At 44.0% G+C, this 72,089-nt stretch overlaps 2 protein-coding genes across 2 annotated transcripts; both read left to right on the top strand.

Moving 5' to 3' along the window:
• The first annotated feature begins 13,516 nt into the window (after positions 1-13,516).
• On the top strand, positions 13,517-14,935 carry LOC100768360 (proliferating cell nuclear antigen-like). The gene is made up of 2 exons (XM_027431758.1): positions 13,517-13,871; positions 14,559-14,935. The coding sequence occupies exons 1-2, from the start codon at positions 13,517-13,519 to the stop codon at positions 14,933-14,935; spliced, it is 732 nt and encodes a 243-aa protein (XP_027287559.1).
• A 20,168-nt stretch (positions 14,936-35,103) lies between these two features.
• On the top strand, positions 35,104-59,103 carry Fam155b (family with sequence similarity 155 member B). The gene is given in 4 exon segments (XM_027431733.2): positions 35,104-35,377; positions 35,380-35,963; positions 58,151-58,322; positions 58,718-59,103. Coding segments are annotated over 4 exon segments (1,416 nt in total).
• Positions 59,104-72,089: the final 12,986 nt, after the last annotated feature.

The following is a 72,089-nucleotide window of genomic DNA, read 5'->3' as shown; positions in this document are numbered from 1 at the left end:
CCTAGGCCCACCCCCTTGTGTCTAGGCTCAGGGAGTATCCCACCATGTGGGATGGGCTCCCAAAGTCCATTTCTATGCTAGGGATAAATACTGATTGACTAGACTACAAGGTGCCCCATAGATTTCTGAGGTCTCATCACTGACATCCACATTCAGGGGATCTGGATCAGTCTCATGCTGGTTTCACAGCTATCAGTCTGGGGAGCAAGAGCTCTCCCTTGTTCCGGTCAGCTGTTTCTGTGGGTTTCACCAGCCTGGTATGAAGCCCTTTGTTCATCAGTCCTCCATCTCTGCAACTGGATGTCAGTTCAGTTCAAAGTTTAGCTGTTGGTGTCTGCTTCTACTTCCACCAGCTGCTGGATGAAGGTTCTAGGATGGCATATAAGTTAGTCATCAATCTCATTATCAGGGGAGGGCATTTAAGGTAGCCTCTCCTCTGTTGCTTAGATTGTTAGTTGGTGTCATCTTTGTAGATCTACAGATATTTCCCTAGTGCCTGATTTCTCTTTAAACCTATACTATCTCCCTCTATTATATTATCTCTTATCTTGCTCTCTTCTGTTCTTCCCCCAACTCAACCTCCCTGCCCTATCATGTCTTCCTCACCTCTCCTCTTCTCCCCTTCTCATTCTCCTAGCTCCCCCCTCCCCCATGCTCCCAATTTGCTCAGGAGATCTTGTCCCTTCCCCCTTTTACAGGGGACCATGTATGTCTCTCTTATTGTCTTCCTTGTTTACTAGCTTCTCTGGCAGTGTGGATTATAGGCTGCTAATCCTTTACTCTATGTCTAAAATCCACATATGAGTGAGTACATATCATGTTTGTCTTTTTGTGATTGGGTTACCTCGCTCAGAATGGTTTCTTCTAGTTCCATCCATTTGCCTGTGAATTTCAAGATTCCATTGTTTTTTCCCCCACTGAGTAGTACTCCATTGTGTAAATGTACCACATCTTCTCTATCCATTCTTCAGTTGAGGGGCATCTAGGTTGCTTCCAGGTTCTGGCTATTACTTATATACTCTGGAAATCAGCCCTCGATCAGATATGGGGATGCCTGTGTCTCTTTATTGTAGATTTGAGACCATTGATATTAAGAGATAGCAATGTTCAATGATTGTTTTTTATTGTTATTTTGATGTTGCTTTTGTTGTTGCTGGTAGTGATGATGGTGTGTTGTGTGTGTGTGTCCTTTCCTTTTGTTTTGCTGGAATGAGATTATTAATTTTCTGTGTTTTCAGGCATGTAGTTAACCGCCTTGATTTGGGGGTTTCCTTCTAGTACCTTCTGTAGGGCTGAATTGAAGATAGATATTATTTAAATTTGACTTCATCATGGGGTATCTTATTTTCTCCATTCATGATGATTGGTTTTGCTGTGTATAGTAATCTTGGCTGACATCTGTGGTCTCTAGAATCTACAGCATATCTGTCCAAGCCCTATTGAATTTTATTTCATTTTATTTTATTAAATGATGGATGGATTGGTTGGTGGTTGGTTGGTTTACCAGATAGTGTTTTTATGTGTAACAGCCCTGGTTGTACTCGAACTCACTTTGTAGACCAGGCTGGCTTGGAACTCACAGATATCTACCTGACACTGTCTCCCCAGTACTGGGATTAAAGACATGTGCCACCACTACCAGGCTGCCCGTCTAGATTTTAGAGTCTTCATCGAGAAGTCAGATGTAATTCTAATAGGTCTGCTTTTAATATTTTACTTTGTCTTTTTCCTTTGAAGACTTTAATATTCTTTTTTGTTCTTTGTGTTTAGTATTTTGAATATTATGTTGTGAGATGACTTTCTTTGCTAATCCAATCCATTTGGTATTCTGTATGCTTTTTGTACCTTTATGACTACCCCCTTCTTCAGGTTAGAGAAACTTTCTTCTATGATTAACTGAAAATATTTTCTGTTTCTTTGAGCTAGGATTCTTCTCCTTACTCTATTCCTATTCTTATTAAGTTTGGTCATTTCATTGTGTCCCAGATTTCCAGGACGTTTTGTGTCAGGAATTTTTTAGATTTAACATTTTCTTTGACTGATGTATCCATTTCTTCTATTGTATCTTCAATGCCTGAGATTCTCTGTTCCATCTCTTGTATTCTGTTGGTGAAGTTTGATTGTAGTTCTTATTTGAATTCCTAAATTTTTCATTTCCAGAATTTCCTCAGTTTATGATTTCTTTATTGCTTCTATTTGCATATACATGTCTTGAACAGTTTTATTCATTTCCTTCAACTGTTTTCTGTTGGCTTTCTTTAAATGATTTATTCATTTCCTCCAGTTGTTTGTTTATGTTTTGTTGGATTTCTTTAAGGGGTTTATTAATTTCATCTTTATGGACCTCTATCATCTTCAAAAAGTTGGTTTTAATGTCTTTTCCTGTGCTTCAGGTGTGTTGGAATATCCAGGGCCTGTTGTGATAGGACAGCTGAGCTCTAGTGGAAACATATTGCCCTGGGTGTTACTGAATTGTGTTCTTATACTGACATCTAAGCATCTGGATTTGGGATGATTGTAGATCTTCTTGCTGATACCTAGGGTTGTCTTTATTGGGTGGGTGTTTTGTTCCTTGGTTTCTGTTTCCTGTCTGTTTTCTGTGTGTTGGCTGTGTGTTGCCTGTTTCACTGGCCTGCTTGGCTGGTGTGTTCAAGGGTAATGCTTGCAGTTGTTGGGAGCTAGGGGACAAGGAGGACATGGAGAGACAATCTGTTGCAGTGCTAGGGAAAGCCTGATAACTGGGACTTGGGTAACAGAGAAAGTGGGGAAGAGCCAAAGGCAGCCTACCTAGTCATCGGGCAGGTGTGACCAGTGTTTGAGTGGGATGTGTGGTTGAGTTGTGGACTGAGACAAAGCAACAAGTTGGAGAGGGGAACCAGGGATAGTCTCTGGGAATCCACAGGAGATGTGGAGAGTGGTGGTGGGGAGGAGACTGAAGGTGGTGTTCTACTGCAGTGCAACCCTGAGAATTAGGTCTGGGGGAACAGAGAATGGAGTAGGTTCATGGTCAACCTAATTGGTTTTCTCATTCTACAATCTCTTTTAAGATTTACTTTCTTTTTTGTAATTTCTTTATTATTTCACATTAGGAACAAGCTTGCTTCACATGTCAACCCTTCCTTTCCCTCCCCTCCCCCAACCCTCCCCTCATCATCCCACCTGCCCCCCCCAGCCATCCACCATCCACTCCCCAGACAGGTAGGGCCCTCGATGGGGCTCCCCAAAGTCCAACACACCATCCTGGGCCGGGCCTAGGCCCTCCCCCATGTGAAAAGGCCAAGACATGGGATGGGCTCTCAAAGTCCCTTCTTTTTTTTTTTAATTTTATTTTATTTTATTAGTTCTAGATAGGGAACAAGCTTATTTCAAGTCCCTTCTCCCTCTCCCTCCCCTCACCCCCAAACTTTCTCCCCCACCCCCAGCCCATCCCCCCAACCCCATCCACCCACTACTCCCCAGGCAGGGTAGGGCCCTCAACGGGAGCTCAGCAAAGTCCACCAAGTCTTCCTATGCTGATCCTGGGCCCTTCCCCATGTGTCCAGGGCCAGAGTGTAACCCTTCATATGGGATGGGCTCTCAAAGTCCCTTTTTGCACCAGGGAAAAATACTAATCCACTACCAGAGGCTCCCTGGAGTGCAGAGGCCTCCTTATTGACATCTATGTTCTGGGGTCTGGATCAGTCTTGTACAGGCCTCCTGGACAGCATCTGGGGTCGATGTGCTCTCCCTTGTTCAGGCCAACAGTTCCTGTGGGTTTCTCCATCCTAGTACAGACCCCTTCGTTCTTCATTCCTCCCTCTCTTCAACTAAATTCCCGATTTCGGCTCATTGTATATCTGTGGATGTCTGTCTCTGTTTCCATCAGCCACTGGGTGAGGGCTCTAGGATGGCATAAAGAGAAGTCATCAATCTCATTTTAGGGGGAGGGTTTTTAGGTTATCCTCTCCACCATTGCCTGGATTGTCAGATCGTGTCATCCTTGTAGGTCTCTGGAGATCTCCCTGGTTCCTGATCCCTTCTCGGGCCTACAGTGGCTCCCTCTGATATCGTTTCTCTCATCTTGCTCTCTTTCCTCTATTCTTCCCCCAACTCAATGTTTCTGCCCCTCCATTTCCTCTCCTCTTCTCCTCTTCTCTTGCTCTTATTGTAGCAGCTCCTTCCCCCCCCACCCTCATGCCCCCAATTAGTTCGGGAGTTCATGCCATTTCCATTCCTGGGGACCATTTAACCCTTAGAGTCCTTCATGTTTCCTAGTTTCTTTGGTGAAGAGCATTATATACTGGTAGTCTTTTGTTCTATGTCTAAAATTCATATATCAGTGAGTACATACCTTGCTTGTCTTTTTGTGACTGGGTTACCTCACTCAGGATGGTTTCCTCTAGTTCCATCCATTTGCCTGCGAATTTCAAGATTCCATTGCTTTTTTCTGCTGAGTAGTACTCCATTGTATAAATGTACCACATTTTCTCAATCCATTCTTCAATAGAGGGGCATCTAGGTTGTTTCCAGGTTCTGGCTATTACAAACAATGCTGCTATGAACATGGTTGAACATATGTCCTTGTTGTAAGTACATGCCCTATTTGGGTATATACCCAAGAGAGGAATGGCTGGATCTTGAGGTACACTGATTCCCATTTTTCTGAGCAACCGCCATACTGATTTCCAGAGTGGTCTTACAAGATCGCACTCCCACCAGCAATGGAGGAGTGTTCCTTTTTCTCCACATCCTCTCCAGCATAGATTGTCATTGGTGTTTTTTATTTTAGCCATTCTGACAGGCGTGAGATGGTATCTCAGAGTTGTTTTGAGTTGCATTTCTCTGATGGCCAATGATTTTGAGCACTTTTTTAAGTGTCTTTCAGCCATTTCAGATTCCTCTGTTGAGAATTCCCTATTTAGTTCTGCACCCCACTTTTTAATTTCGTTGTTTGGTGTTTTGGTGGCTAGCTTCTTGAGCTCCTTATATATTTTGGAAATCAGTCCTCTGTCAGATGTGGGATCGGTGAAGATCTTTTCCCATTCTGTGGGTGGTCGTTTTATCCTACTGACTGTTTCCTTTGCCTTGCAGAAGCTTCTCAGTTTCAGTAGGTCCCATTTATTAATTGCAGACCTCAATGTCTGTGCTTCTGGCGTAATGTTCAGGAAGTGGTCTCCTGTGCCAATTTGTTCAAGGGTTTTCCCACTTTCTCTTCTAGAAGATTCAGTGTGGTTGGATTTATGCTGAGATCTTTGATCCATTTGCACTTAAGTTTTGTGCATGGTGACAGGTATGGATCTATCTGTAATTTTCTGCATGTCCGCATCCAATTGTGCCAGCACCATTTGTTGAAGATGCTGTCTTTTTTCCATTGTATAGATTTAGCACCTTTGTCAAAAATAAGGTATCCATAGGTGCGTGGGTCGATATCAGGGTTTTCAATTCGATTCCATTGGTCTATCAGTCTATTTTTGTGCCAATACCAAGCTGTTTTCAGAACTATGGCTCTATAGTAGAGCTTGAAGTCGGGGATGGTGATGCCTCCAGAAGATCCTTTATTGTAAAGAGTTGTTTTGGCTATCCTGGGCTTTTTATTTTTCCATATAAAGTTGAGTATTGTTCTTTCAATGTCTGTGAAAAACTGTGTTGGGATTTTGATGGGGATTGCATTGAATCTGTAGATTGCTTTTGGCAGGATTGCCATTTTTACTATGTTAATTCTACCTATCCATGAGCATGGGAGATCTTTCCATTTTCTGGTATCTTCTTTAATTTCTTTCTTTAAGGTCTCAAAGTTCTTATTGTACAGGTCTTTCACTTTTTTGGTTAGTGTTACCCCCAGGTATTTTATGTTGCTTGTGGATATTGTGAAAGGTGATGTTTCCCTGATTTCTTTCTCATTGGATTTATCATCTGTGTATAGTAGGGCTACTGATTTTTTTGAGTTAATTTTGTATCCTGCTACCTTGCTGAAGGTGTTTATCAGCCGTAGGAGTTCCCTGGTAGAGTTTTTCGGGTCACTAATGTAGACTATCATGTCGTCTGCAAATAGTGAAAGTTTTACTTCATCCTTTCCAATTTGTATCCCTTTGATCCCCTTTTCTTGTCTTATTGCTATAGCCAGAACTTCAAGTACAATATTGAAGAGATATGGAGAGAGTGGACAGCCTTGTCTTGTTCCTGATTTTAGAGGAAACGCTTTGAGTTTCTCTCCATTTACTTTGATGTTGGCTATTGGTTTGGTATATATTGCCTTGATCATGTTTAGATATGTTCCTGTTATTCCTGTTCTCTCCAAGATCTTTATCATGAAGGGATGTTGGATTTTGTCAAAGGCTTTTTCAGCATCTAGTGAGATGATCATGTGGTTTTTCTTTTTCAGTTTGTTTATATAGTGGATTACATTGATGGATTTTCGTATGTTGAACCATCCTTGCATCCCTGGGATAAAGCCTACTTGATCATGGTGGATGATTTTTCTGATATGTTCTTGTATTCGGTTGGCCAATATTTTGTTGAGTATTTTAGCATCGATGTTCATGAGGGATATCGGTCTGTAGTTCTCTTTCTTAGTCATATCTTTGTGAGGCTTGGGTATCAAAGTGATTGTAGCCTCATAGAAAGAGTTTGGCAATATCCCATCTGCTTCTATTGTGTGGAACAGTTTGAGGAGTACTGGAATTAGCTCTTGTTTGAATTTCTGGTAGAATTCTGCAGTGAAGCCATCTGGCCCTGGGCTTTTTTTGGTTGGGAGGCTTTTGATTACTGCTTCTATCTCATTAGGGGTTATAGTTCGATTTAAACTGTCTATCTGATCTTGATTTAATTTTGGTAAGTGATATTTATCCAGAAAGTTGTCCATTTCCTTTAGGTTTTCCAATTTTGTGGAATACAGGTTTTCAAAGTATGACCTAAAGATTCTCTGGATTTCCTCAGTGTCCGTTGTTATGTCTCCCTTTTCATTTCTGATTTTGTTAATTAGCATGCTCTCTCTCTGCCTTTTGGTTAGTTTGGCTAGAGGTTGTCTATCTTGTTGATCTTCTCAAAGAACCAACTCTTTGTTTCATTGATTCTTTGTACTGTTTTCCTAGTTTCTACTTTGTTGATTTCGGCTCTCAGGTTGATTATTTCCTGGCGTCTACTCCTCCTTGGTGAGTTTGCTTCCTCTTGCTCTAAAGCTTTCAGTTGTTCTGTCAATTCTCTAATGTGACTTTCCTCCAGTTTCTTCATGTGAGCACTTAGTGCTATGAACTTCCCTCTTAGCACTGCTTTCAGGGTGTCCCATAAGTTCGGGTATGTTGTGTCTACATTCTCATTAAATTCTAGAAAGTCTTTGATTTCTTTTTTTATTTCTTCCTCAACCAAGGAATGGTGCAATTGGGAGTTATTCATTTTCCACGTAAATGTAGGTTTTCTGCAATTCGTATTGCTGTTGAATTCTAGCTTTAATGCATGGTGGTCTGATAAGATACAGGGGGTTATTTCAATACTTTTGTACCTGTGGAGGTTTACTCAAAGTCCCTTCTTACACCAGGGAAAAATACTGATCCACTAACAGGGGACCCCTAGAGTGCAGAGGCCTCCTCATTGACATCCATGTTCAGGAGTCTGTATCAGTCCTGTACTGACCTCCCAGACAGCAGTCTGGGGTCCATGTGCTCCCCCTTGTTCAGGCCAGCTGTTTCTGTGGGTTTCACCAGTCTGGTACCAACCACTTTGATCTTCATTCCTCCCTCTCTGCAAGAAGGTTCCAGAGTTCAGTTCAATGTATATCTGTGGGTGTCTGCCTCTGCTTCCACCAGCCACTGGATGAGGGCTCTAGGATGGCATAAAAAGTAGTCATCAGTCTCATGATAGGGGAAGGGCATTTAGGCTATCCTCTCCACCATTGCCTAGATTGTCAGTTCATGTCATGCTTGTAGATCTCTGGAAATCCCCCTAGTGCCAGATCTCTCCTCGGACCTATAATGGCTCCCTCTATCTCTCATCCTGCTCTCCTCTATTCTTCCCCCAACTCAACATTTCTGCTCCTCCATTTCCTCCTCTCCCCTACTCTTTTCCTCCTCTCATTCTAGTAGCTCCCACTACCCTACCCGCATGCTCCTAATTAGCTCAGGATTTCCTGCTCTTTCCCATTCCTGGGGTCCATGCATTTTTCCCTTAGAGTCCTTCTTGTATCCTAATTTCTTTGGTGAAGAGGATTGTAGGTTGGTAATTATTTGCTCTATGTCTAAAATTCATATATGAGTGAGTACATACCATGTTTGTCTTTTTGTGACTGGGTTACCTCACTCATGATTGTTTCTTCTAGTTCCATCCATTGGCCTGTGAATTTCAAGATTCCATTGTTTTTTTCTGCTGAGTAGTACTCCCTTGTATTAATGTACCACATTTTCTCTATCCATTATTCAGTTGAGGGGAATCTGGTTTGCTTCCTGGTTCTGGCTATTACAAACAATGCTGCTATGAACATGGTTGAACATATGTCCTTGTTGTATGAATGTGCAATATTTGGGTATATGCCCAAGAGAAGAATTGCTGGATCCTGAGGTAGATTGATTCCCATTTTTCTGAGCAACCGACATACTGATTTCCAAAGTCATCTTACAAGTTTGCACTCCCACCAGCAATGGAGGAGTGTTCCTTTTTCTCCACATCCTCTCCAGCATAGATTGTCATTGGTGTTTTTGATTTTGACCATTTTGGCTGGTGTAAGATAGTATCTCAGAGTTGTTTTGAGTTGCATTTCTCTGATGGCCAAGATTTTAAGCAATTTCTTAAGTGTCTTTCAGCCATTTCTGAGAATTCTCTATTTAGTTCTGCACCCCACTTTTTAATTTCATTTTTTGGTGTTTTGGTGGGTAGCTTCTTGAGTTCATTGTATATTTTGGAAATCAGCGCTCTGTCAGATGTAGGGTTAATGAAGATCTTTTCCCATTCTGTGGGCTGTCTATTTGTCTTACTGACTGTGTTCTTTGCCTTACAGAACTTCTCAGTTTCGGGAGGTCCCATTTATTAATTGCAAATCTCAATGCCTGTGCTACTGGTGTAATGTTCAGGAAGAGATCCCCTGTACCAATTCGTTCAAGGGTATCTCTCACTTTCTCTTCTAGAAGATTCAGTGTGGCTGGATTTATGTTGAGGTCTTTTATCTATTTGCACTTAACTTTTGTGCATGGTGACAAATATGATTTGTCTGCAATCTTCTCCATGTCCAAATCCAGTTGTGCCAGCAATATTTGTTGAAAATACTATCTTTTTTCCATTGTATAGAATTAGCATATTTGTCAAAAAATAAGGTGTTCATGGGTGTGTGGGTTAATATCAGGGTTTTCAATTTGATTCCATTTGTCTATCTGTCTACTTTTGTGGCCTTAACAAGCTGTTTTCAGAACTATGACTCTATAGTAGGGCTTGAAGTCAGGGATGCTGATGCCTCCAGAAGAACCTTTATTGTACAGAGTTGTTTGGCTATCCTGGGTTTTTTTGCTTTTCCATATAAAGTTGAGTATTGTTCTTTCAAGGTCTGTGAAGAATTGTGCCAGGATTTTGATAGGGATTGCGTTGAATCTGTAGATTACTTTTGTCAAGATTGTCATTTATACTATGTTGATTCTACCTATCCAAGATCATGGGAGATCTTTCCATTTTCTGGTATCTTTAATTTCTTTCTTTAAAGACTAAAAGTTTTTACTGTACAGGTCTTTCACTTTTTTGGTTAGAGTTACCCCAAGATATTTTATGTTGCTTGTGGATATTTGGAGAGTGATGTTTCTCTGATTTTTTTCTCATTGCATTTATCATCTATATATAGTAGGGCTACTGATTTTTTTAGTTCATTTTGTATCCTGCTACTTTGCTGAAGGTGTTTATCACCTGTGGGGGTTCCCTGGTAGAGTTTTTCGGGTCACTTATGTAGACTATCATATCATCTACAAATAGTCAAAGTTTGACTTCTTCCTTTCCTATTTGTATCCCCTTGATCTCCTTTTCTTGTTTTATTGCTCTAGCTAGAACTTCAAGTACAATATTGAAGAGATAAGGAGAGGGTGGACAGCCCTGTCTTGTTCCTGATTTTAGAGGAATCGCTTTGAGTTTCTCTCCATTTAGTTTGATGTTGGCTGTTGGTTTGCTGTATGTTGTTTTTATCATGTTTAGATATGTTCCTGTTATTCCTGTTCTCTCCAAGATCTTTATCATGAAGGACTGTTGGATTTTGTCAAAGGCTTTTTCAGCATCTAGTGAGATGATCATGTAGGTTTTCTTTTTCAGTTTGTTTAAATGGTGGATTACATTGATGGATTTTTGTATGTTGAACCATCCTTGCATCCCTGGGATGAAGCCTACTTGATCACAGTGGATGATTTTTCTGATGTGTTCTTGGATTCTATTCGCCAATATTTTGTTGCATATTTTTGCATCGATGTTTATGAGGGATATTGGCCTGTAGTTCTCTTTTTTTAGTTGTATCTTTGTGTGACTTGGGTATCAAAGTGATTGTAGTCTCGTAAAAAGAGTTTGGCAATGTCCCTTCTGCTTCTATTGTGTGGAACAATTTGAGGAGTACTGGTATTAGCTCTTGTTTGAATTTCTGGTAGAATTCTGCAGTGAAGCCATCTGACCCTGGGCTTTTCTTGGTTGGGAGGCTTTTGATGACTGTTTCTATTTCATTAGGGGTTATAGGTCGATTTAAACTGCTTATCTGTTCTTGGTTTAATTTTGGTAAGTGATATCTAGCCAGAAAATTGTCCATTTCCTTTAGATTTTCAAATTTGTGGAGTACAGGTTTTCAAAATATGACCTGATGATTCTTTGGATTTCCTCAGTGTCTGTTGTTATATCCCCCTTTTTGTTTCTGATTTTGTCAATTAGCATGCTATCCCTCTGCCTTTTGGTTAGTTTGGATAAAGGTTTGTCTATCTTGTTGATCTTCTCAAAGAACCAACCCTTTGTTTCATTGATTCTTTGTAATGTTTTCCTAGTTTCTACTTTATTGATTTCAGCCCACAATTTGATTATTTCCAGGCGTCTACTCCCACTTGGCAAGCTTCCTTCTTTTTGTCTAAAGCTATCAGTTGTTCTGCCAATTCTCTAGTGGACTCTTCTCCAGTTTCTTCCTGTGGGCACGTAGTGCTATGAACTTTCCTCTTAGCACTGCTTTCAGAGTGTCCCATAAGTTTGGGTATGTTGTGTCTACATTCTCATTAAATTCTGGGAAGTCTTTAATTTCTTTTTTTATTTCTTTCTCAACCCAGGAATGGTGCAATTGGGTGTTATTCAATTTCCACGAGTATGTAGATTTTCTGCAATTCTTCTTGTTGTTGAATTCTAACTTTAAAGCATGGTAATCTGATAAGACACAGGGGGATATTTCAGTTATTTTGTATCTGTGGAGGTTTGATTTGTTGCCAACTATGTGGTCAATTTTAGAGAAGGTTCCATGTGGCGCTGAGAAGAAGGTATATTCTTTTGTGTTTGGATGGTATGTTCTATAGATATCTATTAAACCCAGTTGGGTCATAACTTCTGTTAGATCCTTTGTTTCTTTGTTAAGTTTCTGCCTGGTGGTCCTGTCTAGTGGTGAAAACAGGGTATTGAAGTCTCCTACTATAAGTGTGTTTGGTTTTATGTGTGGTTTGAGCTTTAGTAATGTTTCTTTTACAAATGTGGGTGCCTTTGTATTTGGGGCATAGATGTTCAGGATTGAGACTTCATCTTGATGGACTTTTCCTGTGTTGAGTATGAAATGCCCTTCTTCATCTCTTTTGATTGATTTTAGTTTAAAATCTAATTTGTTAGATATTAGGATTGCTACACCAGATTGTGTCTTGGGCCCATTTGATTGGAAAATCTTTTCCCAACCCTTTACTATAAGCTAACACCTGTCTTTTAACTTTAGGTGTGTTTCTTGTATACAGCTAAAGGAGGATTCTGTCTTCATGTCCATTCTGTTAGCCTGTAATTTTTTGGGGGGGGGCAGGTTAAGACCATTGACATTGAGGGATATTAATGTCCATTGATTGTTGGTTCTTGTTCATTTTGGATTTATTGCTGGTGGTGTCATTGTTTGTAGATTTCACCCTCCTGTTTCTTTTTGTGTTTGGTACAATTGGATTATCTATTGCCTATGCTTTTGTGAATTTAGTTATCTTCATTGGGTTGGAGTTTTCCTTCCAGAACTTTCTGTAGTGCTGGATTTGTGCATATGTGTTAAGTCTGGTTTTGTCATGGAATATCTTGTTTTCTCCATCTATAGTGATTGAAAGTTTTGCTGAGTATAGTAGTCTGGGTTGGTATCCATGTTCCCTTAATGTTTATAGGATATCTATCTATGACCTTCTGGCTTTCAAAGTTTCCATTGAGAAGTCTGGAGTGATTCTGATAGGTCTGCCTTTATATGTTAGTTGAACTTTTTCTTTTGCTGCTCTTAATATTTTCTCTTTATTCTGTAGGTTTGGTGTTTTGATTATTATGTGTCGAGGGGATTTCTTTTTGTGGTCCAGTCTGTTTGGCGTTCTGTGAGCTTCTTGTACTTTCATAGGCATATCCTTCTGTAGGTTGAGGAAGTTTTCTTCTATGATTTTGTTGAATATGTTTTCTGTACCTTTGAGCTGAATTTCTTCACCTTCTTCTATGCGTATTATTCTTAGGTTAAGCCTTTTCATGGTGTCCCATATTTCCTGGATATTTTGTGTTAGGGATTTGTTGGACTTGAGATTTTCTTTGGTCGATAACTGTATATCCTCTAGAGAGTCTTCAACAACTGAGATTCTCTCTTCCATCTCTTGGATTCTATTAGTTATACTCGCATCTTTAGTTCCTGATCATTTATCCAGCCTTTGTTTTTCCAACATCGCCTCATTCTGTGTTTTATTTATTGTTTCTATTTCAGCTTTCATGCCTTGAACTGTTTCGAGTGCTTCCTTCACTTGTTTGGTTGTTTTTTCTTGGCATTCTTTGGATTCTTTAAGAGATTTGTTTGTTTCTTGAATTTTTTGGTTTTTCTTTTCCTCCACTTTATGTAATTTTTTGTTTGTTTTTTCTTCTATTTCTTTAACGAATTTTCTTGCTTCCTCTTGAAAGTTCTCTATCATCTTCCTAAGATAATTTTTGAGGTCCATCTCTTTTTTATCCTCTGTGTTGGGCTTTTCAGATCTTGATGGTATGGAGTCCCTAGATACTGGTGGTGTCATATTGGTCTTTCTGTTTTTGAGTGTGTTCTTATTCAGTCTTCTTCCCATGTCTTCTTCCAGTGGGTGCAGGTGGAGTCTCTCTATCGCCTCTTGTCACCCGGTGATGTGTGTGGGCCAAGACTTCAATGTCTGCAGCTCTGGATGGTCTTGCCTCTCCTGGTAGTCTCCTCACTTGGTAAGGGTTGGGCCGGCAGTGGAAAGGGGAAGGAAGACTAAGTTTTTCCAGATTCAGGGAGCTCCTCCCTGCCTTGGTGGGTCCACTCTCAGCAAGTGCAGGCCCAGAGAATTCCGGGGTGAATGGTAAGTTGGTTAGGAGTAGGGCAGGAGCAGAGGGTACACCCACAATGTTTGAGACACCTCTGGTCCAGGACTCCATCCTGAAGAAGGTGCTGGCAGTACTCAAGGACCTCATCAATGAAGTCTTCTGGGACATCAGTTTGCATGGCATGAACCTGATGAGAATAGACTCATTGCATATCTCCTTGGTGGAGCTCACCCTGCACTCTGAAGGCTTCGACACTCTCTGCTTTGTTCACAACCTAGTAATGGGCATGAACTTCATCCCTGTCCTAAATATTAAATATACTAGTAATGTAAACATCATTATATTAAGGGCTGAAAATAGTGCTGATACCTTAGCACTAGTATTTGAAGCACCAAATCAAGAGAAAGTTTCTATGACATTGTTAACGGACTTATGTAGCATGAGTTCTATTAGGTCTTAATAATAAAAGGTCTTAAAATAAATATCTGGAGTCAGCTACTGGGGAGGGGAGCTGAAAGATCAGAGAAGCAAAGCAGCCAGCCACTAGCTCTTCCCTTTACCTCAGACTGAATGGTTGATTCTATCTCCACAAATCCTCAGACTGTCCTCAGACTGCTTGCTTCATCTGACTGCCTAGACTGCTTCCTCAGACTGACTGTTCAGACTGCACTGAGCTCCTGTCTCCTCCTGCCTTATATTCTTCTCTCTGCCCAGCCATATCAATTCTGTCTTCACCTCCTTAGTGCTGGGATTAAAGGTGTGTCACTCCAATTGCTAGGAGCACCTTTGTGTAAACTCTGTTTCTCTTTTAGACTGGATCATTTTCATGTAGCCCAGGGTGATCTTGAACTAACAGAGGTCTGCCTGCCTATGTCTTGGGATTTTTGGAATTAAAGGTGTGTGGCACCACTGCCTAACCTCTGTGGCTAACTAGTGTGGCTTCTGGGATAAAAGGTTTGTGGCTTCACTGCCTGGACTCTATGGCTAACTAGTGTGGCTGCTGGGATTAAAGGTGTGTTCCACCACTGCCTGGTCTCTGTGGCTAACTGGTGTGGCTAGCTCTGCACTCTGATCTTCAGATAAGCTTTACTTTTTATAGCATAAACAAAATATCACCACAGACTTAGATGTTAAGCAACTTGGAATCCTAGAACAGGAGTATAGCTGTGCAGTAAAGATGCCTTCTCGTGAATTTGCAATTATATGCTTAGACTTTAGCCATATTGGAGATTTTGTTGTTGTATCCTGTGCAAAGGCCAGGGTAAAGTTTTCTGCAAGTGGAGAACTTGGAAATGAAAACACTAAATTGTCACAAACAAGTGATGTTGATAAAGAGGAGGAAGCTGTAACCATAACGATAAACAAGCCAGTTCAGCTAACTTTTCACTGGGGTACCAGATTTTTTTTCACAAAAGCCACTCTATTGCCTCCTATAGTAACACTCACTATGTCTACAGATGGACCCCTTGTTGTAGAGTATACAATTGCTGACATGTGACACTTACAGTACTATTTGCCTTCCAAGGTAGAAGATGAAGAAGGATCTTTAGAATCTGAGAAAACTAAGCTTTTGAGAACTGCTTCTGAGATGACAGCATGTTCTGAAGTCACCAGGTTTGTTTCTGAATACATAAAGATACCTTCTGTAAATAACCTACATTTTCCTTTCCAGTCACTTTAAACAATTTGTTTAAAGAATAAACTCCAAAGTAAAAACTGGTTTTGTTATCATAAATATGTCCACCTTAGAAATACTGATGATTTTTATAACAAAAGAATTTTTGTTTTGATGCCAAATACAGTTTTAAAGAAATTTTTTCAATTTAAATCAAGTTAACTGAATTTCAAGAAAAAGGGGCCACGTTATCCAAAGTCTCTCAACTGTAGACTCCTATAAAATAAAATAAAAATAAGAAAAATGTTATGTGCTTTCTCACTTCAAAAATAAAGAACTATGGAAGTTACAAGTAAAACCAGAATTCAGCAGTGTATTCTCAGATGCAGCTCAACACCCAGCATCTGAGATGCACTCAGCATCTCCTGGGCTCCTAAGGTTTGCGAAGCTCCACCTCTTGTGCTTTGCCATTCGTAGCACATGCAGCTTGTCTCCTAGGCTCAGGCTGGCTCCATTCCACAGTTGCCGCTCTTCTCAGCAGTTATCCCGCAATCTTGGCATCTCTAATATGCTGGGGTCTCCACTGCAACTGCAACTGCACCTTCATCAATAGCCTCTCCTAGGTTCTCTTCAGGAATTCTGGCCCTGCCTCAGCTGAATACTCAGCTTCTTTCCATGACTGTTCAAACTTGGAGTTTCCACTGCAACTGAGGCTGCAACTTCACCCATGGCCTCTCAGCCTCCCATGATGTCAAGCTTCAGTTGTTCTCCATGACCCCTTTATGCCTTCAAAACCGGTACCAAGTAGGAGAGTCCTAAACATTATCAATTTAAGCTGCCACCCCTGAACCACAAATTCCGTGTACATACCCAGAGGAAATATTCCCAGAAGATTTCACCTCAATGATGCTGGTCTCTTAAACACAGTTTATTTATCAGCCTCAGCTAACCTGTGTCCCAATAAAGCAAAAGTTTCCTTTTAGTGATTCTGGTCTCTTGTTAGTCACAGCTGATTCTTCATCTGCAGCTGACCAAAATGATATGTTCATCCTCAAAATATCACATAATGGCCTCTTCCCTCTGAAGCTTCACAAGCCAGGCCTCTATCATCTGCACCTCTCTCAGAATTCCTATCTTCCAAGCTCCCACAACAGCCCACTAAGTCCCGAACACTCAATGGCTTTTCCAGCCCAAAATTCCAATCTGCTTCCATAATTTCTCCCAAAACAACAAGTTCAGGCCAGTTACAGAAATTTCCCAGATCCTGGTATCAATTTCTGTCTTACTTTGTTTGTAATCCTGTGACAGACAAATACCATTACCAAAATCAATTTGAAAAGGAAAGAGTTAATATTTATCTTACAGCTTGCAATCCATCATGAGGAGAAGCCAGGACAGGAACTCAAGGTAGGAACCTAGAGGCAGGAACCTAGAGGCAGGAAGTGAAGAAGAGACCATGGAAGAGTGCTGCTTATTAGCTTGCTCCTTATGAGTCATCAGCCTTTTAAAAATTAATTTCTATTTAAATTAAAACAGTCTTATTTTCCATACCAATCCCAATTCCCTCTCCCTTCTGTTATCCCATTCCCCCCACCATCTCCCCTTCCCACCCCCATCCACTCTCCAGGGAGGGTGAGGCTGTCCATGAGGGGTCATCAAAGTCTGTCACATCATTTGGGGCAGGACCGAAGCCCTCCTGCATGTATCTAGACTGAGAGTATCTCTCCATAGGGAATGGGCTCCCAAAGCCCATTCATGCACTAGGGATAAATACCGGTTCCACTACCAGTGGCCCCATAGACTGCCCAGGCCTCCCCACTGAAACCGACTTTCAGGGGGCCTGGTTCGGTCTTATGCTGGTTTCCCAGCTGTCAGACTAGAGCTCATGAGCTCCCACTTGCTCAGGTCAGCTGTTTCTGTGGGTTTTCCCAGCATGGTCTTGACCCCTTTTCTTATCACTCCTCTCTCTCTACAACTGGATTCCAGGAGTTCAGCTCAGTGTTTAGCTGTGGATCTCTGCTTCTGCTTCCATCAGCTACTGGATGAAGGCTCTAGGATGGTATTTAAGATAGTCATCAATCTCATTATAGGGAAGGGCATTTAAGGTAGCCCCTCCGCTATTGCTTAGATTCTTAGTTGGGGTCATCCTTGTGGATCCCTGGAGATTTCCCTAGTGCCAGATTTCTCATTAAACCCACAATAGCTCCTTCTATTAAGGTATCTCTTTCCTTGCTGTCTTTCTCTGTTCTTTCCCCAACTAGACCTTGCTGATCCCGCATGTTCTCCTCCCCACTTCAGCCTGCTTTCTTATACCACCTATAGGACTATATCCCCATGGGTGGTACCATTTTCATTGGTCTGGGCTCTCTCTTTTTTATTATTATTCAAGAAATACCCTTCATGGGCTGAAGAATTGGCTCAGCTATTAAGAGCATGGATTGATCGTACAGAAGACTAGGGTTCAGTTTCCAGCACCAACGCAGTATTTTAAATATATTAAAACTACTCATTATACATTTATGTGGGTAAATCATACAAAATATAGATTATGTATCAATGCAACTCCTACAAAAAAAGAGAATGAAGTACCTGATACACAAATATGGAGAATATTTTTGCCCTTGACTCCTTTCTGTTAGTCAAATCAAATATTCTGACCAAAAGCAACAAAGAGGAGGAAAGTATTTATTTCATTTTATACTTCCAGCTCACAGTCCATCGTGAGGGAAGTCAGGGAAGGAAATCAAGGGCAGAAATCAAGTCTGAAGATAGAAACCACAAACTGCTCACTGGTTTCTTTTTATTTATTTATTTATTTATTTATTTATTTATTTATTTATTTATTAGTTCTAGTTAGGGAACAAGCTTGTTTCACATGTAAGTCCCTTCTCCCTCTCCCTCCCCTCACCCCCATCCCTCCTCCCCCACCCCCAGCCTACCCTCCACCCCATCCACCCACCACTCCTCAGGCAGGGTAGGGCCCTCAACAGAGGCTCTGCAAAGTCCACCAAATCTTCCTGTGCTGGTCCTGGGCCCTTCCCCATGTGTTCAGGGCCAGAGTGTATCCCTTCACGTGGGGTGGGCTCTCAAAGTCCCTTCTTGCAACAGGGAAAAATACGGATCCACCACCAGAGGCTCCCTGGAGTGCAGAGGCCTCCTTATTGACATCCATGTTCAGGGATCTGGGTCAGTCTTGTACTTGCCTCCCCGACAGCATCTGGGGTCGATGTGCTCTCCCTTGTTCAGGCCAACTGTTACAGTGGGTTTCTTCAACCTGGTACAGACCCCTTCGCTCTTCATTCCTCCCTCTCTTCAACTAAATTCCCAATTTCATCTCAGTGTATATCTGTGGATGTCTGTCTCTGCTTCCATCAGCCACTGGATGAGGGCTCTAGGATGGCATAAAGAGAAGTCATCAATCTCATTTTAGGGGAAGGGCTTTTAGGTTATCTTCTCCACCATTGCCTGGATTGTCAGATTGTGTCACCCTTGTAGGTCTCTGGAGATCTCCCTGGTTCCAGATCTCTTCTCAGACCAATAGTGGCTCCCTCTGATATGGTATCTCTCATCCTGCTCTCTCTCCTCTATTCTTCCCCCAACTCAATATTTCTGCCCCTCCATTTCCTCTCCTCTACTCCTCTTCTCTTGCTCTTATTGTAGCAGCTCCCTCCTCCCCCTACCCTCATGCTTCCAATTAGTTCAGGAGTTCATGCCACTTCCATTCTTGGGGACCATTTATCCCTTAGAGTCCTTCATGTTTCCTAGTTTCTTTGGTGAAGAGGATTATTGGCTGGTAATCCTTTGCTCTATGTCTAAAGTTCATATATGAGTGAGTACATACCATGTTTGTCTTTTTGTGCTCACTGATTTCTTAGGCTCATATTCAGATAGCTTCTGTAGTGGTTTGAATAAGAATGGCCCCCATAGACTCAAGTTTTTGAATAGTTGGCCCATAGGGAATGGCACTATTAAGAGGTGTGGTCTCGTTGGAGTAGGTGTGGCTTAACTGTGAAGGCAGCCTTTAAGTTCCTATAAGCTCAAGTCTGGCCAGTATGGCTTCACTTCCTGTTGCCTACAGATGCAGATGTAGAACTCTCAGTTCTTTCTCCAGCACCATGTTTGCCAGCATGCCACCATGCTTCCTGCCAAGACAATAATGAACTAAACCTCTGAAGCTATAAGCCAGTACCAATTAGATGTTTTCCTTTAAATGAATTGTAGTGGTCACAGCATCTCTTTACAGCAATAGAAACCCTAACTAAGACAGCTTCCTTACATAATCTAAGATCACCTGTCCAGAGAACTGTATTGTCCACATTGGACTGGGCCCTCTTACATCAATTAACAATCAAGATAATTGCACACAGACATGGCCATTGGTAATTTATAGAATCCTGTTTCCAGCCTTGTTCTTTGCTTCTTGGTGTGCCATGATATGAAATGGCTTCTTCCATCCACTCCTACCACTGTGAAGTGAACTGTTATATCATACATCCCCTCTATGATGGACAGAAAACACCTTGAAATCATGTCTTTCTTTTATAGCAACAACAAAACACCATGACAAAGGTAACATATAGAAGGAGATTGTGAGGGGCTTAGAGTTTCATAAAATGAGTATATGGCCATCATGTTTGGGAGCATGACAGCAGACATGGTGCTGGAGCAGTAGCTGGGAGTTTATATCTTATCCACAAGCTGGAAGCAGGACAAGCTACCTGGAAATGGTGAAGGTTTTTATTTGTTTATTTTTTTCTGAGACAAGAGTTTTTCTGTGTAGCCTTAGCTACAGAACTAGCTCTGCATACTAGGCTGGCCTCAAACTCACAGAGATCAGCCTGCCTCTGCCTCCTGAGTGCTCAGATTAAAGGCATGTGCCACCACTGCCCAGCTGGTATGGGCTTTTGAAACCTCAAAGCCCACCTCCAGTGGCACACTTTCTCTAACGAAGCCACACCTTCTAATCCGTACCAAAAAGTTTCACCAACTGGGGACCAAGTATTCCTATATATGAGCCTATGGGTACTATTCTCATTCAAACCACCACAATGCCCAAAGGTATACTAGGACAGAGTGTAGAATGTGGGTCAACTTGAGCTCAGGGCTACCTCTGACCTTTTGGAGCTACCAGGCAAAAAGACATATAATCCAAATAATGGTTCCTAAGCTAAATTTGGAAAGTTATTCTCCCTTTGTACTGCGTGCTTGGGGTCCTCGGGAGCTTCAAGCTGGAGATTTGGAACATAAGAACAATCTAAGAGGACTAGTGTTTAGAAACCTCTCCTTTCTCTGAATATTTCCCACGTCCCCAGAATAAGGCAGAGGTTGCTAGTCTGGGTGCAAACCAGAGGGGACAACAGCACCTCTACTATAACCAAAATCTCAGCACTCTCAGCACTTTACTGAGTTTTGTCTTGCCCTTGTCCCAGGAAAAAGTCATGCTTCTCAAAGTATTGTGCAGAATGAGGAGTAAAGACCCTGGAGAAGTACTAGAAATGTGGGATTCTGACTGCTTTTCTTCAGAAGTCACCCCACGGGAGGAAAAGTAACCTCGGTTACCATGGGGGGGCAGCAGAGGCCAATTTACAGAACCTTAAACCTAGACTAAGAACTCCTGGGTTATGCTGTTTGGGTGCTCCAGCTCATGTCTAGGATCAGCTACATCCCACACTTGCATCACATTTCTGCTGGCCAATACAGATCTGACCCAGTGGGCAGAGGAGTGATCCAAAGGGCAGTCAGAGAAGCCCAAGAATAGGAAGGTTCCAGGACAGTAGGACAGTCTTTTATGACTCAAAATGTTACAATAGAGAAATGGCTTGTAAGGAAGGCGACAGTTATTTGCATACAATTCAGTTCCACCCTCACTGTATCTGTGCTTAGGAATTCCTCTTTCCCAACTGACTCATTCATACATTTTATTTCCATCCCTTTGATATTCTAAGCTAAACTCTCTTAGCCTAAAACTGCCCAGAAGAATTGCCTGAACTTCTGCCCCAGATCACATTGGCAACAACTTTTTTCCCATGTCCACCATTCTGGGCCTTTCTGGCATGGAAGAGCTACCTTCTTCATTTTATAGCTCATGGTTTTAGGGCATTCATGTATTGCAAGGATGTGATTTGCTGCTATTGGGAAGAATTTCATCTTCCTCTGATACATCAGAAGTGATTTCTTAGGGAAAAAGATGTGGGTAGTTACCTGTGCTAGCTTGTTTAGTTATAAATTCAAAAGATTTGGCTGTTTAAACCCTAGGAATGAGCCAAAAGCACTTTTGAACTAGGAAAGTTCAAAAGAAAGCTGAGATTTCAGAACAGGAAGAAAAAGACTGTTAACTGAGATACCTAAGCCCCAGACAACATCCACTCTGGAGGCCACATAGATAATGAGATGAACTGGTCCAGATAGGAATTTAGATCAACAAAGAAGGGTGCTGAGATTCTCAAAGAAATATCCTGTGTTTCATCACATGTGTTTTCTTTTAAATTTCCTGACAATGTGCCAGGTTCAAACCAATTCCAAGAGAGCTCCTTGGCTTCCTTACAGCAGACCCAGGTACTCAGCTCTTTCCTTTTACCTCAAAGCTGATGATAAAAACCCATCCCTTTTTGTGAAATACACTTCTCCTTTGGGTTATGGTGAGATAAAGCCCTCCTAACAGGCTCCCCACAGATAAATCTAAAGACAATCTTCAGGTAACAGAATCTACTGAACACCAGGAAAGCAAAGAATAACAGAGGTCACAAAATAATAAACATTGAATTTACTAGGTTTGGTGAATTGTTACACTGGAATAAATATAAAATAACAAAGGCTTTATCTTCCAGAGACTTCAGATAGCTGGCATTTAGAATCTGTCTCCTAGATGGCCAGTGGAAGCTCATTTAGACTTATTTTCTGCCACTTTTCTTATCCTGAAGATGGGAGTTACTTCTTCCCTAATATACAATGCTCTCCCCTCACCCAGGCACACATGTACAATCCTCCCAATCCATACCTAAAGCAAAGTTGCACTGGCCTCTCTTCTTTGCATAAGGAATCTAGATCTCTGAGGATATTTGCACTGGGTGCTGAAAAGAAGCACTCAACCCACAAGCCTCAGCTATACATAGAAATCGTCCCCTCTAGGGAGTTTCTTCCCAGCAGAGAATCAGACTTAATAACCTGCCTGTGGATTTGTCTCAAGCAACAGAACAGCACAGAAAGAAACTGGGAGGGACGGAAAATGGAGTGTTTATCCTGTCCTACAAAGAATAGTTTAAGGTGGACTAATATACACTAAAGGCCCTGTAGAATACACTATAGAGCCATCAGGCTGTTTAAGGTGCACACTAACCTTATAAAACAGATATTTCCTCATTTTATATAAGGGGAAAACGGTTGTACACAGAAGTCTTAGGTTGGGGTGTTAAACCAGATCTGCCTGACTCCAAAGTGAATATTGTATTCACTACCCATAATTGGTTGCTTCTTGAAGATGGTGGGAGGTTTGGGACTCTCAGAGTCATAAACTAAGGTCCACAAGGCTAGATTTAAAAGGCAATCTCAAGACAATAGATAATGGCCCAAGTCACAAGAGAAGAACCACAGGGTTCCTATGGGGCACAAGAAAGCCACAGGACCAAAGCGCAGTACATGTCAACTTATGCCTCCTACCCACCCAGGGACAATGGAGAAGTAGGTTCTTGGAGGTGCTATGAGTGAAGCTCTGAGTCCAGTCAAACCAAACCAAACATCTTTGGGCACAAATTCCCAGTTCACGAATGGGTCAACATCCAAAGTGACATGGACTTAGTGCACACACCCAAGTATGCTGTCTTAAGACTTATAGACAGCTTTTCTAGTGGCATAAGATGGTGGAAACAATGATGTTATATTGGTTTATGGACGAATGGGTTCCTTTACTGCCCCCTGGTCCACCTATCAGCACCTCCGTGAGATAGCATACCTGGTTACAATGAAATGGAATGCTGAAGGAGAAGTTTTCTGGCCTTACAAGAGTCATCAGGGCCAAGGCTTTTCCTTGCCTAGAGACTGGCTCTGAAGAGCATCTGCACAGCAGTGCTGGTGGGGCCCCATCCACCCACTGCTAGTGAAGAGTTCCACCTCTGTCTACATGGGTAGTTCTCCTGTTGACCTATGACAAAGGAATATGTGAGAAGAGAAACCGAAGAGAGAAGCTCCATAGGGGAAGAGGCCATAGACACTCCCCAGCTTAGACCCTTTTAATCTCTCCTTTCCCTGTAGGACTCTGGGTCTCATTATGACCTTAACACTGTCACTCCCTTCGTAAATGGAACACAGGGACCTCCAGGTCAGAATAAAAAACGATAGTTGGGAGGGAGTCATAGTAGAGCAAATCTCTTGTTACTGGCAAACTTGTAGTGATTTTTGTGGTAGGACCTGATTTTCTGATTTTTTTTGTCTTATGGCCCCTGCTGTGCCCCACCCCCAGCCTCAGGTATGTGTCACTATTTTTTAACACTCTGGTCTGAGGGGACCACAGAGCCCAACCCTGACTTCTCCTGGGCACAGTGTGGTAGGCAGGAAGCATCAGCACAAAGAAATACTCAAAGCACTCTGAGAAGCAAAGGACCACATCTAGGCCAAAAGCAGCCCAGCTTTCACAGATTCATAGACTTCCCTTTTTACCCTACCCAAGCCTGAATTCCCTCAATAAGGAATACATTTCTTCTCAAGATCATCCTCAGAACTCACATACAATTTATTAGCCCACATCTAGGTGAGAACTAAGCCCCCACATTGTACTATTTAGTTTGACAGTACCTTGTAATACATTAACATCCAAACACCAGGAATTATCTATACACAGTTGTCTCAGTTAGGGTTTCTATTGCTGTGAAGAGACACCATGACCACAGCAACTTTTATAAAGGAAAACATTTAATTGTGGCTGACTTTCAGAGGCTCAGTCTGTCATGGCAAGAAGCATGGAAGCAGGCAGGTAGACATGGTGGTGGAGAAGAAGCCCGGAGTTCTACATCTGGATCAGCAGGTAGCAGGAAGATAGAGAGAGACACTGGGCCTGGCTTGGGCTCTTGAAACCTCAAAACCCACCCCCAGAGACACATTTCCTCCAACAAAACCACATCTACTCCAACAAGGCCACACCTCTTAATAGTGACACTCCATGGTGAACAAGCATTAAAATCTATGAGTCTATGTGGGCCATTCTTATTCAAACCACCACAACAATACAACAAGGAACTGATTCTGCCATACATAGCCTCTCGTTTCTCTCTGCTATGAAATGTGGGAACTTGCATTTAGCCATAATATGGGCTGGGGATGTAGTTTAGATATCAACCTCTCCAGTTATGTGCAAGGATTTCTGAATCCTCCTTGCATGATCTGATGTCTCCATACACTCTGTAGCTCTGGGGGAAGCCATAGGCAATGACTATATTTCTACATGTTGTGATTCATGTTTACTATTAAAACAGTCATAGTGGCAGGTGTGTGGTGATATTTTGTTTATGATCTAATAAAGCTTTCCTGAAGATGAGAATGCAGAGCTAAGTCACTAGTTAACTACACATCTAGTTAAGAGCTAAGTCACTAGTTAGCCACATACACACTAAGCCACTATTTAGCCACACATATAAGCCACTAGTTATCCTTAGAAGACAGGCAGTGGTGGTCACACCTTTAATCCCAGGACTCAGAAGACAGGCAGATGGATCTCTATGAGTTCAAGGCCACCTTGGGATACATGGGGTAAATCAGTCTAAAAGAGGAACAGAACTCATGCCTTTAATCCCAACAATAGAGAGGTATCTAAGGAATTAGCAAAGGGTCTCAGGGAAGTCCGAGATTTTGATGGAGAGCACTGCAGTCTGTAGTCTCTCTGAGGACAGGATCACTCCCCTTTGGTCTTAGCCTTGGTAGAGGTAATAACTCTCTAGTAGCATGGCTACTTTGATTTTCTGATCTTCAGCTTGAACCCAAATATCTGTCTCTAGGTTTTTATTATTCATGCTACACTGGTACATTAGTGTAAAGCCCTACCACATGATGGAGTATGGACAGTTTAACTTGATGCATCTATTTATTAACTCATTCATTCTTTCAATAAATATGGAGCAATATGTGCTACACACTGTTCTTTGCACTGAATAAATGAGAAGCAAAACAAGACATCATTGCTATTCTTATGGAGTTTGGAATACAGTGGGAGAGATAGTACTTATCCAAGGAATTATACAAATATGGATGAAAATACTAATAAATGCTACTAAGAAAGAAGAGCATTTACCTATAGAGAATGTGTAGCACGTGGAGAAGTGTTTGGTCAAGACTGTACACGACTTTGTAGACCACATTCATAATTCATCTTTTTGAGAGTAATAAGTATTATTGGGGAGTTTTGGTACAATATGAGCATGAATGTGTGAGATTTACCAAGGCAATAGCAGAGAATAAGAAAGACAGACTCTGGGAACTCTAACATTTAGTCTCAGTGACTCCGGAGGCAGAGGCAGAAAGACTGAAGTTCAAGGTCAGCTTGGGCTGCAGAGTAAGTTCAAGGCCACCTTGGACAACTTAGTGAGAACTCTGTCTCACAATAAAAAGTAGAAAAGGGGCTGAGGATATATATCAGTGGCAGAGAGAGAAACAGGCCCCAAAGGTCACCTTAAGATATTCTCAAACAGTAGAAAAACAAAGAAATGAAGTTAATGGAAGAAGAAAATCAACAAGAAAGAAGTGGACTGAAGATTCAGGTAAAATAAGAATTGAAAACATCCTTTGGGTTTACTAACATGAAGGTCATCAGTGACTTTGGAGAAAGAAGATTCCAGCTGTTTATAGGAGGTTGGAGTAGGCTAAGACATCTCTTCTGAGAAATTTCTTTGGAAGCGAAGACTGAGAACTAGAGGATTGGAGACTTGGGGTGGCATTACTTTAAGAGAGGAGGGACTATTTCACCTGCTACTAAGAATCACCCACTTGAAGAAAAGAGGTTTATAGTATTGGAGAGAAAAGGGGTAGTTGATAATAGAGAAGGTATGAAGAGATAAACCATTAAACATCCATTGAAAGCATGATCCCTGAAAAGAAAGGATACCTCCTCTGCCATTTCAGACAAGAGGACCTACAGAGGAGATAGACAAGGTGATGTGTAAATGTGGCAGGAAAAGGAGGCCCTGCACGATGCTTGCATTTTCTCAGTGAAATAGATGGCAAAGTTATCTGCTAAGAGTAAGAAGGTAGACATGGGGACTGAAGGTTTGAGAAAAGAGTGAAGCTTTTAAATAGTCATCCTGGAGAATGAGAGTCACTTAAAAAGTTTAGCATGACTGCAAAGCATTGATGAGGGATTTATTGAGGTACAGTTGGTGACAGTCAGGGGAGGTAACTGAGGTATAGAGGAATAGATGATAAAACATTAAGAACCAGGAAATGCAGGTGATGGTCAGATAATCCACTTATACATTGATATCACTCAGAAGATGACAGTTCTTATACCGGTAGGTGGGGAACATAGGGAGACAGAAACCAAAGTCTTCACTGAGACAGTAGGCATATTGCTTTTCTATAGCTGACCTAACAGATTGCCACAAACTGAGTGCCTTAAAACAACTGCTTATTCTTTCATAGTTAGAGAAGCTAGAAATTCTGAGTCTGGATGTTTGAATGTATGTCTCTTTCTAGAGGTTTCAAGGGGAAAATCATGACTTTCTTCTAGCTTCTGGTGGTCATCAGCAATGCTTGATGTGCAACAGCATCACTCCAAACTCTGCCTCTGTTATCAAATGGCTGTGTTGTCTCTGTGTACATTTGTATTCCAATTTCTTCATTCTTTAAAAATGTTAATCATGGGACTGAGATCCACTCTACTGTAGTATGACCTCATCTTACTTGTTTAAATAAGGTCATGGGTACTTCATAGGTACTTTGGGGTTAGGATCTCAATGCATCCCTTTAGAAAGCACATTTCTTTTCTATTTTATTTTATTTCTTTACTCATTTTACATACCAACCACAGTTCCCCCTCCCCACATCCCTCCCCCCACCTCCCCTCAATACACCCTGATCTACTCCTCAGAAAGGATAAGACCTCCCATGGGTAGTCAACAAAGCCTGGCATATTCAGCTGAGGCAGGGCCAAGCCTCCCCCTGACTCTCCCCTGCATCAAGGCTGAGCAAGGCATCCACCATATGGAATGGGCTTCAAAAAGTCAGCTCATGCACTAGGGATAGATCCTGGTCCCACAGCCAGGAGTCCCACAAACAGACCAGGCTATAAAACTGTTGCCCACATGCAGAGGGCCTGGTTTGGTCCCACACAGGCTCCCCAGCTGTTGGTCTAGAGTCCCTGAGCTCCTGAAAGTTGAGGTCAACTGTAGACAGCACATTTCAACTCACTGGAGAAGATATGATCAGGTGACTGGTGCCTGACAATAATATCTAATATGTCAAAGTGATATAAGACTAAAAAACATGGTGGTTTGTACAAGAAAAGGCAAATGCTTTGAAAGTGGCAGTCAGAAGCAAGCCAGACTCTTAAGCAAACTCCTGACCACACGGCACTAGAAAAGGCAACTAGTAGGTCTCATAGAGGAAGGTTGCAGGGGAAGCAGAGTCCTCTAGCTAGAGCTAGGTTTCAGTTAGACCAAAGGGCTTGAGAATGCCAGTGGGGGAGAGCTGACAGAGTGGCAGCTTGGGAAGGTACAGAAAAAAAATGAGCCTAGATTGACTGAAATAAAAATAGAGCAGTTTGTGAACCAGTGTGAGGGTGGGATATGGGGCTTACATTTGGGAGCTGACATGTAGGGCAGAATGAAGTTATTCACAGGAGCTTTGAAGAGGTTGGCTCTGGACCTGAGCCTAGTGGCCAGAAATGTGTCTGTGTCACTCTCTTCCAGAACTGATGGAAGCTGCAGTACTTTCAGACTATGTATACTGCAGGTTCTGGAGTACTAGAAATCTTAGGGACAGCCATTTCTGCTCCTTTGTGTTCTAAAGTGGATATTGGGATGAGATCACTTTATCAGTTACCTAGGGATATGCTGCCTTCCTCATATTAAAAATTAGAAGTAAAAGAGTGTACTGAGAGTTAAGGTGTAGACATTTACTTCTCTGGCTTTTGACTATGAGAATTTAAAATATTTACTTGTAATCTAGGTTGTAGACCTTTAAATGGCACCCTCCACCTCTAAGCCCTGCACGCATCAGACTATCCATAACTACTGAATAATCAAGAAGCAGAAAATGTTAGCTGACATGTCAATCTAGGCAATTACTCAGTCACTACCCACCTCTTCTGAAAGGAGGTAAGGTAAGCATGAACTTTGGTATGGAACTACTTGTGTTTAAATTCTACTTCAGGCACTTGTTAGCCTATCCCTACTTCAATTTCTTCATCTGGAAGATGGAGAGAATAATAATTCCTACTTCCCAGAACTACGATCATAGAAAACTAAGTAGCATCACCCATATTTCGCACTATTCACAACAGGATATTTATGAATTTATGGAATCTGTTTAGGCACCCATCAATGAATGACTATCAGTAAAGAAAGTACAACACACACACACGCACGCACGCACGCACGCACGCACGCACACAAACACACACACACTCCACCGGAGTTTTATTTGGTCAAAAGAATAGAATTATCTCATTTTCAGAAAAATGTATGGAGCTGAAAATAATCACGTTAAGCAAAATAAGCCAGATTCAGAAAAATACTACACTTTATCTTATGTACTGAATCTGCATTGTAGGAAGACGTGAAAGAAGAAGGGGGATTATTTAAGGGAAAGGAAGGAAATGGGGGTGGAGGAGTATATGAAAGGGTAGTGAGGGATAAATATGATAAAAATATGTTTTGTGTATGTGAAAATATTATGAGATCTATTCTTTTATACGATTATTATATACTAATAATTTCTATTTGTAAAGGAAAGAAAGTTAAGTGACAATATGTACAAATACATAAAACAGTATTGTGTGTGTGTTATGTTCTATGGAAGTGTTTATTTTGATGTTTATCCTCCCCCGCCCTCCCATTTAATCACTTGATACCATTCTGCTTGCTAGCATCTCCATGTCTTTGGACCCTAACCTAAGATGAGCACTTCTCAACTTTCTGTTAAGTTGTGCTCTTCTTTGAGGCTGTTTACCTCTAGACCGAACAAGTCCAGAGCTTTCAACAGTTTTCCATATGATGTTGCTGCTGTTACACCAGCCTAGTAACTCACTTTTGGACATTTTGCACGTTGTCATTATATCCCAGTTTAAATTGGCTGTCTAGAATGGATCACAGTGCTCTAGGTAGGATGTGACAAGTATAGGGAAGGGCAGAGCCATCACTTCTCTTGTTCTGGTTCTATACTTCTATTAGTGCAGCCTAAAAATCTAATTAGCTTTTTTGGCAGCATCATCACTCTGTTGGCTCACATTGACTTTACAATCAAATCAAGGTCTTTTTCACATATGCTGTTGTTAAACCAAGCAGGTCTCTTCTATCTTATGCTAGAGGAACAAACTAGCTGTAATTGCTAGGAGAAAATCCAGTGCAGTAATCAAAGCCAAGTATCAACAGAGTTTGGTTACAAAGAAAAACAGTCCAGGCAAGCTGCTGGCAGTTGGGGGTCACGGAAGATGTTACCAGTTTTAGGCCTATTAATGATTTTCCTCTTCCTTACTTGCAGAATGACACAATTGTTTAGAGCAGCGATGTGCCAAGCAAAAGAATACTATATTTCCCAGCTTCCATTGCAGTTCAGAATGTCCATATTATCTAGTTGTAGTCAAAGAGATGTAGGTGGATGTCATTGCATACAAGACATCGCTGTGAATAAAAAAGTAAAGGCTCTGTAAACTGACCTTTGCCTTTAGTCTCCTTCCCATTCAGTGCACTCCTTTCCTCCTGTCTAAAATGCAGACATGAAGCTCAGAGCTGAAGCAGCTATCTTGGACCCTAAGACACAATGCAAATGAATGAAAGCCTACATTGAGAATAGTAGAGAGGAAAAGCCAGGATCTTTCTGTTGGAGTGGGTGCTGATAACCACACTCTACTGTTCAGGCTAGCTTCAACTACATTATCCTCCTGACTCATCCTCTCAAGTTAATGGGACAATAGGAATGCACCACTACACCTGACAAAGGCCCTGGTGTCAAGGATGCCATTGAACTGCCAAAGTAGCCCTGAATCAAGGAAATGTTGTTAAATGAAGCAAATAAATCTTTATCTGTTTAAGCTACAACTGTAGATTTGTTTATTATTTGTGGCCAAAGACATTTCTAGCTGGAACAATCTGAGGATCTAAATGAAGGCCAAACAGGACTCTACAAATCAAAAGAAGGGGCTACTTAGAAATACACATAGGCAATTGACACTTCCAGGAGGTGTCTGTGATGGAGTTAAGGTTCAGTGTTGGATCAGTACTAACTCCCTAGATGACAGGGTAAAAGAGCATCATCAGGCCTGGTTCTTGCTGAAGGATAAGGGTGAAACTGGGACTTGGGTATAGGATGTGAGACTGAATGCTAGGAATCAGAAGAAATGGGGAATGAGGCAGAGGACCAGGAAACTGGAGACCAACCTCAGACCAGCAGCAAAAAGACAAGCTGATGCTATCTGTATTCCAGGTTGGGAGTTTACTTTAAGCCTTCCCATCTTAGTATAGGTAAGGGGTGTAGATGGAAGAAAACTTCCTCAGACCATGGAAGAAGAAGGTGCCCTGCAATGTGATACAGGCAGAACCTGACAAGCTTAACTCAAGCTGTGCTTTAGCCATCCTGACACTCTTCTTAGATTCACTCTTCATTGCATGCCCATCTTTCCTGCTCTTGGCTCATGACTTTTACAAGCTCTTGCTTAAACAGACAGCCTCCAATGTGTCAACACTGGTCTTTTTAAACAGTCCCCACTTTGTCTTCTTCCTATTGTAAGTATTTCACCATGGAAACCTTTCCCTCCTCCTTCTGCTCCAAGTTGTATTTTCCCATGTCAGGTTTGAAGGTGCTCTTCCTGGGTAGTGTGCGTCCCCTCAGGCAGGGCCACCCTTCAGCTTCTGGTCTCTGCTTGAGGTGTAGATAGACAGCAATAGCTAGGAAAGAAGGCTTGCTGGAGCCTACCAGTTACAGGGATTGGTGTGCTCAAAATCCCTCTTCTCACCATGGCTTCTTTGCTCTAGCAGAGGTCAATGTTTTCCCCACCCCTATTCCATTTTCCAGTGTAATCTAGAGTGAGAGAATGAGAACCACCTCTGACTGCTAGTGTGCTACCACTTCTCCTTTGTGTGGGCCAGGTGCTTTATACATAAGCCATTGTGGTCTTATGCCCCTATGATAAATGGACCCCTGTGAGACACTTTTCTCCTTGTGTCCAGGGAGAGAGGGAGTCTTGCCTGAGTGACTTCTCACAGAAAGCTCCAGAGGTGCTCAGAGCAGATAGCCCAAGGCAGTACGGCTGTTCTTTCAATTGGCAAGAGAGGGTATCAATCACCGTGGGTCTCCCAATCAGCTCTAAACTAGGCATCTGTAGCCATTAGCATTCTTTGTTAAACACAGCACTGAATCCACCAAAGACTAAACAAAGAGTGAGTCCCCAAAGACAGTTCCTAGGTGGGCAGAAGCAGGTATGCTGCTGTCACTAATGGAGCTCTTTAGTTTCACCCTCCTTCTTCACAGAACTTGTTTCCATTCCTCACATCTAGGCAGTCCTAGGTCTTTTCAATTAGACCTCTTTAATTCTCTTCCCATGTGCATTTCTTCTCTCACTGCAGCTGATGCTGCCTTTATCAGTCCTCAATGTCCCTCACTGGGACTCCTAAACAGTCTCCTAATTTATCTCCCTGCCCCCAGTCTTGCCCCTCCAATGCACTCCCCATGCCTCAGCCAAATCAATCCTTTGGAAATACAAATCTGGTCATGGTATCTCCTCTCAAAAACCTTCCAATCGCTTCTGTGGCATCAGGTGCCTTTGGTTAGGATAAAGTCCAGGGCCCTCATGATTAGGTTGCTTCAAAATGGTCAACCTCCATTTTGGTAGTGTTTCCACTTTACACCTAGCCACAGCAAACTACTTTGTAGGTTTCTAAACATGCCTTTCCTATCTTTGTGTCTATACCCTTATGCATGACTTCCCTTCTCCTCGGATAACCTTCATAATCACTTTCTCTACTTTCTGTTTAGCCAAAACCCATGTATCCCTCACTACTGCAACTAATGTCTTTGTATCCCAAGACACACATTATATTTGCATCTATATCACTGGTATCTAGTATAGCACATGGAATTTAATACATTCTCTGTAGATGTTTGCCAAGTGACCTGGCTACGGCAAAATCACCTCTGAGGAAAACTTTCAGAGTTGACTAGTCCATCTATCTGTGGAAGAGAGACCTCTCATTGATGCCATTCTTTAGTATTTGGCTATAATCCCTTCTTTAACATGTCTACTTTCCCAATTCAATTGCAAGCACGTCCATAGCAAGGCTGTGCCTGAACTATTACAGCATCCTACATAGGTCCAGTAAGTGCTTAAATATAATGAATGAATAGATCTCCTGAATGTCCGACGAGTTTTTTTCATTTTGCCATACCTTGTTTTACTTTGTCTCTAAAGTCTAAGCTATCACACTCACACACATACCTGACATTTCCTTTATTTTTCTCATTTCTTTTATTTGAAATAACCTTCTCACTCACCCACCCAATTCAGCTAGTTATTTAGGAACCAGCTCCACCCCCAACCTCCACTGAGAAGATTTCCAAGCATGCTTGGCAGTTTGTCTCTGAACAGTGCTGACAGTTCCCACCCATCCCATTTGGCCCTTTGGCATGCCCTCATGTTGCCAAGATGAGGACAAAGCATGGTCAGTTTTAGAAGTATTGATTGAACCCAACTCTGTCCATGAATTCCACTTGCCAATATATAAGTCTTCATTTTCTTATTTGGAGAACTGCCATTTGCTGCCCGTCTGGGTCTTCTACCCCTCCATCTTTCTCTGGCCTTCTTGGAGAATTAGGGCGGTCTAGGGCCAGACTCCCTGGGTTTCTGTCTATGATGCACCGGTTGTCTTAGGCAGTAACCTTCAGCTTCCTCTTATGCAAATGAAGACGACATTAACATCCATCTCATACGATTGTTAAGATTAGAAGAGTAAAGCGAGTTAAAGTGCCAAGTGCAGAATCTAGCAAGTTGTATGCTGTTCAGTAAAGGCTCTTTGCTCCATTGTTATGGTTAGTAGCAAATCTCTGTTGCAGTGATCCCTTAAAAACTACAAGAGAGAGTTACAGCCGAAAGGGAATGAAAAAAGGAAGCAGACCACAGGAGATCTGAGATTTTTGTGAAGTCCAAACAAGGTTAGTAGCGCGGCAGGACATTCCTATGTCCGAGTTCCTAGAGCCATGTGACTCTATGAGCCCCGAGCACATGGTTCCACCCGGCGCAGCTTCCCTAACTCTGGCGCTCAGCTATTCTCAGCAGCCTGTAGGGGGAGCCATGAAGCTAGGACGGGGTTTTGGGGGAGGCTGCTGAAAATCTTCTTAAGGGGGAAAAAAAACAAAAAACCCAAAACCCGACACCCCACCACTACTACCGGTCTTAGTGCACTGCCTTGCCTGCTTCAGGACGCACTCCTAGCTCAGTACTCTTCTGCAGCTAAACTGGGAGCTGTCCTTCAGCACCAGGGCAGTCTTGGCCTCAGGCAGGACAGTGAGGGCGTCAGTGGAGTTAGGGACTCCGGACCGACCGATCGGCAACCGGCTTCAGTGTCGCCTAGTCTTGAGGACGAGGGCAACGTTACCCAGAGACATAGCAAGAACCTAAGGAGATGCCCCCTGCTTCTTTGAATCACCCTCAGAAGTCCCCTAGCCCTCGGGGGGGAGCAAGGGGCGGTCCTGGGGAGGGAGGCGGGCGCCGGCTTGGTGGGGGGAAGGGGAGCGCCAGGCCTGGGACTCAGCGTGTGGCGTGTGCACGCGGGGAGCGGTCGGATGAACGGAGGCGCTGAAGTGAATGGAGTTGGGGGTGGACTGGAAACATCCCCAAACAGCACAGGCTGCGGCCGGGGGGGCTGGGGTTGGGGAGGGGGGAGTCCTGAGGCGCAGGCGCAGTCGGGGCCCCAGTCCCGTTCCCTCCTCCTCCCGGTGCCTCTTTCTCCGCCCTGCTCCCCCCCAAACACACTCGCACACGGGCTCTCAAGGTGTTCTCCGCACAGCGGAAGATGGCGACAGACTGAGGGGGCATGGCCAGCGGGAGCCAAGGGGCCATGCCTTTGGGCGGCCGCCACAGCGGTGCGAACCAGAGGCGGAAGCGAGAGGCGCACTAAGTAAAGCCGGGCGTCCGCGTCCGGCGTCTGTGGCGCTGCGGGGAGCCAGGTGGCCCGCCCGAGCCGGAACTCCGGGAGCCGCGGGTGCGGAGCCAGAGCAGAGCCGGCCCGGGACCGGCCCCGGCGGACGGCCAGCGCACAGGCGAAACCCGAAGGGCCGGCCGCGAACCGGCCGGCCGGCCTAGGAGAGCGCGAGAGAGGCAGGGAGCTGCACCGAGCGGGCAGACGGGCGGGAGAGGAGCGGCGCGGGCGAGGGGAGCGGAGTGGAGCAGAGCGGAGCGCGGCGGGGCCCGCACGGCGGCGCTGAGGGGCGCAGAGCAGCGCTCAGCCGAGACGGCCGGAACAGAGTGCGAGCTGGGGGGCCGGGGGCACGGAGTGAAGTGGCGCGGAGCCCAGGGCAGCTGAGGGGCCCGACACTATGAGGAGTGCGGCGCCGCCGCCGCAGCCGCCACCGCCCCAGTGCCCGCACCGCCCCCCCGGGACGCCGGGCTGCGCCTAGCGGGCCGGGCGGCGGCGCCCGGCTGCCAGCGAGGGAGCGCGGGAGGGGCGCAGGGACGGCCCGAGAGCGCCCCGCGACTCCGGCCTGAGCGGGGCCCCGGGCCGGTTGGCCTGCCTCGCCATGCAGCCCCCGAGGTAGAGCCTGGACGGCGCTGAGGAGCGCGGAGCGGTGCGCAGCCCGCCCTCCTGAGACGGCCGTCCGGCCTCGCGCCTGTCTACTCCCTCCAGCCCGGACCCCCCTGAAATATGTTCAGGGGCGCTTGGATGTGGCCCGGGAAAGACGCTGCCGCGCTGACTATCTGCTGCTGCTGCTGCTGCTGGGCTCCCAGGCCGAGCGACAAACCTTGCGCCGATTCTGAGCGGGCGCAGCGATGGCGACTGTCCCTGGCGTCCCTGCTCTTCTTCACCGTGCTGCTCGCTGACCATCTGTGGCTGTGTGCGGGGGCCCGGCCCCGGGCCAGAGAGCTGAGTAGCACCATGCGGCCGCCCTGGGGGGCCGGCCGCAACCGGCAGCCGGTGCCGCTCGCGCGGTGCCACTGCTGCCGCCGCCGTCGCCCGGCGAGTCCAGTGCGTCCTCGGGCACCTGCAGCCCGCGATACAGCAACCTGACCAAAGCCGCCCCCGCCGCCGGCCCCGGGCCGGTCTGCGGCGGCGTCCCCGAGCCCACGGGGCTGGACGCAGCTTGCACCAAATTGGAATATTTGCAGAGTCTTTTTGAACCGACCACCCCGGCTCCCCCTCTGCGGCCCCCTGACTCCCCTTCCCGCACCCCAGCCGAGTTCCCCTCCGCCAAAAAAAACTTGCTCAAAGGCCACTTTCGGAACTTCACTCTCTCCTTTTGCGACACCTACACGGTCTGGGACTTGCTGCTTGGCATGGACCGCCCAGACAGCCTGGACTGCAGTCTGGACACCCTGCTGGGGGACCTGCTGGCTGTAGTGGCCAGCCCAGGCTCCGGGACCTGGGAGGCATGTAGCAACTGCATAGAGGCGTACCAGCGACTGGACCGACATGCTCAGGAAAAATATGACGAGTTCGACCTCGTGCTGCATAAATACTTGCAGGCAGAAGAGTACTCTATCCGGTCCTGCACGAAAGGCTGCAAGGTAGGGATTGGCGACCCATGCCACAATAGCTGCCTGGCCAGAGGCAGCTTCTGTGGCAGCGGGACCAGGAAAAAAATAAAGGTCTCCCTCTCTATACACCACTCCAACCATTCCCAGTGTAGCTCTGTTAAGTGTCACCCCGAACCCCACCCTAGAGAGGAACCCGCAGGGATTCGGGGCAACTTATTTGAATTTAAGGTTTGAACATTTTAAGGCTGGAGCTTCCTGGTGCATGGCTTCCTGCATGGGGCGGGATCGGGGCCCTGGACTAGCAAAGTGGTAGCGAGAGAGATTGTGCTCCCCAGTCTCCAACACCCTGGTTGGCCAGAACCCCACTCCTGGACTAGCATTAACCCTGGGACAGGCTGCGGAGGAGCGGGGTGTTCACCAGGAGGAAGAATATTTGACTACATAATCCTCACCCTTTGGTTCCTGCCAGTGGATGAGAAGCCAGGCCATGCCTGGTGACAGGGTATAACACGCTGTTGACCTTATATGACCTGAGATGTCTGGCCAGATCCTAGGCAGGGGAGCCCAGGCATGCCTGTCTTCTCTTAACCGGGAACCTGTAGGCTTCTGTCTTCTGATGAGAGAATGCTGGGGGAATAGAGCTTATCGTCAGCTTGTGGAAGGGCCATGGAAGGATGGTGCATCACAAAACTCCTAGTGCTCCTGGGTGGTGACAGGAAAATCTGGCTTTCTGGCTGCTAGGGATGAGCATCCAGAGGAAACCAGAGGGTAGATAACTGCAGAAGGGACCTTCCTGGGGAAGAACTGGATGTTGAGAAATTTCTTGCCCCTCGGTCGGGTTTTTCTGTATAGTAGGTAGGTGGGACTATGCACATTTGGGGCCTGAAGCTGCTTCCCTGTTTTCCCTGCCTGGCCAGGTGGCCTGCTTTGGGGAAGAAAGAGAACAGCAAGGTCAAAAGGGTCAAGTGACAATGAGACCAAGTGGGTCTCACACATCCTGGAGCTGGGGGTCACCAGCTGAAGGTAAGGCAGTTCCCTCCTAGGCTAGGATCATCTCCCTTCAAGGCTTTGAGAAGGGGTAGCAAGCATTTCCGGCAAGCATCGCTCCTGTGGACTTCTGCAAGGTTCTGCTGTTCTCTGTGGGCCCCTTAGGGGTTTGGGGTGGAGGACTGGGGAGGGAAGGAGTAGCTCCTTGATCCTGACTTCACTTTCTCCTTCTCCCTTTTCCTATTCTCGTAACCTAGCAGTCTCCTCCCGCCTCGCTCAGTCTCAGCTGACTCACTGCCTCACTCACACTACCAAATGAGATGTTCCACTTCTTAAAGGTGTACAGACAGATAGACAAACATATACAGCCATGCACCACCAGCACTACTCCAGACAAAGTCATACAGAGAAACAGAGAGGTTGTCACTTTCATAAACAGTGCTGAAGAAGCAGGTACCATGTCACATACATCTCCCTGTGTTGTCAGAGACATGCATACAGTCACATGAAGAAAGACACATTTTTGTCATGCAGGGCTACAGACACATACTCCAATTGCCTGCCACAGACATACCCTCAGTGAGAGCAGAGAGGCATTGTTCCCTAGCAGACAGAATAAAGAATATCCATATCTTTCCAAGCCTATAGCCACAAAGATTCTGTTTCGATCTCCAGAATGAATGAAAACCATGGCACAACTTTTCTATGGGGTTTTCTCCATGTTATAGTTGGATCCAAGCTCCTTCTGACTTCACACTAAATTAAAGTCCCTCTGGTTGCTGATACAAAGCAGTTTTATGTACGAGAAGGTGGTGGTTCTTCCTCATTGTAGAGGTCTCATCACTTCTGTCGAGGACTGGTTAGCAGTTTGCTCTTGGGCACGTTACTTTACTTCCTCTAATCTTTCATTTCCTCGTTTGTAAAAGAGGAAAATATCCTTTCCTGGCCCAAGTCCTGAGGGTTTTGTGAGATTTAAATGGAAATGCATGGCTAGTAGCATTTTATAGTAAGAATTTAACATCTGGCATAGATGTAATTTAGGAGTCTCAGTCACTTATGTATGTTATGAGAGTACCACTGCCTAGATTACCTCCATTTACAGATGAGGAAACTGAGATACACAGGAATCATACATTTTGCCCTCAACAGTGAGCAGGAATTCCAGTACTCTAGCTCCTTGTCCTCATGCTAATCCCTTGCTTTTGCCAAGGCCTCAGGCCCTTGCTCCTGTTGCCTCATCTCCAGCAGCAAGTGAGCTCTCTTGCTCTTACTGTCTTATGCTGGCAGCAGGGCTGTGGCAGCTCCTTGGTTCCTCTGTGTTTTCTACCTCTTCCAAAGCTTTCTCCTTCAGCTGAGGCCCAAACCTATAGTCTTTAATCCAATTTTCTGATGACATGAAAGAGAAAGGCAGCTCTGATCCCCTTCTTGAAGCCCCGTTTCCTGGGTCACTCACCCCACTTTCTCACAGGCCTTCTTCACCCATACTAAGCCTTCCCCTAAGCTCAGAGCCCTTCTTGTCAGCCCACACCTCAGTTGGGATCCCATGGAGATAATGCCCCACACCCAGAATCCTCATAAGTGAGAGTCTGAAGTCCTAGGAGGATGAGGAGGTTTCTCCCATGTCTGTAAACCAAGTCTGGAGACTGGTTCTTGAGTCAGGTGACCCCCCTATCCCCAGGGCCCTTGTTCTAAGTTCCTCTGTCAGATTCTTCCTGTGTGGCTCTAGAAACCCCATTCTCTGCCTCTGAGATGTCTGCCCCTGTTTTGGGACACACAGGGCCCCACGAATCATACCTGTCCTCACTGCTGCCTGTGACACCTCCCAATTTAGTACCAACTGCAACATTTCCTTAATGTGCGACTGACTTCCTCTCGCACAGCAGAGAGATGAGGCTAACCCGGGCCAATGCCCATCCCCATACTGGCCTCTCCTAGGTCCGAGGGCCTTCCTCAATTCCCCATGAATCCCCTACTCCACACATACACACTCTATCACTCCCTTGGCCTTGCCAAGAGTTACCATACAAATCCCCTCCCAGATCTTCATCCTCCTAATCTTGCCATGCCCCTGCCTGCTGCTGATTGCCTCTCCCACTTCTGTGTCTTTCCTCCTCTCAATTCAGAACACTCAGGGTGAGTGAGGAGAATGAGGGCATGGGAGCAAACTCTGGCTTCTTTTCTCACAGCTATTCCTCTAAAGAAGGCCGAGAGGCCCAAGAGGAGGGACAGCGTCAGCTCTTTTGGCAGCCATTAGCTGCACTAATCAGCTAGTTGAGGAAGGAGGAGATAGTGCAGATCCACTCCAGACTGACACCCACCTGACAGCCTGCATGTTTGATACTGGGATGTATCAACTAATGAGGTTGAGAAGGAGGCTAGAACCTGAATTCCCTCGAGACAGTTAAAGGAGTTTGACTTGGAGAAGAGGGGACTCGGGAAAATATGGCCTCAGATTTCTCATCTCAAAAGGATTGTCCTTGTATAAAAGCTGCATATCTTGATTGGCCCCAAGAGACTTCACAGAAAGTCCTGCATCCCAACCTATATTTCACTTCTTAGAAGTGTAACATTGAACCTATGAACCTCAAGTCTCTGGTCCTCACTTTTTTTGTCTGTCAAATGGGGCTCATTCATCAGAAAAGCCCCACAAGTTCCATTTTAATGAGAAGTCTGTAACAGCATTTAGTCTTATCACATCAGAGGCTCTCCTTTCTGGTTTTTGTTGCAAAGAAAGAACAGACTGCCTTAGAGCTCCTGTCCCCAGGAAGTATCTGGACTAATACAAGTGGACTGCTGGGTGAAAATGCCGTGGAGATGACTCTAGGGCTGTATTGTCGTGGAGGAAGGAATTGTATCAGGTAACCTCAGGGATCTGCTTCAGTCCAGAGATAAGACATTAGAGCAGATCCTGCTCCCTCATCAGTAGCATTGGATAGGAGAGGCTAAGGAGGAAGGTTTGGCTTCAACACCCCCACAGAGGGAGATGATGGGGGCTGCCAAAGCCAGCACCTTGCCTTCTGCCCAAACCCACTGGGGCTCTGCTCTTCCTCCACTCCGGCTGGCAGCTGTTTCTGCCTCACTGCCTTCTCTCCTCCCACCTGCCACAGCTTCTCTGCCAAGCAGGACTCTCGGGCTAACACTGGAGACAATGGGCACTAAAAGCAAGGGGCTTGAAGTACTGGGCAAAGGGCAGGAGTCTTAAGTTGAATGGTGGTTCTTGTTGTCACCCAGTTGTTCTTTCTGGCCCAGAACTCTTAAAGCTAGAAAGAATGCCCTGGTCCCTGTTCGGAGGCAGAGGAAACGGGAAGCAGTCAATAAGCAGCCTCCTGGGAATCACAGCAAAGCTGGCCCTAGGGGAAGGGCCTCCAGATCTACAGCAGTTCATCTCATCCTCACTAAGGACTATACGCTTGATGTTCTAGGAAAGGTCAGAAACCCAGAATCCAAGAGCAGGCACAGAGAAGAGGCAATGCTTACAGCTAGGACAAGGACATAATGAATTAAAGCAGGGAATAATAAAGCAGTCACTTGTTGAAAAATATCTCTCTAGATCCTTGACCTACATCCTGACCCATTCCATCTACTCCAATCCCGTAGTCTTCCTACATTGTAGTCCATGCTCAACATCCCCATCATATTTCAGGGAGCACTAACTGGGCAGTGTTTTATGACCTTATACCCTTCCAAAACCACATCTCATACCACACTCTCTAACCCTCAACCATGTGTCTACACACCTCTGCTTCTCCCAAAAGTTACTTCTAGTCTTCCTGGCCTGATTACTTCCTGCCTCACTTTGTTCATCTCCACCAGTTGAACGTTCCCATGCCACTCCCCATCTATCTCCATCTGCCCAACCATCCCAACCTTTACTGCAGATGTCATACCATTCTCTGCCTCCCCTGCTTCATTTCCTTGGTACCATACTTCTTGCCCTTGACACCTCCATATCCCCTTGCCCCTCACATCCCTCACACTCTACTCACACTTCACCTCCCTGACCCCTATCTCTCTTCTTGCCCTGATTGTCTCTCATCTTCCAATCTTCTCTTTTGCCCCTTTCCTCCTCCCTCCTCTCCTTCTCTGATCTTTCTTATCTTTTTTCTCCTCTTTCTCCAGACTACCAAGGGCAGACATATACAGACATTCGCAAGCACTCATATACATAGACACACATAGGCACACACATTCCCCCAGTCTTCATGGCTACTTCCCATCCTTCCCACAAGCTGGTGTCCTGACTACTATAGTCACTATAGCAACAAAAACCTCCAAGAAGGATGTACTGGTATCTCCTGAAGATGGGGTTGTAGGTAGGAAAGAGGGAGGAGAGGAGACCATCAACCTCCCACCCAATATTCTTCTGGCCAGAAGTGTCTGCTGAACATGGTGGAGGTGGGGGTGAGGAAAGATAAGAAGTGGGTGGAGCCAAGATAAAAAGAGAGCCAAGAATCTCTGAACACATCAAAAGGCTGAGAGTGTGCTCCAAAACTATGTGAATGTGTACTGGTGCCTTCTGTACATATTAGTACTTCAGAGAAAGAGTAAACTCACTTTTCTAGGTGTGGCTGGGAATGTAGGCAAACACCTGAGACTCAGGGGTCAGGGTTTGTCTTAGAAAAACTTCCCTGTTGAGCAGGTCTTCTGTCATCACCATACTCCAAGGCTGTTTACCTGCAGTTGGCCACAAGAGTGGCCAACCACCTTGACTCTCAGCTCCTGTCAGTCATTTGGCATGCCAGCTGCAGGTGTGTGCTGAATACTAGGAGCCACCCCTCCTTCTGAGAACTCTGCAAAATCTGGGGGCCCACAAACACTTCTCCAACAATGGTCAGGTAGGACCCTGGAAAATAGTTATGCCTGCATCTCTGTGGTTATAGGGCTACAGACCAGGGTCTATTTGAGGAATGACAGATCAGTGTTTTCTTCATGGGTAGAAGAGAGAGATCAGAGAAGTCTGAATTTATGAGACCTTGAGTCAGGCAGGATTTTAGAGGGAAGATCAAGGGTACCAAGTGGGCTAGGCCTGTGGGGAGAAGGAGTTACTACAGAATGAGAAGGGTTGCCACAGCCAAAGTTCTTGCTCAAATGGATTCTGGAAATGGGATCTGGAATCTGAGCCACAAGTTTTTGGGCCAAAAGATGAGTCCAGCTGGCTCCAAAAAAGAAAGGGATAAGAAAAGGAAGGGGAAAAAAACCCAACCAAACTTTTGAGAACCTAGGAGGTAGGTAGGTGTGTGTGTGTGTGTGTGTGTGTGTGTGTGTGTGTGTGTGTGTGTGTGTGTGTGTGTGTCTATTAACTCAATCTTGACAATGTTTCTAGCAAGAAAGGACCATTATTATCCCCGTTTTACAAATGTAATGGCGGGGGTTCAGCAAGAAGAAATGACCCCTCTAAGTTACACAGGACAGGGACCTGGGTTACAAGCCTGCCTCATTCTTTCCCCAGTGCACAGATGTATAAAGAAGATGTAATTATTCTCTGCCAGCTGTTGGAGGCAATGCCCTGCTAGCTATGAATAGACTGTGGTGAGAAATTGGGCTGGCTCAGCAGAACCTATTGGCAACTTAGGGAAGCCCCTGGAGTAGCTCAGATTCAGAGTAAGGGCTCACTAGCAACCTCTTTGTTCAAGGTATTTGTTTCTTGTCCTTAAGATCTAGCAACAGATTCTCCATCTCTTGGCCGCTATTTTTTGCCTATAGTTCTACATGATAGCTTATTCAATCCCAAGTGGTCTTAAACACATAAACATATGAACAATATTAAATGGACTTAACAGTTTTCTATGTGAATATAATATGTGACAGTAATAATTAAAGAAGTCATGAACTTGAGAGGTAGTAGGGGGTAACATGGGAGGAATTAGGAAATTCTCAAAAAATGAATTAAACTTCGATTTAAAAAAAGATCCAGTAACAATCACTGAGGTGTCCTTTTCAGACAGTGACAGAAAGATGATAAGAAGGGAGGTTTGTGCCTTCCTGGTCTGTAGGCTTAGCAACAAAGAAGGGAAGAGCATGGCTCCTCATGTCTTGAGAAAATGTATTTCTGTTATTTTCTCAGTCTCAGTCTCAGTCTAAGTCTACTGGAAGTATCAGCCAGAGCAGAAAAGGAGAAGGTGCCCTACACAGGCCTAACCCTGCCAAAGCCTCGCCCCATCCCCAGCACACACTGCTAACTGGTAGAACCAAAGGGAAGACAAATGCAGTGAGATCTTGTCACCTAAAAGCCAGATGCAACCTGGCCTAGAATTTAGATGTCTAGTTCCCATGCCAGTAGTTTTTGAGTCCCCAGTCTTAGATGCCTCATCTTTGCCTTGAAACAGAAAGGAGGACGTGGCCCAATAACATTCTCTCTGAGAGAGGGCATGTGGTAGTGTGAATGTTACCCATGTTTCCTGTCTTGTGGTTTGAAGCAGATAGCATGTCAACCCAGCTAATTTGTGAAAGGTGAAGTATGTCTGTTTAGTGTTCAACTCGAGTTAATTCTTCAAAAAACATATTTTTCCTTGATTATTAAAAAATGATGTCTTTGAGAACCTTTGGGAACTAGAAATTTAGTAGAGAAAAGGGACCTAGAGACATTTAGGAGGGTTTTCTTTTTATTTGTTTATTTAACTTTATGTTCATTGGTGTGAAGGTGTCAGATCTCCCAGAACTGGAGTTATAGACAGTTGTGACCTGCCATGTGGGTGCTGGGAATTGAACCTGGGTCCACTGGAAGAGCAGTCCATGCTCCCTACCTCTAAGCCATCTCTCCAGTCCCATTTAGAAGTTTTTCATTGTTATAAAGTATATATAACAGAACTTACCATTTTAAGTGTATAATTCAGTGGTATTGAGTACATTTCCATTTCATTACTATTTCTAAAGCATTTTAATTCTCCCAAACAGATTTTTTTCCACCAGTTAAACAAGAACTCCCCATTTCTCCTTCACTCTATTTCCTGGCAACCAGCAATATACTTTCTGTATCTTTTAACTTGACTGTTCTAGATAACACACAGAAGTGGAGTCATACATTATTTGTCCTTTTGTATGGCTTATTATATTTTATGTATTATATGATGTTTTTAAGGTTCATCGGAGCTTTCGCATCCATCAGTATTTCATTTCTTCATATGGCTGATTAATATTCCATTGTGTGCATATGCCACATTTTGTTTATTCATTCATTTCTTAGTAGATATTTGAACTATTTTACATTTTGGCTATTGTGAGAAATTTTGCTATGAACACTGTTCTACTAATATTTGTTTGAGTATTTATTTTCACTTCTTTTGAGTATATTTAGGAGAGGAATTACTTGATCATACAACAATTCCATGCTGAAATTTTATTGATTTGGTTTTTTTTTTTTACTTTTTTATTTGAATTACAAACAAGATTGAATTACATGACAATCCCAGTTCCCTTCTCCCTCCCTTCTTCCCCTAGATTTTTTTTTTTTGAGACAGGGTCTTGCTATGTAGCCTAGACTATCCTTGAACTCATGATCTACCTACCTTAGCCTCAAGTGCTGACATTACAGGCATGAACCATTGTCCAGCTTATATTTAATTTTTTGAGTAATTGCCTCCCAGTTCACTATAGCAGCTATGTCATTTTCCATTCCATTCTTACATTTTGCATTCTGCACCATTTTACATACATACCAGTAATGAAGTGAGCAAGGATCCAAATCTCTACATTTTTGTTAACACTTGTTATTTTCTGGGTTCTTTTAATAATATCGATATTGGTGCCACTACATGGTTCCCTAATATTTTATTGTAGGTCTTTTTATCTTACTGGTACTCTGAGTACCTTTCCATGTACTTAAATATTCATAAGCTCCATCCTTGATGAGTGGATAATATTCTATCACAAGTTACATAATTGATTTAACAGGCCATGTCCTGTTAGATATTTACATTACTGCCAACTTTTTACAATTATAAGTAATCCTGTGATGGATATCTTTGTTTCAGATCTGTGATTTTTACTAATAAAGGCTATCCTAATTCTTTTTTCTTATTCCTGTTCTTTGCTGAATTTTGAATCACAAATGATGCATGCTTATTTTATTAAATCTAATAATACAGATATGTATAAAGAGAACATTAATAATCCTCCTATTCAGTCTTTCCTAGTTCTACTGCCCTAAGGTCATGGATTGTAACAAGTTTGTGTATATTCTCTCCTTCTCTGTAGGCTTACATAAACATCTACACAAAATGACTCTTTCTTTGTTTTGCATACAGATGGAAGTATAAACATCCACTCTGCAGAATGAAGTTTGGAACTAGACTTACACAATCACAGTATTAACCTTTTTAATGCTACTGGCATACATTACTAAATCTCTTTCAAATTACTGTATTATTCTAGTTTATACCCTCAACAAAATGTGAGGCTAATTTACTTGACAGATGACCTAGCGTTAACTTCTCATTGGCATTCCTTTGTTTTTCTTGTTTATAAGTCATTTGTAATACTTGTTTGTGAATTGTTAGCTCATGTTTTCTGTTTTTATTAATACTTTGTTCCCCTTCATATGGATTAATGATGTTAGCCATTTTCTGATCACATTTGTGGCAGATTTTCACAATTTGCTCCTTGGATCTTAGAGCTGAAAGGAGAAAATGAAAAGGAAAAGTGCTATCCTACTCAATGTCACATCCTTTATCTTACTTATTCTTACGCAGGCCTTGTGAAATGTACACATACTGTCCCCATTTTGCACTGGACACTACAATGGAAGAGGAGTCAAATGACTTGGAGTCATCCAGCCCATGGAGTTGGAGCTGGAAATTTCATGTTGGCAGACAGCACTACTACTCAATCTGTGCTAGTGTGCATATGGATAAAGCTTTCTACTTTTGTTTTAGAGACATCATTTACAGAGAGGCAGGGTAGGTTTTGTTGTTTCTGCTGCTGCTGCTGCTGCTGTTGTTTTCACAGGATACAGCTTGTTTATCAGGAAGGGGTAGGTCAGGGAGGTCAACAACCTTGCCTGTGCTTTTATTGCTGTCAAGGGCACACCTGGGATTTCCACTGCAGGTCTGTTTGAGAAAAAGATGCTGGATCCCATCTTCCCATTCATGCTGCTTAGTTAACAACCATCTTCTTGGACTCAAGTTGCAGCTTAGGGGGGGAAGTACTTGTCTCATAGTCATAAGGAAATTAGTGGCCACAGCTCCTATCTAGTGGTATGTCTAAGTTCACACAGCTAGTTATTGGCAGAGGCAGAAGCAGAACCAGAACCAGAACCAGAACCAAGCTTTGACTAACTACCCATTTGTTGGAGCCAAGACTTCTTGATGAAGAATATTTGTGGGGAAGGAACAATTATGTAGGGTGCATAAGATGTCACCCTTTTTCAAGTCTCTGGCATTTGAGTCTTCCAGGACAAGGCTATTTCAGATTCCCAGAAGCCCTCAGATGGTAGGACTTGGGACAGGAGAACTCCTGCCCTAGTGGCAACAAAACATTTCTACTAGAGACTGCATCCAGCTCTGAACTAATTGTGCATGTGTATAGGGAAAGAGGGGAAAGGAGTACTTGGGGAGTTTGTTTTGTTTCTTGTTTATTTGTTTATTGCTTTGCAATGCTGGAGCATGAATTCTGGCTTTGCATTGGCTAGGCAAGTGCTCTATCATTGAACTACATCTCCAGTCTGAATGGAGTGCTTTGATAAGGAAGTGGAAATGATCACTTGTAATTCCAAATGTTCTTTCCCTGCCTTCACTTACAAAGCAAACACTATTCCTATAGGAAGAGGGATGGATAGATTGATTTTGGAAAATCATACTCTATCCAAGCCTAGACATCTCTCCTCAGTGTGGCCTGAAATTACACCAAAAAGAAAATTGAGTGAAAAGATTTGATAGTGGTGGTAAACTGAAGGGACTGTCCCCAGGATGGTATGGCTGGCATATAAGAGCTTGAGGACTGAAGTACAGATGCTCTCTGTAGAATGGTAGTTGTGTCATTCATTGCATTATGTTTTTTACATTTTAAAATTACATGTATTTGTGTGTATGGGGATTGCACGTCCAACAGCACCCAAGGGCAACTTCTGGGAGTCAGTTATCTTCTTCCACAAAGTAGATCCTGGCGTTTGAACTTGCTCATCCAGCTTGGAGGCAAGCCACCCTTACTTACTTGCTTTTAATGTATTCTATAATCTTGCTTGGAACCCCACTTTTTTCACCTTCAAAACTAAGAAATAGGGTCATTATGAGGTTTGAAGGACATAGAGCACCCTAATTTCTTATAGTGTCTTTGTGGTAGAAGGTGTTCAAGAAATGCTAACCACCATTATGATTATCATTGGCTCTGAGCCTTGGATAAGTTATTTAAACTCTTCGGTTCTCTCTGTCCTTATCTGTAAAGATTTGTTTCTCCCTCTGGGGGTGATTATGGGTAATCAATGAGTTAATAAATGTCAGGATTAAATGCTTAGAATAGAGCCTGGCATATAGTAAGCACTTAATAAATGGTAGCTATTTTCTCATCTTAATTAGATGTGTTTAGTCCAAATGATTGCTTAATATCCAATTGAAATTCTTAACACTGAGGTGGGCTGCTGAGGAGGAAAAGGTAGTGTTTGAAGAGGGGGTGAAGTGTCTGGGGTGGGGGTGGGAATTGGAAGCTAGAAAGCAACTGGAGACATTTTAGAAAGTGCATAAAGACCTGTTTAGGTGGGAGGTGGAGAAAGAGAAAGGACTCACTCCCAAAGTCTGTGATTCACATTGTAGCAAAAGGATATCTGTAGTCACCTTTGGCCAATTCTCTGATCTTCCAGCCTGTCATCTACCTGGAGGAGGGGGGTGAAGCAAGGGATGGGAGCTAAGTAATGGTGAAGATGGCTTTCTGAAAAAAAAAAAGGTGACCTGTGGAGAGAGGAATGTGTGCAACGCCAAAGAAGCTGTAGTTGCTTATAACACAGTAATGTCATTCCAGTGGTGACCAGCACAACCACTGTGCAGAAAAGCCTCAGAAGCTTCCCTCCTCCCATCTTAGCTTCTCTCTGTCTATAAGACTCCTTGTTTGCTCCTTTAGTTTGTTAAGTGCACCTGGATGGAGCCCCGACACTCATGATGAATTAGATGACCCAGGGCCTCTGGGTAAGGGCCATGTGGACCTAGTCTGGCAAAATTGGTCATATGAAGTCTTAGGTATTTTGCTCTGCTGTTTTTGAGGTTCTGGACTGCAGATGAATTTCTTTCTATTTATTTTTTCATTTTATCAAAGTAATACATGTTCATGATTTTCAGTTACCTTCATGCTGTACATATGCACATGTATTTGTCTATGTTTCCAGTTGCCCCTGGTTTTGCTCTTCAGAGCTAAACACTTGAAACTTTCCTGATTGCTTCTGATTTTACCACCACACTATTAAATGCTATGCTAATATTACTACTACTTGATTTTTTCTGTGTGTACATACACATATAAACAGACAAAAGTCCACCCCATATGTATAGTTGCGCATGTATGTCTTTTTAATAATATATAAATATGAATGCTTGCCATTGAAACAGTAGCCTGTGTTTCACCCTTGATCTCACTCTTGAGTGTTAAACACTTCTATTCCTCTGACTGGTTTTGTTGTTGTTTTGCTAATATTTCATCATGTTTCTAAATGGCACATCAATATGTTATTTCTTGGTTGTTTTTTCTGTTTTAAATATCTATTGACTTTTTAAAAAATCTAGTTAGAGGAAGACTTGCCTCTCTTACTACTGGTAGCACCATATGTGTGCACTTTCCCACCCTTCATACAACCAATATTGGTATATATAAATTTCTGGTTCTAACAGTTTAACTTACTTACATTATTAATTTCAAAACTATTGTTTACATCTAGCAATGTAAGACTGTCTAATTAGCATTTCATCCTTAGTGAACTTGCTTTCTCGGAGTTAACAATGGCCACTTGTTTAACCTTTGTTTTTTGTTTTTGTTTGTTTGTTTGTTTTGACATTTTGCTAAGGCATTCCAAATTTCTTCATTCACTGTAACAGTTCATGAAGATATATTCATAACCCATTATTTTCATTTTTTCCCTTTATAGAGCTTTTCACATTGTTCAATCTGGACTAGCTGCTGGGAGCTTGGTTTTCCAGTACTTGGTGAACATCTTCTTGTGCATACATCCTTGAGTCTATATATCAGGAGACCCTGAAAAGAATGCACTTCTATGTAAGACGTGATCTCTGTCCTCAAAGAGCCTAAAGTCTTAGCGATGAATTTGTACAGAGATCTCATTGAAAAGTTTGGACTCTATCCTGGGAATTTGAATTAGGCTGTCTCTTTGGTCTTATATTTGAGGCGTCTCCCCCTCTCCATCTACAATGTGTTATCAGCAGAATAAGATATAGTCCCCCAGAGAGCAACTGGTATCTCAGGCTACATTAACAGAAACAGTTTTTAGGACAGGAAGGCTGATAGTTCTACTTCACTTTGTGTCAATAAACTGTGTCTGGGTACTGTGTTCAGTTACAGGAAAAAACAGTCTTTTGTGTCTGAACGATCATACAGAAGAGGGAACTAAAGGCTCTATCCATTGAAATAGTTGGAAATTCTGGGGATGTTTGACTTCTTGGAAGCTTTGTATACACATACTTACCTCCATTTTTCTTTCCTTGCATTCCATTTTCCCACAGTCTGATTCCTTTCCCTGCTGCTCCACTGAAAGTGTTCTTACTGTGAGGAGACTGTATCTTAATTACCCAAACGAATGTGTTCTCACCTACATAAATCCTTATCTGCTGACCGCCCCCCAAGTCTTTGACATTCTTTCCTCTCTTAATTTAAAGAATGCCAGTCTCTTCTTTTTTTCCTCTAATTGCTGTAGAGCTTCAAAGCAGGGCTTTTTGCATTGTTGTACCACTAAGCTACACCCTAGCTCTCCTCCATGTCTTAAAGCACTCCTCCATCTTCGTCTCATTTTTTCTCCACCCGCACTTAAATTAAGTTAGTGTTTTGCCAGGAATCTACTGTGGAGCCCTTTGTCTCCTTCCTTGGCTTCTATATTGCCTTATCACCTAGGGTGCCCTAAGTTACACTGTCATAAAAGTAACCATCAAATATCAGACGCTTAATACAGCAAATGGTTATTTCTTGCCATGATTCATGTCCAAGACAGGTCAGCAGGGATGAAGCACAGCTTTATAATGATCACCATATAAGGAAGAGGGATCATCTATCTCAACTTTGCTTTCACAGTTAGAAGCAGAAGAAAGAATATGGCAAAACATGTGTCAGCCTTAAACTGTCTCCTCCAAAGTAATCTGTATCATTTCAAGTCATGTTTGATTGACTGTGTAAAGCTTATGACCATGCCTAACTTCAAAGAGGAAAGCATAGTCCTACAGTGTTCCTAATGACTAACCCTTAGCTCCCCATGACTTGGAGACCTGGCACACACCTTTAATCCCAGCACTTGGGAGGCAGAGACAGGTGGATCTCTGTGAGTTCGAGGCCAGCCTGGTCTCCAGAGCGAGTGCCAGGATAGGCTCCAAAGCTACACAGAGAAACCCTGTCTCGAAAAACCAAAAAAAAAAAAAAAAAAAAAGACTCTCATCTTTTATTTTTTTATTTTTTTACTTAATTTTTTTTGAGACAGAGTCTCATGTAGCCCAGATTTTCCTTTCATCCACGATGTAGACAAGGCTAGACTTGACCTTGCAACAATCCCCTTTGTTTGACTCCTAACTACTTGCTAGGATCCTTGACGTTTCTATCTAGTAGACCCACATATACCTCAAAGTCACATGGCCCCAAGTTGACTTCATCTTCCTTCTCAGATATACCCCTCCCCCATTTGTTTCCTTAATAAAAGAAGCCAGCCAGGTGTAGTGGAACATGCCTTTAACCCCAGCAACTATGAAGTAGAGGAAAGAGGATCAGAAGACTTGAAAGCCAACCTTGGCTACTTAGTGAGTTTGAGTGTAGATTGGTGTACATGAGACCCTTTCTCAAAACAACAAATTTTAAAAAATAAAATGAAATTGGTATTCATCTTGCCACATAATCTGGAAGTCTGGTAGTTATCCTACACCCCTCTACCTCCACTCTTTTCCACATCCATAAGTAATCCTGTTGGTTTCACTTTGTTAACATCTTTTCTCAAATCCAATCCTTCCTTCCAATTTTTTTTCTCTCAGGCAAGAAAATTTTCAATTTTACTTGGTCATTTTCATAACCATCGTGACACCAAAAGTCTCCCAAAAACCTTAACATTTGTGTCTTCACATTCACTGCTTTGGTGTGTATTATCATGTGGGTACTACCTCATTGTTACAGGAGGTTCCTACCCTCATAAAGTCTATTGATCCATTATTACCTCCACATTATTTCAATACTTGTATTATTTTTGTACTCTGAAACTTGAAATTCTGCTGATACTGTCTTAGTTGAGACCCTCATAGTATCTTCCTTCAGACTTTTGCAATAATCTAGCTTGTCTTCCTGCCTCCAGTTTTAATGGTAACACTCCATACTTGTAGACAAAAGTCTGAAATGTTAGTTACAAAAGGTATAAGCAATCTCTCCCCAACCCTCTAAAACAGGGTCACACTAATTTGCCCAGATTGGCTCAAATTTGTGATAGTCCTGCCTCAGCCTACCAAGTAGCAGGGACTACAGACCTGCACCACCAGGTAGGCATAAACATATTTAAATAAGCAGTTATTCTGGCTCATTAAAAGCTCTCAACTGCCTATAGGAAGGATGCTAGTTCCTCCCCAGTATCTAAAGCATGTTGATATGGTCATGCTCTTCCTGTGCATCCCCTGTTCCTTCATAACCTCTTGTTCACACCGTTTAATTATTCTTAACTACTTACATTGTCTGAACCCAGCATTATTTCCTACTTGCAAGTTATTATGCCTGCTGATTCCTTTACCTGAAGAGTACTTTATTCCATTTCTATTTCACCCACTGAGAGTCTTACCCCCACACACACAGTTTTTCAAGTCCTAACTCAAGCCTTCCCCACATGCAGGTGTGTTTTCTGTCCTCTGGCCTTCAAAACACAGTTAATCATTCTTCCCTTTATCCTACCATGGTGTCAAATACATGAGGCTTCACACAGAAGCTTATACTAATTAATCCACATGGTTGTTTTCCTTGCTCAAGACAGAAATCTTATCTGACTCAACCCCTTTATCTGTAAATTCTGTCATAGAGACAGGAATTCAGGTATTCAGAATGTGTTTACTGTATAAACAAATGAATGAGGAGACTAGATTCAGAGAAATTTACAAATTCTAAGAGTTTGTCTGAGGAACAGGACTGTGAATATTATATATGGCCCCAGAAGAGCTAGTAAGATACATGAGTGAAGTCACAGAAAGGCATTTCTTTCAACTCCTAAGGAGGAAGAACTTCTCTGAAGCTATGGACTGCCCTTTGAAAGAATGAGCCTTCTTTGACAATGTGTACAATTAGAAGCTGGATGGCACTTTACTGTGATATTGGGATGGATAATGTGGTGGAATTATGACTCTCACAGCCCTTTCCGTTCTGGAATAGTTATGAACTTTCCTCCTTTGCTCATCTAATTGTCATCACTCATCTAATTGGCCCTATTCATCTAGGCACTTTCAGAACTGTCCCCAGATTACAGATACTACTCCCTTAGTCCACCCTTGGCCAGACTGAACACATGTAGCCTTTGAGCAGATGGTCTAAGAGGCTTGGAAGTATGAGGACCCCCTGGACTGTACTAGCTTTAGGCTCTCACCCACCTCTCCAGATGTCTCCCCGACCTTTCCTTCAGGACAGAGTAGGCCACTATGACTCATAACTGCTCATACTAAGAAGGAGGACAGCTGTTGCTTATAGACCCTTAAGTAAAGCCCTGTCGTTACCTGGATTTGGCCTGTAATGCCTCTAATCTGATTCTGACTTTACCAATCCCAGCGGACTACTACTATCTGCAGAATTACATCCATGCTCTGACACTGACCTTACTCTCTTCTGATCCAACTCTGTTGGAGTCCAGAGTAGAAAAGGAGTGCTTTCTCCTGCCCAGTAGAGCCCCTCCCATAATTTGAGGTTTGCTCATAGATGCAGGGCAAGTTAGTAGCCAGCATGTCTCTCACATCTCTAAGTCAATCATTCCCTTTCTAAGGACCTCGTTTCCCTGTGGGTAAAACCTGGAGTTAGGCTGGTAACTTGCATCCTGTGGCTTTTGCAGACTGTAGATTTTGTCCTAAGCTCAGCCCTCCTTGCTGCTTTGCTTTTATAAGCACTTCAGCTGCATCTCCTGGCCAAGAGTCTCACAGGTACATTAGGAAGATAAGCAGCCATGAAGAAAGGGTCTATAGGGAAGATTTGGATGGGAAGGAAACTGCTTGCTTCCTGGTTGGAAAAATAACTGAAACTTTCCCCTAGGAGGGCTTTCCAACCCCAAATCTAGGAACTGCCAATGGCCTCCTCTCTCTAAACCTTCTGGCCCTGAGTTCTGTCTTTTAGGTGTCACTATGCATTTACACAGCCCTCTATGAAGTCAACCCTTTCTTTCTAGAGGAATGTAGAACTAAAATACCCTGGACAGGGCTACAAGCCAATAAGCTGAGGGTAAGGCTAGCTGGGTCATTCCACTCCTCCCTAAACTGACAATTGCAGAGCCCAGGAGGGGTGGGGGATGCCCTTTGTCTCACCTTTCCTGTTTGAGGGGTGGTCTGTTGCCCAGCTAGGAGGTGGGGTTAGACAGCCTCCCTAGCTTCTTTTTTGGGTTAATTGGTGTTCCCTCTAGTTATTCCCTGTTTCCTTCCCCTCCCAGTTCCCATAGCAACTAGGCTATAGCAGCCAGAGACCTGTGGTGGCCCTACTGAGGTGGGGAAAGGAGAGCACTGGTTTCCTAAGCACCTCCTAGTCCCCATCCCTGCTCCCTCAAGGATCTAGGATGGTTCCACTCAGAGAACAGGGAATAATGGAGAGGCCTTTTCTGACACTACTTGAGTTTAAAGATTCTGAAACTTTAGAATAGGCCTTGTTCTTCTCAGCTGTCTTCTCAAATCTGGCACCTGGTGTCTGAACCCTAGTTGAGGATCCGGTTGCTGACAGGATTTTTCAGTAGGAAAATTCCTGGAGTTGGAAATAGGAAACCAGGTTTGAAGTTACTTGCTTTACCATTATTTTATGTGGTTATACTCAAGTTCTTCTCCCCCTTTTAAGCCTCAGTTTCTCCATCTATATAATGGTAAAAACTGACTTTCTCAACCCTGACTGCATGATGAGAATTGCCTATGGTCATTTTCCAATTACAGATGTGTGGAGTTCTGCCTGCAGGGATTCTGACTTTGTTGGTCTGAATGCCATGTGAACCAGGCAGGTGTACATACATACATACATACACACACACACACACACACACACACACACACACACACACACACACACATATATATATATTATATATAATATATATATATATCACCTAGTGGTCTTGGTATACAGCCAGAGTTAAGAATCTGAGAGCAAAAGGTCTCCACAGGTCTCCTAACATTCTTTACCTGGTTCTAAGACACTTTCTCTTCTTTCTACAATGCTCACCTCAGCAAGCCCTTCTATCCCTTTCCTATTCTTCCAGAGGAGTGCCCACACCACCTGTCACAGGCCCAACTAGCCAGCCACCTGGCACAGGCATCAATTACACTGATGAGACAGGACAAGGGATGTAGGATGATCTTGGGAACGGGGTTTCAGAGTCTAAGGTGGGCTTATTGCCAGGTGGTAGCACTGTGAGCCAGCCTATCACCTGAGACAAGCCCCAGGCCACCTAAAAGCATATGGTCCAGCAGTGGCTCAGCTGGCCAGCTGTGGGGCTTAAGAATTAGATTACCTCTGAGCTCACTGTGGCTCTTCTACTTCTATTCCCCTCATTAGCTTCTTGCCTGTTCCTGCCTCACCACCCACAGGCCTGGTGTCCTCCCCAGGCAATCTGCTCACCCACTTGTTGCCATGGTGACTCCAACTGGGGGTGTGAGGACTGAAGGGGGGTCGGCTAATTAAGGAGAAAGGCCATACTCCCACTGTCAGGCCATCCCTTCTCCCTCCCCCACTTCTCACATGAAGGGAGTGCCCAGACTCTAGAGTTTGTTACTGAGCTAATTGCAAATGCCTGCGAGGAGAGCAGAATCGGCACTGGAACTCCTCATCTAGAAGCAGAAGCACTGGACTGGAAGAACCAAGGAGACTCTCCCATGGCCCTCTGAGTCCCAGCTCCACTGATGAGCACAGAGCAGGGGGCTGATTACACAGTTTGGGGAGAGAGTGGGGTGGGCTCTGGGTCCTGGCTGCTAGAGTGGGGCTGTAGCTGTGGACAGAAACACATCTTGGCACTTAGGGGCCAAGAAGGTGAAGGGAGTTCTTAGGTGCTGAAGCCCTTGGCTCTTGAGATTCTACTTTCTTTTCTGCCTCAATTCTGCTTCTCCTTTTCCTGATCGAATCGTCAGTCCTTTCAACATGCATCTTTCTCATTTATTCTTGCCCTTGTTTATGCATCCCCATGCTCTCTTGCTCCTGTCTTTTGCTGCTCCCTTTCTTAACTCCCTCTCTCAGCATCCCCCTCTTGCCTCCATATTATCCCTTCTGCCCCTACCTGAGCTTGTCCTCCTGCTCTCTCTTACCCTTCTCTCACATGCACCTCTTAGCCCTGGAGCCCATGTACATCCTCCGTCTCTCCTTCTGTTCTATCTTCACAACTGTTATCCTGCCCCAGTGATTTCTATCATCTCTCATCCTATGTACCCCCACTTTTTATTACCCTCTTCCTTACACGTCTTCTCTTTTACTACCTATCCCACTGCCACTTCTCACCCCTTAAGCACCTTTCTTACTGCTCTCTTTTGCCCTTTCGGCTCTTTCCCTGCCTTTCCCCTTGCCTGTTCTTTTTCATTGTTCTTTGATTCCATTATCCCTCCTTTGTAGCTATGTTTCATCTCAGTCGTTTCACCTTCAGGAATTCGTATAAATAAAACTGAAGACGTGTGCATTAGACATGTGTGCAAAGATATCCAGTAGAGCACTGTTTATAATGGTCATGGACAAGAGTTTAGTCACCTTTCCATGCCTTTCATATGAAGCCATTGTCTTTTCTTAGTCCACGTATACTCATTCATCTCTATATCTTTGCTTAAACTGTTGGCTCATTGTCACATCCTATCTGTAAAAGTCCTTCTTTGAGACTAATCTTGACTCTTTGTTTGAGACAGGGGCTCATGTATCTTTGGCTGGCCTTAAACTCACCATGTAGACAAAGATGACCTTGAACTCTTGATCCTTCTGCCTCCACCTCCCAAATGTGGGAATTATAACACACCACCACACCCAGTTTAAACAGTTCTAGGGATTGAATACAGGATGGAATTACAAGAGTGTACCACACCAAGTTTATGACATGCTAGGGACTGAGCCAAAAGCTTTGTGCATGCTATCCAAGAACTCTACTAATTGAACCACATTCATAGCGCCCAGTCTCAATTGCTATCTCCTCATTGAAATTGTTCCCAGTTTATATTATCTTAGCCACAATGAGCCATAATTCAACCCTTGTTGTGGAATAAATCATATGTAACAGACTAAGGTATATCTGCTCATGAAATTGGAATTTTCATGAGAGAAGGGACCTGCTCTCATTTACTTACCCTGTTCATTCAGTTGTAAGATTTTGAAAATGCATATCATGCTGAATGCACAATGGCTACTAAAGAAACTCATGATCTTATATGTATCTCACAGTTTAGTGGAGCTGACAGACTAAAACAAGGATGCTGGAAAAGGAGTATCTGTGGTGAAGAAACAGTTAAGAATAATTAGGGCTGTGTCCTCTGATGAGAGTAGAGAAAGAGACACTCTCACCAGAAGTGATATTTAGTCTGAGCCCTGAAAGATATGAAGGACTCATGTATACCAAAGATGGGTTGAAGAACATTCCAAGCTAGGAGATCACATGTGCCAAGCCCGGATGTAGAAATAAGTAGGGCATGTTCAAGAAAAAGAAAGAAAAGCTGTTTTGTGAATCAAGATGGGTTTGAAGAGAGATAGAAAATGAGGTTGGAGAGAGGTGGGCAGAGGTGTGCAGGGCTTTGAAGTCTGTGCTTAGACATTAGGCATTTAGTCTAAATGCATCTAAAGGCCTGAAGCACTAGAGTAACATAATTTGATAGCAGCTTGATTCCACTCTTATTCTCATGCAGTAAAATGGAACAAGAAGAAGTGGAGGTGGGAGGCATCTGTCATCCAGGTGAGAGATTATGATGGCTTTCAAAAAGATGTGGCTTTGGCTCCCCCTCTCCTGGAGACTTTTGACTAAGGCTGGGGACATTCTTTGAGAGGAGACATTGCTAATGGTATCTAATATGTAGAGGCCAGGGGTGCTATTCAGTACCCTACAATACACACCACAACCCCCAAGACAAAGAATTATCTGTCCCCAAGTGCCCCAGGTTTTTCTGAGAAACCATAAACTTGAAGAGATACAAGTTATGCAGCAGGAGCACTTTCTCACTAGAACCCGTGCCTGGGATGGGGGTGGGCTAGATGAAGGGAAGAAAGTACGCTGATGAAGCAAAACCACAAAGAAAGATTCCAAAAGCAATGGAGCAGTGTCTGAGATGTCTGCTTCAAACCAGGGCTGAAGCCAACAAGACAGAGCCAGGATTAAGTAGAGCTCAAAGACACATGTGTGCCTGGTAAGGCAGATTCCAGTTTTTATTAAAAATAACCCTTCACATTTGTATTGCCCTTTAGAGTTTACAAAACATTTTCATATGTACCATACTATTTAATCCTTAATAGTCCAATGATGTAGAACATGAATTATTCTCATCTCTTTCTTGACTTTAGAAGCTTAGCACTATCAGCAAAGGAAATGTTTATCAAGTTGAGTGGAACTGAGATTTACCTCATTACTTACAGGTAACCTCAGAGGAGTCAAAAGGCCCCTTTGAACCAAGTATAAAATGATTGAGGTGGATGAAATGATTGTTAACATTTCTTGCATTCTGACACAGGGTTAATTTTGTGATCTTGGCTAACAGTTCTAAATCTTCGATGATGATGTATTGGGAGCCCTGGCTTTGACATGGAACATCCTAGGGTAGGATGTAGACACTTCCAACAAGGCCTCCTCCAAACTCTGGGGTTAAGGTGGCTTAGCCCCATAGAGAGACACAAGAACCCCTCCCCCACATGGCACAAGCACTGATGCTGTTTCCTTTCCTCCACAGGCTGTCTACAAGGCCTGGCTGTGCTCAGAATACTTCAGTGTGACCCAGCACGAATGCCAGCACTGGGTGCCCTGCAAGCAGTACTGCCTGGAGGTGCAGACCCGGTGCCCCTTTATCCTCCCTGACAATGAAGAAATGGTATATGGAGGCCTCCCTGGCTTTATCTGTACAGGTAAAATCAGGGCACTGGGGAAGAGGGAAGAGGTAAAAGAGGTTAGGGGCACGGAGACAGGAAGGACATCAAGGAGAGTCAGGCCACTGGCAAGGAGAGTGGTAAGAGGAGTGGGCAGTCAGGTCCCCAGTTTGAGTTACGGCCAAACGGAACAGGACAAAAAGACCAGAGTGGCCATATCTACAAAGAACATGCTGAGCCACAAATCACTCTGGAGAAACTGGTTAGTCATTGGGAGAAGGGAACTTAGAAGGGAATATGTGAGGGCTGGCAGGGAGGGTTTCTTGGAGAGGGCTACCTGAGCCTCAGCGTTGAACATACCTTTTCCAGATAAGACAGAGCCATCAGCCCCCTAAACACACCCCAACACACACCCCTTCCTTATCCCTTGGCAGGGTTGCTGGATACTTCACCAAAGCGGCCGGAAACCAAGTGCTGTGACGTGCAGTGGGTCTCCTGTGAGTCGGAGAAGAAGAAGTTCAAGGAATCTGAGCCCCCCCAAACCCACCACCAGCAATTCCACCATTCCTATTTCCACCACTACCACCAACAGTACCACCACTACCACCCCCGCCATGAACCCCCGAGCCGTGTCAGCAACAAGCCCTCCCTGCTGCCGGTCTCTGGGGGCTCCTGCCTCAGTCCCAGCAGGATCCGGCTCTGTGTCCTTGTTCTTATGCTCCTCCATACCGTGGTGTCCTTCTCCAGCAGCCAGGGTGGTGGGGGACTGGGACTGGAGACACTGCCTGCCCTAGAGGAGGGCTTGACACAGGAAGAGTGACAACAGTGAGGGAGGACAAACCTCCACCACATACTGACATCAGCTCCAGCCCTGCTCCAGGTGGGGAGGGGGGAGCACCTCCCATGGGAAGTATAAAACCAGATGGGGGGTAGGGCTGAAATGGGGGATCGGATATTGCCCCCAATCTACCCCTTCCCTAAAAGCGGCTCCAACAGAATGGCCAGAGGGCCCACGAGGAGCCGCAAAACTCACCCAGGAGAAAAAGATAGGAGCAGCAGGTGTCCCCTTCCAAGCCCAATCTATGGGGCTTAGTAAAAAAGCGGAGGAGTGGGGACTGGAATTGCCCACTCCTGACAAGAGCCCTGACCCCAGGGAGGAGGCTGCTTACCCAGCCTCAACCCTGCAGGGAATGTTGGGGGCACACAGGGGAGTAGATCTCCCCCCTCCACATTCCTTTTCTTGCCAAGATCCTTAATTCCCTCCTGCCCATATCCCTACAGGTGACGGCAGACAGTGTGGTTGCCCTCCTGCCACTTCAGCACACCCTGAGTGTGGGGGATGAGGCCCACAGGGCTGCAGCTAGGAAAGTGCCCCAGTTAAGCTGCCCCCACCACCCTAGGCAATGAGAGATTGGAGCTGGATATGGAATGGGTAGTAAAAGAGAAGAAAGATAGGGACGGGAAGACGAAAGAGGAGAGGTGGACAGAGAGCCTGAAGAGATAGATGGTTGGACTACTGCTACCTGGCTTTGGGGAGGTGGGTGATTCATGTTGAGAGAAGCTCAAGAACGGCCCCCCAAATCAGAATGAGGTGCATAAGGAGACCCCTGGGGGAAAAGCCCAGGAGCCAAAACCTAGAAGGCTGAGGGCACATGGTTGGACTGCCGCTGTCTGGAGGGCCATATCTTACAGAAGGTGCACACACTCCCTAGGGCTGCTCTTGCCCTGGAAATCTTGGCCTTGTGGCCAGAGACCTTTCATTTCCAATCTCCATAGGGAGGAGGGACTTGAGCCCAAGTGCGTCAGTCCTGGCCTGGGTCCCCCACACTCCCCCATCTTGTCCTAGCCCAGGCCTCCATGAAGGAGAACCTGGGGGCGTTTGTTGCCCCAGAGCTCTCCAGAGATGAGCCTCCCTTACCCCAACCTGTGTCCATCCCCAGCCTACCAAAGAGTATTCATCCCTTCCCATCCCTGACCTTGTGGCCTATTGTCCCACTGAGGGACAGCTGGACTCCTCCTCACCCTTTGATGGGTCCCTTTCTCTAGCCACTCTTTGCCCTTGCTGGACAAAGTTCAGAGACTGGCAAGAGGACTCTGCCTGGAGACAATGTGCTGCTGCTAACCCCTGGCTGAGAAACTTGTTTAGTCAGTCTCGAGAGACTAGTGAGAGATGAGGCTCGGGAGCCTTTGTCCTTGCTCTGATCTGCTGGGGAAAAGGGAGGACATATTGCCTGGGAATCTAAAAGCCAATGAAAGTTGACAAGAACAGGAGCCAGATTCTTTGTGGGACAGACAGGCCAGGGGCTTTCAGAGATCAAAAGGATGAATAAGGGAAGACAGACCTGGAGCAGCATTACAGAGAAACCAGGTGAAGGTAAGGGAAGGAGGAGCCGCATCTTGCCAGCTTTAGGATGGATGGAAGCCCCCCTAGTAGGTAAGAGTTCCTTCATTCAAGGACCATGGTTGGATCCCAAATCAGCTTTATGAGCCTATAAAGCCCTTCTCTGCCAGTTTACTCATATCTCACAGCCTGTCCTCTGCCTGGACCATGTGTCCTCCATCTTCTGGCCCTCAGCACTTTGGGCCTGGCCACATACCCCATCCCTAGAGTGCTCTTTTTAGCTGGGGAGGGTAAGAGGTGCTGGACCCTTCCCAGATGTGCTTATGTATAAGAGAAAGGTGGGGGCTTTAGCTCCAGAGAGACCCCAGTACTGCCTTCTAACTCCTGTATCCTCAGGAGGGGAAAAGGGACTGGGCAGCAAAGGGGGACAGTATGGTCCCAGGGAATGGACCCTTGGAGACTCCCATCCTCTCTTCCCCCTCACCAAGTGCCCTGGAGACCCCTGGCTCAGACCAGCCCAAGGCCTTGCCCAGTGGCAGGGGAAAGGGGCACCACACTCCACCTCAAAGTCATTTGACTGTCCCCATCTTCCCGACCCCCTGATCTTCACCACCTCCCCAGCTGCCCCTGCCCTCCGTCACCGGAAGCAGAGCTGAGCAGCTTTCTTATGCCATTTTCTACACTGTGCTTCATTAGTAGGACTTTCTTGCACTAGTTCCTATAATTGAGTCTCCAAGCTGGTTCCCTAGTAGTCTCCCATTCCTTACTCCTTTCCCTGGCTATGGTTCAGTTGTCTCTGCTCTCCCCTTTACCTGCCTCTGTGTTTCAGTGAGAGTGTCTGTGTGTGTACTGCTTTCTGTTTTGTTGCACTGTGGGGCAGGGAGCTCTCTGTTCTTGTTTAACCCCTTAAATAAATAAATGGTAAAATTTGATAACTCTCTCTTCATGAATTTACTCTGTAGAATTGAACTTGCTGCACTAGGAAACAGTCTAATGTCTGAGGAGGACAATGGGCTGGAAGATGCCAACACTTTCGTTAGTTTAAATCTCAGAGGGGACAAACTTTGTAGTGTACCATTCTAGACAAGGAAATCACAAAGCCATCCACTTTCAGTGGTTAAGCCAGTAACTGTAACATGAAGGACAAAACTGAGGAAAAGTGCAGGTTCAACTTGGAGTGGTAAGCACTTCAGAGCATGTATGAAGGCCAAAGCTCAAGTCTACGGTTTTACTGTGGGAACGTGAGGCATGTGACCAGTCCTTATTCTGAATGTAAGGGAAGCCAGGGCTCACGATTTTGATATATTGTCCCTTAATTCCTAAAAGCTAATCAACCACCCTACCTAATTTCCTATGGCCACTGCACCAGGTTCATCTCCTCACTGCAAGAGCAAGAATTACTCAGGAATTGCTGCTGAAGGAGCTGTGCAAGGGCCTGTGCCACCAAGCCTCTTTCCTAAGAATGGAGGAAAGGAGAGCATTAGGCTGAGCTTCCAGATTACTCTTCAAAGAAATATAAGTCCCACCCCTAATTTCCTTCAAAGCAACGGAGCATGATAGTTAGTACATGGCCTTTGAAACCAAACTGGATGTGAAAAGTTGACTCACCACCTTATTGTAGGTGGTCTACATAATCACTTCACACAACAGCTGGTGATCATTGGTCATTCTGTTTTCTTTTTCTCTCATCTCAAATTCTGTCATCTCTGTACTACCTATCAAGCCCTTCTCCTCATTTCCACCTTGAATCCCACTAACCCATTTCAGGACCTCTTCTTGGACTGTGATAATAGCCTAACTATTGTCCAGCTAGTCTCTTGTCCAAATACTCTGGCTCCAGTCAATCTTCTACCTAGCACAGTTATAGGTACTGTGGGGGAATTCAATATAATGGCCATGTTTGAGGCTGGAGAGATGGCTCAGTGGGTAAGAGCACAGACCAGGAGGGGACTGTGGTTCAGTTCTCAACACCCACATGGTGACTCACAACCATCTATAACTCCAGTTCCAGAACATCTAGCATCCTCTTATGGCCTCTGTGGGTGCCAGGCACATGCATGTGGTGTATATACATATGTGTAAGCAACCCACTCATACACCTAAAATAATAATAATAAAAACTAGCATGTTTGAGTTTCCTAAAGGACACAACTAATATTCCTAAAGCTGATACACTGCATGACTCCAAAACACCAAGCACACATACACATGTGCACACACATACAACATCAAAAACATCAGATGACTCCTGACTGCCTATAAAATGAAGAAAAGTTCTGAACATGACATCCAAGGCTCTGTGTTTTCTGACCTGATCCCACCAGTGTGATAGTGTAACATAACGCTGCTGTGACTCAGGTCTTAGCCTATTTCCAGATGGTTGTTCCCGGAATGAGCCCTACACCTTCTCTTCTCCTGCCCTTTGCTCTCATCTGCTTCTTCTTCTGGAATGTCTTCTCCCCCATCACTGCCTTGCCGATGTCAAAATCCAGCTTAAATATCCTCTCTGCCACAAACACTTCCATATCCCTTCTTTTCTCCAGCAGGAAATAAACTTTCCCTGTATTTTGATAATGCTTTGTACTTTAATCATGGTACTTATCACATCCTGTCTGCATTCAACTTATGCATTCATTCAAAATATACCTATGAGCAATTACAATATGTCAGTTTGCTGGATGCTGGCAGTACAACAGGATGGATGCATTCTAGACACACACATGATTTTTAAATTAAATTGTAATATGATCACTGTAACATTGGCCACACACATGTCCAAGGCTCTATTGGCCTTGGGCATAGGACAGAGAGATGGACTCTCCATAAGCTACAACCCATGAAAAGTCAAGAGGTAGGGAATATGCATCTAAGGAGTACAGGGTATAATGGCTGTGGCAAACAAATAGTGCTACAAACTGTATGCCACCCTTTGACACCTGAAACACGTTAGCATCAGCCTGCAACCACCTCTTTGTGTGCACTACCCAGACACAGACCCTGAAATTCTCCCTCTGGTCAGTGCAACTACAGCCAACCTCCATCTCTTAGCACAGCATGAAAGGGTGAGGCAGGGAGGACTTCAGTGGCAGGGTGGTCATGCGACATGATCACCTGGAGAGTATTAACACAGGCCCCTTCAGCAAAAAGTCTAATTTAATTAGTGTGTGGTGAGGGTCTCCATTTCAGCATTGTTTAACAAACTTCACAAGTGGTTCTAATGTGCAGCCTGGCCTGACCATCATCATAAAAGAGGTGTTCGTGCAGCTACTTGTAGTCCTTGTTATCTCAGGATGAATGGGGTTGGAAAATAGGCCAAAATGAAGCTTCTTGAAGTGGGGATGGGACTGACATTTCATAGTAGTCATAGAAAAAGGAAAGTCTTCTCTGGGACTTTAACCTGAGAAATGAAGTTTGAAATATCTTAATTTCTTATTTAAAATGTGTAAATAATTGGAAATGTGTACTAATTCTTAGAACAAAAAATGACTCAAACACAGCAGTATAATGCAATTTTCCAGACCAAAGTGCATGAGAGAACAATGTCAACTTTTGTGGCACAGACATAAGCAAAGTTTTGTTTTTCTAAAATTAGAGAGCTTCCTCAATTATCCTAAGAACCTCTTCTATTCCGTTGAGAGTTGAGTTGCTCTCTTTGAAACCTTGATCCTGCCATTACCCAGGTCAATTTGCCACTGGTCTATCTCTGCCAAATCTTCATTTAGCAAGGATTTGATGTGACATTATAGATGGTCTCCAATAGCATTTTCACTGATATCATGAAATTTTAATCTTTTTTTTAAGACTTGCAATTTCACCCCAAGATTCACTTGCACTGTGCAATACAACAAGTAATGAGAGGCTAAAGATGATCTTAGCGTAATGGATGCAGATAAACAATTGGGGTAAGCAGAAAGAAGAGCTTATGTGAGGGTGTGAGAGTCAAAATAGGGAACATTTTAAGCTATGATGACTTTGACTTTCTACCCAACATTCATAGAGTCTTTTTTCCCCTTTTGGGTTTGGTCTGTAAAACAAATGGATGGGATTAGATGTTAAATAGTTAAAGAACAACTCAAAGTAACACAAATGAAGGTCTTAGGTCCAGTTACTAGCACAGAAGACACTGGGGGATAAAAAAGAAAATGCAGAAGTCCATTACAGCAACAGACTAAAAGTTCTGTCCTACTGCTACTATGGCTTGTCATAAGCAGTGTGGCAGGTCACACAAATCTATTCACTTAGTGCTGAATACCATGAGGATAGCTGCCTTGGAGTATAGGATGAGTCTCAACAGGTTACTCAAACATGGTATCTTCCCTCAAGAGCTCCTGGTTTGGATAGGGAGAAAACCCTGAAAAGAAATTTCTTGAAATGCCTGTAGATTATGAGACTGTCTTCTGTGCCCATTGGTGTCATCTAGTTCAGGCCACTAGTGACTCAGACCAGAGTCAAAGATGTCTCACAAATGAACCATTCAGAAAACAGACCTTGGATCTGAACAGAGAGCTCTCAAAGAACAAAAAAATGCAGCTAAGAAATATTACAAAAAATGTTCATCATCCTAAGCAAATACAGAAATGAAAATCAAAATGACTTTGAGATTTCATCCTTCCCCAGTCAGAATGGAACATACCAACAGCATAACTGACAACAAATGCTAGAGGGGGTGTGGGGAAATTGTCTTTCAGTTTCTGAGTGTGTATCCTTCTGGCAGCAATCTTCGTTTTTTTCTCCATTTTTTATTTAAATTAGAAATAAGATTTTTTACAGGTCAATCCCAGTTTCCTCTCTCTCCCCTCCTCCTCTGCCCCCCCAACTAACACCCTACCTATCCCATACCATTTCCGTTCCCCAGTGAGAGTGAGGCCTTCGGTGGGGGATCTTTAGAGTCTGTCATATCCTTTGGGATAGGGCCTAGGCCCTCCCCCGTTTGTCTAGGCTGAGGGAGCATCCCTCTATCTGAAATGGGCACCCAAAGTCCATTCCTATGCTAGGGATAAGTACTGATTTACTACAAGAGGCCCCATAGATTTCCGAGGCGGCCTCCTCACTGACACCCACATTCATGGGGTCTGGATCAGTTCTATGCTGGTTTCCCAGTGATCAGTCTGGGGGCCAATAGTTTCCCCCTTGTTCAGGTGACCTGTATCTTTGGGTTTCACCAGCCTGGTCTGGACCCCTTTGCTCATCACTCCTTCTCTGCAACTGGATTTCAGTTCAGTTCAATGTTTAGCTGTGGGTGTCTGCTTCTACTTCCACCAGGTGCTGGATGAAGGCTATAGGATGGGATATAAGTTAGTCTTCAATCTTATTATCAGGGGAGGGCATTTAAAGTAGCCTCTCCTCTGTATCCCACTTTTTAATTGGATTATTTGGTTCTTTGGAAACTAGCTTCTTGAGTTCTTTATAAATTTTGGAGATCAGCTCTCTGTGGGCTGCCATTTTGTCTTTCTGACTGTGTCCTTTGCCTTACAGAAGCTTCTCAATTTCAGGAGGTCCCATTTATTAATTGTTGGTTTCAGTGTCTGTGCTACAGTTGTAATGTTCAGGAAGCTGTCTCCTGTACCAATTCGTTCAAGGGTACTTCCAACTTTCTCTTCTAAGAGGTTCAGTGTGGCTGGAGTTATGTTGAGGTCTTTCATCCATTTGGACTTAAGTTTTGTGCATGGCAATAGACATGGATCTATCTGCAGTCTTATACATGCCAACATCCAGTTATGCCAGTACCATTTGTTGAAGATGCTTTCTTTATTTCATTGTATATCTTTATCTTCTTTGTCAAAAACTAGGTGTTCGTAGGTATGTGGGTTAATATCAGGGTTTTCAATGGATTCCATTGGTCTACCTGTCTATTTTGTGCCAATACCAAGCTGTTTTCAGGAGTATAGCTCTATATTAGAGCTTGAAGTCAGGGATGGTGATGCCTCTGGAGGTTCCTTTATTATACAGGTTTGTTTTGGTTATGCTGAGTCTTTTGTTTCTCCATATAAAGTTGAGTATTGTTCTTTCAATGTCTGTGAAGAATTGTGCCAGTATTTTGATGGGGATTGCATTGAATCTGTAGATTGCTTTTGGCAAGATTGCCATTTTTACTATGTTGATCCTATCTATCCAAGAGCATGGAAGATCTTTCCATTTTCTGGTATCTTTAATTTCTTTCTTTAAAGACTAACTGTCCCTGCTATACAGGTCTTTCACTTGTTTGGTTAGTGTTACCCTAAGTTATTTTATGTTGTTTGTGGCTATTACATAGGGTGATGATTCTCTGATTTCTTTCTGGGCCCTCTTATTGTCTGTATATATTAGGGCTACTGATTTTTTTTGAGTTAATCTTGTATCCTGCCACTTTGCTGAAGGTGTTTATCAGCTGTAGTAGTTCCCTGGTAGAGTTTTTCAGGTCACTTATGTAAACTATCATATCTTCTGCAAACAGTGTAAGTTTGACTTCTTCCTTTCCAATTTGTATCCCCTTTATCTCCTTTTGTTGTCTTATTGCTCTAGCTAGCACTTCAAGTACAATATTCAAGAAATATGGAGAGAGTGGACAGCCTTGTCTTGTCCCTGATTGTAGAGGAATCACATTGAGTTTCTCTCCATTTAATTTGATGTTGGCTGTTGGTTTACTGTATATTGTTTTTATTATGTTCAGGTATGTTCCTATTATCCCTGATCTCTCTAGGACCTTTATCATGAAGGGGTGTTAGATTTTGTCAAATGCTTTTTCAGCATCTAGTGAGATGATCATATGGTTTTTCTTCTTCAGTTTGTTTATATGGTGGATTACATTGATGGATTTTCGTATGTTGAACCAACCCTGCATCCAGGGGATGAAGCCTACTTGATCATGGTGGATGATTATTCTGATATATTCTTGAATTCAGTTTGCCAGTATTTTATTGAGTATTTTTGCATCAATGTTCATGAGGAACATTGGTCTGTAGTTCTCTTTCTTAGTTGTGTCTTTGTGTGGCTTGGGTACCAAGGCATCTGTAGCCTCATAAAAAGAGTTTGGTAATGTACTTACTGCTTCTTTTGTGTGGAAGAATTTGAAGATTATTGGTATTAGCTCTTCTTTGAATTTCTGGTAGAATTCTGCACTGAAGCCATCTGGCCCTGGGCTTTTTTGGGGGTTGGGAGACTTTTGATGACTGCTTCTATTTCCTTAGGGGTTATAGGTCTGTTTAAGTTGCTTATCTGTTGTTGATTCAATTTTGGTAAGTTATATCTGCCCAGAAACTTGTCCATTTCCTTTAAATTTTCTGATTTTGTGAACTATAGGTTTTCAAAGTATGACCTGAAGATTCTCTGGATTTCCTCAATGTCTGTTGTTATGTCCCCCTTTTCATTTCTGATTTTGTTAATTTGCATGTTCTCTCTCTCTGCCTTTTGGTTAGTTTGGATAGAGGTTTGTCTATCTTGTTGATTTTCTGGAAGAAACAACTCTTTGTTACATTGATTCTTTAAATTGATTTCTTTGTTTTGACTTTATTGATTCCTGCCCTCAGTTTGATTATTTTGCTTCCATTTGTTCTAGAGCTTTCAGCTGTGATGTCAACTCTCTGGTGTGAGTATTCTCTAGTTTCTTCATGTGAGCACTTAGAGCTATGAACTTTCCTCTTAGTACTGCTTTCAAAGTGCTTCATAAGTTTGGGAATGTTGTGTTTTCATTTTCATTGAATTCTAGGAAGTCTTTAATTTCTATCTTTACTTCTTTGTTGACCCAGGAATGGTGCAACTGCACATTGTTCAATTTCCATGAGTTGGTAGGTTTTTTGCAATTTGCATTGTTCTTGAATTCTAACTTTAAAGTATGGTGGTCTGATAAGATACAGAGGGTTATTCCATTTTTTTTGTACCTGTTGTGTTTTGCTATGTTGCTGTGTATGTGGTCAATTTTAGAGAAGGTTCCATGTGGCACTGAGAAGAAGCTATATTCTTTTGTGTTTGGATAGAATGCTCTATAGATGTCTGTTAATTCCAATTGGGTCATAACTTCTGTTAGTTCCTTTGTCTCTTTGTTAAGTTTCTCTCTGGTGGTCCTGTCCAGTGGTGAGAGTGGGGTGTTGAAGTCTCCCACTATAACTTTGTGAAGTCTTATTTGTGATTTGAGTTTTAATAATGTTTCTTACAAATGTTGGTGCCTTTGTATTTGGGACATAGATATTTAGAATTCAGACTTCTTCCTGATGGATTTTTCCTATGATGACTATGAAATGACCTTCTTCATTTCTTTTGATTGATTTTAGTTTGAAGTCTAATTTGTTAGATACTAGGATAGCTACCCCATCTTGTTTCTTGCGTCCATTTGAATGGAATATCTTATCCCAACCCTTTACTCTGAGGTACTGTCTGTCTTTGAAGTTGAGGTGTGTTTCTTGTATGCAGCAGAAGGATGGATTCTGTCTTCGTATCCATTCTCTGAGCCTGTGTCTTTTTATAGGTGAGTTAAGACCATTAATATTGAGGGAAATTAAGGACCTTTGAGCCTACAGCAATCTCCTAAAGATGAAAACCAGGCCGTGTTTCCCTGCTAACGGCTCCCCTTGTTTCACATCACACATAGAATAAAATCTGAACTCCTTTCCGTGGCTCGCCAAGTTCTACACAGCCAGAAGCAACCTGACTTCCCCTCCCTCCTCTTCACTTCCCCTGACTTCCAGTCACCCTACCTATCATCTTTTTCTTTGGCATGTTGAGCTTCTGTTTGCAGTTTGTCAGCCTCAAATGTTCTTCCTCAGAGTTTTATAAGGCTGACTCTTCATTGTCAAGTTTCAGCTCACATGTCAACTTCTCAGAGGGCTTCTCTTGACTACTCATTGGATAATAGTGCCCTTCTTGTTCCAATTCTCTAACATGCTACCCTGCTTCTTACACCATCTAGATTGCATGGAACTATTTTCAATGATAAGTGGACATGGAACAATGGGTTTTACATTCACTTCGTTGGGTTTACATCTTGCTTTTTGTCTTTACACTTGAATGGAAGCTCTAAGGCAAACAAGGACCTTTTTTGTCACTTCTGTAACGCTTTAGTCAATATCCACAGAATGAATGAATGTGGAGGTGGTAAAAGTAGTTCATTTGGGTAAGAGAGAGTGGTTTAGGATGTGTAGAGTCTATGGCAAGAGATGAGCTTGAAAGATTGCTTAAGGTAACAACATGGAAGGCCTTGAAGTTCAGTCAGACCAGGAAATCTGGGCTGCCTTCACATCATGGCCAATTGGGAGCCATGGAAGATTGTTGAACTTGAGAAGAATATTATCAGCAGACCTGAAGTAAGATTCATGTAGTGCCACGTCCTGAATGAATTGGTGGATGAAATGAACGGAGGGTCCGGTTTAGAAAGCTTATCAACCACAAATTACCCAGCCTTTGCACCAGCTTTTCTCCAGACACTTCCCCCAGGCTGTGCACCACCCAGCTCTCAGCTCTTCCGGGGCAATGGAAAAGCCCTAACTGCCTTTCCCGGACACCGGCCGCTGGGTGGCGCTGTGGCTCCTCCTACCCGGGCGGGAGGCGCCAGGGAGACGGAGGCACAGCCGCTGAGCAAGGCCCAGGCGAGGGGGTCCACTGCAGCCCGTCCCGCCGGCCTTCCCTCTTGGCCTCTTTCTCCTTCTTCGTGCTCTCCTCACGTCTGGGCCGTTTCCCGCCTTCATCCGCACCCAGACCCTCGATTGCCTGCTCCCCTCCGCCTCTGGCGGCCTTGGCTTTCGTTCCGCCCTGTCAGGCCAAAGGCAGGCTGAAGCTGGGGCATGGGCGGGGCGCAGGAGGCTAAGCAGGAGCGCAGGCCTCGAGGCCCCTGAAGGCCTGGGCCTCCCGGAACCCATGTCATGCAATGCAGCTCAGCGCGTCAGAGCTTCAGCCACAGCCTGGGAACCGGCCGCCCCGTCCAGCCAGGCTGGACTGCTAAGTTGTACCGGGCAGCATGGGCAGCCTTTTGGTGCAGAAGGAAGAGAGCCATTAAGGGGCCAATTCACTGTTTGTGCTAATAGCTTGCCTTTCCCCTTGGCGATCAGAACAAGAAGCCAGTCAGTCATCATTTGGGATTCCCTTGGCGCCTTCCACTGTCCCATCACATGACCCAGATGGTGTCTGGATGTCTGTCTGTCTGTCTGTCTCTGTTTCTTTCTGTGTATCTTGCCCTTTGTCTCCCCCCACTCTCTCCCTTCCTTCCTCCCTCTTGTCCCCCTCTCTTCCTTTCTCCCTCCCTCTTGTCTCCCCCCCCCCCGTGCCCCGTTTGCCCTGCCTCCTTCCTCTCATCCCCTCTCCCCCTCTCCTCTCTCCTCTCTCCTAGGGATCCATCATTATGTCTGTTATTTTGTCCCCAGATCCTCATTCTTTCCACACCTGCCTCCAGCCTCCTGCCCTTGAGGAAAAGATGCCCTGGCACAGGGCCAGGAGCCTTCTAGAGCTTTGAGCTGGCTTCCTGCCCTTGTAATGGTTCCCACTGGTTGGAAAAAGCAAAAGCTGGCATTCAACACCCCCCCCCAACACACACACACACACACACACACACACACACACACACACACACACACACACACACACTGACCACACCATTTTGGCCAGTAGGCTTCCACTCACATACTCAAAGGCCTACTTTGGTAGGCTGCCCTTCGTGGGACTAGAATAGTGGGAGACTCAGTGGGAACTCGGTTGAAGGTTTCAGAGGCAGCTGTTAACCGGTTTCTCTCAGGAGTACATTGTAACAAGACTGGAGACCAGATGCCAATGTGCCTGCCTTCCCAGAGCACCGGACTACATCTACATTCTCTGTGTTGTCCTCTCCTATTCACCTGAACTGCTCAACTTCTTACCTTGACCCTCCAACATCTTCCCCTCCTGACCTTCCTCCTGTTGCTTACTGGAGCTTCATTCTCAGCAGACATACACTGATCTTACTGCAAAGTTGTTGATGACATGCATGATCAAGTTTCTCCACAATGTTGAGCCTCACTTTCAACAGGTTGAGGAAAGATCTCTCTCTCTCTCTCTCTCTCTCTCTCTCTCTCTCTCTCTCTCTGTGTGTGTGTGTGTGTGTGTGTGTGTGTGTGTGCATGCTTGCATGTGTTTGCTTTGTGTTGTTGAACTCAGAACATAAAACTGTAAGTTAATATGAAAAGCATAAAAGTGGAGTCGTTGAGATGGCTCAGAGGGTAAAGGCACTTGCCACCAAACCTGGAGACCTGAGTTTGATTGGGACCCACGTGGTGGATAAGCAAAACCTTGCACACATTGTGGAATGTGTGTGTTCATATAAGCACACACACAAATAAATAAATATAATAAAAATTTAAAAACTGAAAGTGAACAAATAACAACACAGGGAGATTTGTTGACAAACAAGCACTTACAGTAAATTTCAAAATGCCCCAAGCCCTTGAGTTCCAGATATCAGTGCCCATGATCAGATACAACCCTAGATGTGGCCTGGTGGATGTAAGAGCTTGGAATCAAAGATAGAG

Source organism: Cricetulus griseus, chromosome X, assembly GCF_003668045.3.
Source record: "Cricetulus griseus strain 17A/GY chromosome X, alternate assembly CriGri-PICRH-1.0, whole genome shotgun sequence".
Taxonomy (NCBI): domain Eukaryota; kingdom Metazoa; phylum Chordata; class Mammalia; order Rodentia; family Cricetidae; genus Cricetulus; species Cricetulus griseus.
The sequence above is the reverse complement of the archived record's forward strand: the minus strand, read 5'-3'. Positions and strand labels throughout refer to the sequence as shown.

Coding starts and splice junctions, on each gene's coding strand:
- LOC100768360 (XM_027431758.1), top strand. CDS start 13,517: ATGTTTGAGACACCTCTGGTCCAGGACTCCATCCTGAAGAAGGTGCTG. Junction 13,872..14,558: donor GACATTGTTAACGGACTTAT/GTAGCATGAGTT, acceptor ATATCACCACAG/ACTTAGATGTTAAGCAACTT.